The sequence below is a fragment of the Papaver somniferum genome, chromosome 9 (assembly GCF_003573695.1).
Source record: "Papaver somniferum cultivar HN1 chromosome 9, ASM357369v1, whole genome shotgun sequence".
NCBI classification, from domain to species: Eukaryota; Viridiplantae; Streptophyta; class Magnoliopsida; order Ranunculales; family Papaveraceae; genus Papaver; species Papaver somniferum.
The window spans coordinates 152,469,165-152,541,253 of NC_039366.1; the positions used below are offsets into that span (position 1 = coordinate 152,469,165).

Sequence of the window (72,089 nt, forward strand, 5' to 3'; positions counted from 1 at the left end):
TGGCGGTGGCGTCACTCCTCATCAGACTGGAGCACATCCCCTGTTTGGTCGTTCCCCTGAGGAAATCAGAGAAAACCCACCTACTATTGATGATCTCATCAAAGTACAAGAGACTCTTGCAAACAATCAAACCGATATGGCTACATCATAGAAGGATCTATTTAATCAACTGAAGGCTCTCACTGATACAATGTCAGGGAAGACCCAAGGAAAAGGAAAAGAGAAGGAAAAATCCTCAGACGCTGATCCTGAGGTAATTTCGATTCATACAGTAGATGATGATGAAGTCCGTAAAGCTGCAGACGATCCATCGGCGAAGGAGTCATCAAACTTCATCACTCGGGAGGATTTGGAACGCCTTCTGGAGAACCGTGGAAAGGACAAGACCCCACATGTGCATCGTCACCAGCCTCCATACCCTGCTGCTACACAGAGGATTCCTTTTCCAAAAGGTTATATCTATCCAACCTTTACTTTGTACGACGGAACCGGCAATGCTCGGGAACATGTTTCTCGGGTTCCTGGAAGCTTTGGGTGAACATGAGCATAACCATGTTGTTCACCTCAAATAATTTTCAAAATCCTTGAAAGGGAGAGCATACACCTGGTACAACAACATCGCACCAGGAACTATCAACGGTTGGGGAGAAATGGTTAATGCTTTCTATATGAAGTATTTCTTCGTTTCAGAGCAAATTACCCTCTCTGATCTTGGAAGGATGTTTCAAAGGAACAACGAACATCCTAACGATTATGTGAAAAGGTTCAGAGTTCAAGCGTTGGATTTCCATGATCCGAACGTCACGCAGCAGCAACTGGTAGACTTGTGTATCAACGGCATGATCCCGGTCTACAAAGATTTATTGGAAAATATCCGTTTCCAGACCTTCTCAGAGCTTCATGAAGCGGCGAAGAGATTGGAAACTACTGCACCCGCTTTACTGGAAAGAACAAAAGCTACAAAGGCTGAAGAACCGCGAGACACTCGAGGTAGCAGACGTCTGATCAAGAAGCATTAAAACCTCCAGCCTTCCACAAATACTGTTGCATAATGGAGCAAACAGAAAGCCAAACCGACGCGCAAGCATACCTCAGCTCCTTCAAAAGCACAAAGGAAGGATAAGCAAGATGCACAAGCCTCTGACCAACACACAAGAGTTCCTGATCAAGAAGCACCTGACTTTCCTTTTTCCATTAAAGAGGTGATTGAACTCCTGGATGTCTGGGTCCAAGGTGGTGCAATCAAGTTGCCATATGTCAAGAAAGAACCAACTGAAGAAGACATGGAAAGTCCTCGTTACTGCCGCTTCCACAGGTTCGTCAATCATCCCACAAGCGACTGCGGAGTTTTGAAGCACATTTTCAAAGAGAAGGTTGATCCGCAATAGCTTCAACTGGGGACTGAAGGAGTACACAAGAATCATCTCCCAGTCAAAACCTTACACTCTTTGAACAACCTATCAAAGAGACAGTTCAATCCTTGGTCGAACATGAATTGCGTTATCTGTCGAAGGAACAAAGGAGAGACATGTTCACAGTACTGAACCACATCGTGTCAAGAAGTTCATTCCGAAAATACTTCTTGAGCCTCCAACCACAGACCAAGATATGTACGACTGGAGACTTCTTACCACAGTCAATCTCAGAAGAAAAGAATTTGGAAGAACGTTGATCGATGCTGACACCTCCATCAACAAAATTCCACTAAAACCATCGGATCCACATGCATCACTCGACAAGAAGATACTCATGCTCCATCTCAATCAGAGACCTTGAAGGAGCACTCGGAAATACTTATGGCTACATCATTCTCAAAGTGAACTTAAGTTCAACCTGGACAGAAACCAAGTTTCACATAATCAATCAAGAAGATCCAGGATATGACATGTACTTCAGACTAGTGTGGATCCATGCTAAAAAGATGAGTACTTACAAAGCGCCTTTGGCTACACATCTCTCCAACGAAGAAAGTTCTAATCCAGAAGATTTGACGGACATTCCTTCATCAGAGCACTTTGAGTAATTTCGACGAGGTTGAAGCAAGAACCTGCAAAATATGCATAGACATTCATCAAGAGGTTCCGCACTCAGGAAAGTCTCATTCCATGTCTATGTCATTTATTTTCCCACATGCTATCCTAGCATGGGGACTTAATTATGCTAGCAACTCTACAAGACGTTATGAATGGTAGCTTCACCGTATTAGTATTTTACCAAGTGGTTGAATCTGACGTTTCTCCGAATCAAGCACTGAAATATTCATTATTGACATCCAAACATGGCAAAGAACACTTTGGGCGTTTCTCCTGCAAGTCCATGTGTTCCACAAAATCAGAAAGCTCTGATGTCTGCACAAGTGTCGAATCCCACTACTGCAACGAAAGGTATGTTGAATCAACAGAAGATACTCCAGGGCCGAGACGATCAAACCCCTAAGACATTCGATGCTTAAGGAATATACGTTTCAACGCTCAAGCATCTAAAAAAGACATCAAATTGTACTCCCAATCAAAGAGTACAGCTTCAGCACAAATATCTCGACGATGACACATTGATTCAACACCAGCACGATCAAAGTGTAACTAAACGATAAGTCTTCATTATCCCATGATAATACTTCTGAAGCATATGAAAAATCATGGATGGCGCTAACTCCTTCAATATACACCGGGCAACCCGAGGTGATTCCGCGAAACTTCATCAACGGGTTTTCGCTATGTCATAAGCCCCTGCATGATTGAGGAACTTTCTCTCTTGACCAGTCACATCCAGTATGAAAACTCTTGATGTCATCTACCGCAACAATGTTGACTCACTGACAAAGCCAGTTCGTGGTAAAGTTATGCTTTCAGGAGCATTCAGGTTGAACTATCAGTGCACCTTCATCTTACGGACGTTCAACTCATCAACTAGTTCGTGAATGTAAAAGGCTCACTGGATGAAGTAGCAAAGATTATATCTATAATCACGGTTCTAGCCTTTTCGGTCTTTGGAGAAACTTCATCCATCTTCTTCAACACAGCATCACTGGTGGTGAAAGGAGTGTCACCTTCCACTGCTTTCCTGATAGCATCAATCTTTTGACGAAGCCATTTCAGATTGGAGCCAAGTTCTTCAGCTTTCTTCAAGTTGTACTCCCAATCAAAGAGTACATCCCGGGCGACAATATTTCCAGTTGTGATACAGATATCATTTATAACACGCAAGATGGATTCTACTTGCCTCGTCAATAAATAACTATGCTCCGGATCCTTGGTAACGACGATGTGCCCATACGTCTTCCACGGTTTCTTGTACATAGCAGCATATCTAATTGAAACGCTAAATCCACCAACAAACCTGCGATATGGGAGTATCTCACCAAATTAAGGAGTAAAAGCAATCCCTGCGTTTGGATACTCATGCACTATTATCCGGTTCTCAATCGCTGGAGCAGCGTCAGCAATCACAGGAACAACTTCGGTTGAAGCAGCTTCTTCCATTCTCGATTCGGGTTCCACCATCCCACGCAAAATTGGAGTTTCAGTCACCTCCACGGCATCAACAACAAGCTTTCCATGACCTTGAGGTACAGGGATGGAGGTCTCATTATCAACGTCTCCATAGTTGCTCAAGTCATCATTGTTGGATCTATTATTCCCAACTTCAGCATTTGGCACCTAATGTGAAGATTACATGGGATTAGAATGATTCAAGCGTGGAAACCCAATACAACCATAAAATTCAGAATTTAAGTGAACTAACATCATCTAAGTTCCTTATTATGCACCCAAGACATGCGCAAATAGTGTAGAAGTCATTAAACACGTTTTCAAACAAGCTCAGCTGAAGAGATTTTACACTGCCATGTATTCAACGGATAACTGGGAGCAATTGATAAGTAATTTAAGGTTGGGTCATATACCATTATCTTCGTATGGATGTTTACTACAACATATCAAAATTGCATAGCAATCGGATGAACGATCTAACAGATGTGGCCAAAACATCGGACAACATGCAATCTGGAAAAGTTATGAAGGTCTCCTGGAAGTTCACTATTTCGCCTTTTTCAGGCCCTAAACATGCTCAAACTTCAAAGAGATTCTTAATTAAAGCTTGGAAATTTCCTTGGCTTGAAGATACATATGCAAACCGAGAAAGTCTGACTTCGGACGAGGATTTTACAGCGTTTCTAGTAAAATCTGAAGTCTGAAATTTTCTGGTGACGTATTTCGGCAAAGTTATCCATAAATTCACATGGATTTTCATTCATTCATTCATTCATTCATTCATTCATTCATTCAAGAATCAGCGATATCATACTTCTTTGAAGAAATTACAGGAGATATACTTACTAAGGGAGTCTCTAAATCATTTGAAGCCTCGACAATGCCAGAATCTCCGTTGACAACGCCACTATCTCCATTCGATTCGGGATTTCGGGAATTCTCCATATTCCCATGTCCCAAAGAAGAGTGCGCTTCATCAACATGCTTCTTATCTACAATGGTTTCTTCCTGGATTTATCAACAAAAATTATTATTATTTCATTCAAGGAGATGTCGTGATCACCTGCACGAAAGAGATATTTACATCGACTTCTTCATCAGTACTGGATTCCTGAATTGTTCGCCTGGGAACAAGTTGAAGACCGTCAATCGATGGAGAAAAGATCTGAAAAGAAATAACAAAACCTTGGTCTCGTGATCCTAATTGCACGGGCAGGAAAAAGTTATGACACAAGGAGCGCTAACAACTCACCAAAGAAACGGCTGGGGACTGCACGTCATTTGCTAACATCATGTAGTCCTTACTTCTGGGTGCTCCGCCCCGAAGACTTTCTTCCATTTCCGAGGAGTCTACATTGATCTGAAACCTCACTACACGATCATCCTGTGGTATAGTTGATGAAATAAACAGGAGTACAACTCAGTATGAAGGATCTCTCACCATCACTCAGAGGTCCCAGAAGTACCATTTCTTGAAGTTGCACCCGCGGAGATGTCATCCCTAGAAACACCGTCTTTGAAAGTGTCATCATGGGAGTCAGTCATTCTTGCAAAGTGGCTGTGACAGATGCATAACATTCAGCGCGTCATTCAAAGCGTAGGAATCAACAAAACAACGAATCATGGAATAAAGATGTTCACATCAGCGTCTGCAAAAATGGTAACTTTCAACTCTTACCTGCTTACGATTCCACTAACAGTACATGAGTTAATACTTCAAATCTTGCTCGTTCCTTCAAACCTGCTAAGACGAGAAAAGTTATGACATGATTTTCATAAAACCGTGAACAACCCACGTAAATTTTACAATGTGAACATTCACTGGTTTCTCAAAATCTGGACAGACGTCCATTCTACGATTGTGAAAACTCACATATAGACATTATTTTACCATGTATAATGGTCTACATTCAACAGTTTTTCAAAATCAAAACATGATTTTACAAACTATATAAATATTTAACGTGAAACTCACGTAAATTTGGAAAATATATCTATATATTTTTGCTCCCTCGCACGAGCATCTGTCTCTGAAGCGAGAGTATATTCTCAAAGATTTCTGAAAGCTCGAGATAAAAATTTTTCATGAAATCTCATAAAATTTTTTTTATTACTAACAGACACGCGTCTATTTAAAAAAAAAAAAATTTCTCTCGTACGAGCATCCACCTTTGAAACGAGAGTTTATTCCACTTTGTGAAATCTCACATATTTAAAAAATAAAAATTTGTTTTTCGTGAAAGCTCATAGACAAAATTTTTATCATTAGACTCAGGTCTATTTTGTTGTTTCTTAAGCTAACGAACGAATGAGCGTCCGTGCTAAAAAGGATTCCTTTCTTGGGCCCGGCCCGCGAATCCTAAACGACCAAGGTCCCATCACCAAATTAGCGGTGCTACCACTTTATGCTCATCAAACGACGCTCCAATCATGACATTGAAGCCTTCATCAAGTCGTGGTTTGTTCATGCTCTCTAAATCCGGTAACGTCCCAACTTACGACTAAGTTCAATTACTGGTATTATTATTTATGGCCGGAAAATCACCATTTAATGCTGACTGAGGAACACAACTTTCCTCAGTAAGCAGGGGACTTAATGTAGATGGTGGATTTTCGAAAAGGGCTAAAATTGTAAACTCATAATTATACGAAGCTCTGATCCAGCAAGCAGACGTGAGTATTGAGACATGGGTCTCTCATCGAATTCTCAACGGAGAGTACTTTCTCTCAGAGTACATGTAGATATGTAGTCTCACGACTGCACAACGGCATATCTCATGAATACTGAACACTTTCAGTGATTATTTCTATATAGTATCACGAGATGGACGGCTCCTAGACAGCTTGCTCTGCTAGTATAGAGAGATAACGTCTTCAGGAACAAACAACGAGTTTACCCTGACTATATAAAGGATATGACTTACTGACAAGCTCATATCGGGATAATTAATTCTCCTAGACAGCTTGCTCTGCTAGTATAGAGCCACAAATTTAATTATTCCTAATTAAGATTAATTCTGCCGTGACATTCACTACTGAATTCCCAGAATAATCTATTATTGCTCCTATTCCATGGTCGAATCCATGACTGGTCCCATGGAATGGCAATAACAATTGCTCCTATTCCATGGTCGAATCCACGACTGGTCCCATGGAATGGCAATTAACAATTGTTCTGATTCTATGATCGAATCCACGGCTTGATCTCATAGAATAGCAATAACTATATTATCTCATTACTCCTATTTGATGATCGAATCCATAACGAGTCTCATAAATGGTAATAGATAAATCTTAATTACTCTGATTCTATGGTCGAATCTACGATCCCATGGAATGGTAATGCTCACTTTATTATTATGAATTCGTAGTCGAATCCTCAGATGATCTTATGAATTAATAATAAACATCTTATTACTCAGTTTTGTGAATTATTCTCCATCGAATTCCAAAATTAGTAATAAATAATCAACAACCGGGCGTCTGAACTACCTCTAAGTAAGCCCCGATTCAAATGGTGAAGGTGTATTCAACGAAAATACACTAACAGTCACCGCACGAACGAGTATTTCAAAATACAACGAAACGATGAACCTCTGCAAAATAGGGAAGAAAATAATAAATAATTAAAAATATTGACCAGGGTGCTGGGACCACGGACACACGACCGACCGACCGTGTCACGGTCAATCCCGCGCTAGTTTTATATTTTTAATTCATTTTTATTATTTTCCATGATTTGATGAAAATTCTCTCATTTTATCAAATCTCCTTCGTCTCGAGGAAACTCCTCGGTTTCATGGTATTTTCATAAATTCGTAAAAAATAATATAAAATTAAGGAAAGAAGTATGGGGCGTGACCGTTGGCCAACCGACCATGCCTTGGTCCCAGCCGGCCCCACACCTCACGGTTTCCATTATTTTATTATTATTATTTCTCTAATTTCATGAAAAAACTCCTTGATTTCATGGTATTTTGTACAAATCATCAAATAATAAATAAAATTATGAAAACTTGTGGGACCGGGCCACTAGCCGGCCAGCCATGCCCTAGCCGGTCCCACACGCCCCTTGTTTTATTATTTTGTTTTATTTTTCCTTGAATTCATCAAATTCCTTGATTTCATGGTATTTCTCTCAAATTAGGAAAAATTCCCTCAAATCATGAAAGATACTTAAAAAATATAAAAAATATGAAAACTCGTGGGACCGGGCCCCTAGCCGGCCGGCCATGCCCCCATGGTCCCACACGCCAGTGTTTTTATTATTTTAATATTTTTTGCTTCCTTGAACTCATGAAAACTCCTTCAATTCATGGAAACTCCCTAAATTCATCAAATTTCTTAAAATTCATGAATTCTTCATAAAATCATCAAAAATATTATAAATTAAGGAAAATGGCACCACGGGACCGTGTTCACGACCGACTGACCATGCCTTGGCCTCGGCGGTCCCACGCCTCCTTATTCCTTATTTTATAATTATTTCCATCATCTCATGGTGTTTTCCTCAGTTTCGTCGAAACCCTAATTTTGGCATATTTTCTCGAATGGATGCTCAATTGCACGCCAGAAAATATCAAAATTCTCAGGACTGAGACACGGACGCCTTGGGGACACGAGCACGCTATCTTGACCAACCAAGATTGGCTCTTTGGCTTACAGAAGCCGGCCCCATCAAGTTTCACAGTTTTGACCTAATTTGCACAATTGCACGTATTAAGTCCAAGACTCTTCCAAACAATTTGTATTTTCATGAAGTGATCATCAAGCGGTCATGTGACTACCCAGGGCCGGTTTCATGACCCCATGGTCGGTCCCTCACTCTGTCATAATTAATTAGGTTTTCTCACCTAAGGCTCAGACGAGCATTTTCGAATAAATGATTAAACCAGCATTTAATCATTCTTTCACCAACAAATCGTCAACTCTTCAGAAGTTCTTTGTATTTTCTCACGTCAGCATATGGACTCTACATGGTTGATCCACGGTCCCATGTAGTCGCTCCCTCCTTCGTCCCATGGTTAAACTTCTGACAAACCATGAATTGATTATCAATTGATCAAATTAGGATTTCTGAATCCAAGGATCATCATTCCAGATTTCCAACCTTAATAATTTTACGACGACCTCATGGTCATTAATTTTATTAATTATACTCGGTTCAACGACCAGTATTCTAATCAATATTTTTGGTACGCTGCCAATAATCTATCAGATGAGTAACACATGCTCAGACGATCAAATATTCAACAATTCATCACATGAGCAACACTTGCTCAGATGATAAATATTTTCTCAAACCAAGGAATATTGGTTCAACAATCAATATTCAACGATCCATCGAATGAGAAACACTTGCTCACTTCATCGTAAGAACTATACCTTTGTCTCATGACATGTTCAATTCATGAGTTTCAGAACATCATGTTCAACTCAGAAACTACATGGACTCATCGTCCCATCAAACCACGAAGTCATCAATGTACTAACATACCACGATATGTCAATCGTGTCACTTTGGGGGGATATCACTTAGGGTTTTGGTCTGGCGGTCTACGGCACGTGTGTTCAAACACACGATGGAATGTGAGCAAGTCGTGCAATCAGTTGAAGGAATTCACGAGGTAGTGGGTGGAAAATCGACCAAGTCTCCACACGTTGAGCAACTGGTTTCAAACACGATTTACACTTCCCCACTCCTTGATTCCTCAACTGTCACACTTCATGGGGTCATGGTGTCTAAAATTCCAACAATATAAATAAGTCTCTGAATCATGATTGAATCATCGACATCAACAGTATCATCAATCTCACGTCTCATCGACAACACGAGATCAACTCATCAATTGAGCAACTACTCTCAATTGAGAAATTTTAATCATTCAGAGCTTATCATATTCAGAATTCACACACCCACAATCTTTGATTACCATTGATTCCACACATTTCCCAGCTTCCCTCCTACAGATCAACCCGTCCTCTCTTGTGACCGAATTTACTCTGGAACGATCATTGTCTTGATTTATGCCGGAGTACTACAGATTGATCTCTCGAATCTAAAGCACCCCCTTTGCAGCGGTGCATCTGTGTGAGGTTTAACATTTCGCTCGGTTCGAGGAGTCTCCTCCGTACAGTCGTCTCCTCAATTCCTTAAAAACCAGCAAATCGTTTTTCCCCATCTACAGTCTTGGTGGCTTCCCATGTTCTTATTCATTGTAATCATTATCCCAATGTTCACCATAGCTTTCCTCAAATGCATCCCAAGAAGCAAAACCCTTAGGAGGACGATCATTTTCAACATGGGTAATTTTCTTATTATGAACTAATTCCCATTCTTCATCGACAAAATCTTCTAGTATATCACCAATGCTTTCCACAAAGTCATCCCATGAAGCAAAGCCTTTCGGAGGAGGAGGATCATTATTAATAAGACCATTGGCAGGAACAACACAGTTCTCATTAGAACCCACCCGTTCAATTCCTTCTTTCTTTTACTTACGAACGAGGTATCGAATTTCTTATTTCTAGGATCCAAATCTAGCTAAATATAGTGTGTTTTTTTCCTATACATATCTAGTATGCAAATCTAAATATAGTGCGTGGGTTATGTTTACCATGAATATAACAAACGAAAATCAAGGTGATATATGGAAAGTGGGATTTTGCGGATTTTGCGATTGCATTTAGGATTGTAGGATTAGACTACTGATTGTCAGTTCTAATTAGACGCCTATAATCTTGCCGTAACCCTAAAGATATCTTTAAATATCCTGACACGTTAAGCATTCATGTCAATGAGATAGATAGTACACTTGTTAAAATTAAAATTTAACATTCCTTATTTAACAAAATACTCATTCCTTATTGAATTTCAGACGCAACTTTTCCTACTACATTATTACTACAATAATAATTGTTTTTTTGCAAAATTCGTAGACACCAGCATTTGTTGATCATGCACGGTTTACCAGGGTTTACACGTTTTTCATAGAGCCAGCACCTGTTGACAGGCATTATATGATGCTGGTGTATTGCAATATCTTGAACTGCAGCATGGTTTGGCTCATGTCTTATGGTTAATTTTTATGTTGCTGTGAATTGTACCCTGATTTGAGAATCTTTTGGTGATTATGAACATCTCAATTGCATGCTTTATGAACATCTCAGACTGTAGATTCAGACTGTAGGTGATTTAAGATTATGAACATCTTTTGGTGATTATGAACATCTCAGATTGTAGATTCAAACTAGGTGTGTATATGCATCTCCATCAAGTGAATTAGACTGGATAGAGAATAATGCTTATTTTGTTTCAACATACCACGGTTGAAATCACAAAGAGAAACCGAAAAAAAGACAATTGCAATTTCATTAACCACATTTACAAACACCATCACTATTACAGATCAGACCACTAATTACTAAGTTGTTCCATTTACAATCAAACCATAAGCAAAACAACTAGACACACTACCAATTCCAGTTCGACTTACACCTGAACAACCAACTCCGATGCCGTCCGATAAGCAAAATTCCCATAACCTCCATAACAAGTACCAGCAAAATACCTACCACTATTACTACCGAGTTTGATCTTTGTCAACACCAAAACAACACCTTTACAAGATCAAACGTTGTGCCGAAATAAAACCCCCCCCCCAAAAAAAACACCTACCATGCATTAGAAGATGTATCATGTATTACAGAAGACTAGACCTCTCATTCAGTTCCAACAGCACCAGCAACTACAAGCATTAGGAAAATCTTTGTGAATTTTCACGAAGATGATCTGAAGACTTCAAGGAATAAAATCCTCCTAAGTCTTCCTCAAAAGATTTTCCCAATGCTCTTCAGATGATCACCACTGATCATCGTCATCGTCGGTGTTAAAGCCCTCTTCTTCATAGGAGAAGTCTACGCCGCTATCAGTGCTGGTAGAAGCTGCAAGACCATAACCTCCATCCTCATCATCTTCATCATCTTCACCATGTTTTGATTCTTCATTTTCTTCTTGTTGAACCTCTGCTGCAATAGGATTTCCATCTACATCCATCCCTGGTATCTCCTTACTGTCTGAATCCACGTTCAGGGGTTCAGACATGGTACGAGCAAATATCCTGGATTGAGCTTTCTCTGCCAAATAGAGTAGATACATTTCTGCATCATCTCTCTCCTGTCTTTTTCTCTCTCTAGCCTCTTTTTCTGGATCATTAGATCCCTCACTGCTGCTATCATCCTCATCAAGTATTACTGCTTGTCCACCTTCCTCATCACTTTCACTTTTTGTGGCGCTTCTTGTCTTAATCCAACGACGTTCATATCTCTTTAACCTTTCTCTCTTCTTCCTTGCACATCTTGTCTTAATCCAACGATGTTCATTTCTCTCTAGCCTTTCTCTCTTCTTCCTTGCACATCTTGGACAGAACACATAATTATTAGAGTAATGTGTTTTAGTTCACTTAATTCTAATTGGGGCCATAGCTTCTTCCAGTTCTTACGATTTTATTTTTCAACTGTACCCACACGTACTCCACTTTTTACAAAGTTAGTTTTAGTACCGTTATAACAACTGCAGCAACACGTACTCCGCTTTTTAGTCGCATCGCACTCCGGTCTTTTAGAGCCGTCAAAGCAGAAAACTATGCAGCAGGATAACAAGATTTGACTGAGAAAATTCTTAACATAGAACGTTGATGTAGTTTTTAAGTGGTAGTAAAGTTCGTTCAACTCGGATTATGTAGACTCGATTTTAGACTCAAATTAAAATAGAAAACTTAAAAAGAAATTGTATTCAAGTTTATAAAAAGCACTGAGACTTTAGATTCCACCAATCTCCAATTTTTATGTGATTTAATCTAGTCAATATTTATGCAACTCTTTACATTTAAAGTGATTCTAATATTTTCGCCTAGACAAGTAGATTCTCAAAACAATAGTTGTAAATCGAAAGCATGGACCATCAAAAGATTTAACCTAAGCATGACCCATCAATTGAGAACACAACCACTTAATCAGAATCATATATTTGATTTCAGTTCAGTGCAAATAATCATAAAAGAATTACGAAAATTAAATTAAATAGAATTTACCACATAATAATTGGAAAAATTGCTTCCTCCGTCGCCTCAGCAATGGGGTTTAGCTCCTCATATTAATCACTTGCTCAAAATATTTGTTTATGGTTCAAAAGTTGATTAAAAGATGAAAAACTATAACTCTGAATGCGTGCAACGGTGTATTGGAGTCGCAAAGCGAATGACTGACTGTTACAAAGAAGTTACTGCAGCAGCGTTATAAATTTGAGACGTTGTTCTTATTTGCAGCGGATGTTCTTCAGCAGCAGCAGCAGCAGAATACGGTTTCCTGCAACTTAATCAATATGGCTCTGCAGTGTTTCTAACTCCTCTGTGACTGCTCCAATCACTTCGTTCTCTTTTCTGGGACTTAAACACACCTTTTATACTACTCAGAAACCTAAAAATAGCGATTAATTCTCGCTTTTTCTTTATGTGCAAGTCACGGCAATAATCTCTTCTGCCGACTTCCCTAGCCAATTCTGAGCTTTCCCGATTGTCTTAAACTCTTCCTTAGATAGAATACTACCTTAGGAAACAATTTCACGCGTTTAGTCTCCCTGAATTACCAAAAATCAACCCAAACAGAGACCCGTACAAAACTCAAACTCTGTTTCCTTATTTTGGATTATCCAGCCCAATTCGATTGATTCCAGTGCACATACCAGGCTTGTTTAGTTGAATCACGTCTAGCCCAGCAAATTTCAGCGATTGAATCTCACTCAAACATCTTCGAAATCCAAACGAAAATTTGGTTGCTCACTGGTTATTTTTCCCGCCAAAAAAAATATTCGAATTTTGAGAAGAAAGTGACCTCCCCCTATCCTGTGCTGTTCTCCCTTTAGCAGCTTCCTGGAAATGGATGCCCCTTAGTAATTAGGTCACCCCTTATCCAAAGTGAGAGTCCGTATAGTAATTTTCTCCCACGAGCGCAAAAACCACTTTTTTAGCCAATTTCGCCGCAAAAGCTTATTTCTCCAAAAATATCTACAGGGACATAAAAAGCCATAATAAATATAAAATCGAGCACTAATAATATATACAATTGAGATTATATAAGACAAAAAATACGCCTATCAAATACCCCCAAACTTATTATTTGCTAGTCCTCGAGCAAATCAAATAGAAAATAAAATCCTAACTCACTGTCGCAGGCATCGTCGATTGCATTTAGCGTATGCAATAAGCCTTTAAACCCCTAGGTGGCCCTAGTGGCCGAGTTATAGTCTCGGGAGGGATTACAAGAGATATACCCACAAAACCTTTACTCCGGACCTTAGCTATCTACGCAGAACCTTGGAAGGCACTAAAGAATCTCCTTGGTTGGCATACTTATTAACTACAGGAGGAAGTACCCTGATGCGAAATTCCAATTGTTGTACACGAGTTTGCACTCAAGCATACTAAAATTCATATAAAGTGACAAAGCTCTACTCAAATAGTTGCACTATGGACATCAATATCCGGAGTCAAAACTAATCACATGGATAGATCAAGAAGATGGATATAGAAAAACATAGATGGTTTTGATGTTTACTAAGTGAACGACGTTTCCCATATCTGTCTGAAGGCCTCCGCCAAAATGAACCTATCCTAATGGATTGAGATATTAGTCTGACTAATATCAACACACTGGCATATACAAGGGAACCAGTGGTCGATAACCTAACTCTAGGTCAACACAACTGGCATATACAAGGGTACCAGTGGTCGACTTTATTGAATTTATTCCTTTTGGTCAAATGGCCTGGTCTCTTTTTTTTTTTTTTTTTTTTTGGTAACTACCATTTTTTTTTTGTATCTCAATCACTCTAATTCACCCTAGCATTGGTAACAACTTGAATCGTGAGCCCCACCTAATCACTTAGAGAAACATAGTTTAAAAACAAAATAAAATAAAAATAGAAGTGAAAAGGACTCAACGAGATACGGTGAAACTATCATGTTATTTCTAACACCTGAGCTCTGTGCTTTTATGAATAGACTCTTCTAGATGTTTCCATCTAATCAGATTGGTTCCTCAACTCCTACGATCAAAATGCTTCCATCCACTTAGATTAGTTAGTGCAATCCTCAATAGGCATAAATTTCTAAGCTATGGAGTTTATTTATTCATACTGCAACTAAAAAGTTTCTCCCATACCCCCAAACTTAAATCTAACATTGTCCTCAATGTTCTAAAGATGAAATTAAAAGCATGAACAAGGAGAAACTGTTACCATTTGAAGCAAAAGAGATAAGGAAAGATATTACCATGTTGCATGAGATTGGGTTACCTCCCAAAAAGTTCTAAATTTAAAGTCTTCAGCCAGACGTCAAATACCACAAAATGGCTAATTACCTTTCAAATCATATATCAATAGTCGAAACAACTGTGGGTCAACAAAAGCAAATAAAATTGCCAGAATTATCAGATAACTGCACCAAATCAGAAAAATGAACAGACATAGCACATCCTCATCCAAGGTTTCCTGCAAGACAACTGGGTTTTTCTGTTGTGCCCATTTGGGCTTCATATGAGTGTCTTGAAAAATTGACTCATTCGAACAACAAGTCTTTAGAATTTTCTCCTGGACAATATCAGGAGGATCCGGTTGCGGAGTCGGAAGTGACTCAAGTAATACCTCAGGTACACTAGGCTCGAATCCCAAGTTAGGGACTTCTAGTGGAGGTAATTGACCATTACTACCCCCAAAATTAGGGTAGTCAGTATTCTCGGATAAACCTCTAACTATTGCTTGAATTTATGGATCCTCAGAGTCTTTAAAATACTCAAGAGCTTCTTCTAGTTCATTACCCCCAAACTTAGGGTCAACACTACTCTCCGTAAGGCCTAGCACTATGGCTTGAATCTCAGGGTCCGTAGAGTCTTTAAAGTACTCAAGAGCTTCTTCTAGTTCAAAAGTTTGGTCACCTAACTGACTTAAGAGAATTTCCTCATCAAGTTCATCTAAGGAATCACCAAATAAAGTGTCGTCCCAATTATCCTGAGTTAGATCCTGAACTAAAGTGCTAATCATATTCACTTCTTCTAAATCATCGGAAGGTTGTCTATTAACATTAAAGACATTTAGTTCAGTGGTCATATTACCAAAGGATATGTTCATAAGTCCGGTCCTACAGTTGATGACAGCGTTAGCTGTGGCTAAAAATGGGCGACCTAAAATCACCGGTATTTGAGCACTAGGATCCTGAACAGGCTGAGTATCTAGAACAACGAAATCCACTGGATAAATAAATTTATCAACCTCAATCAGAACATCCTCTATGACACCACGAGGTATTTTGACAGACCTATCAGCTAATTGCAATGTCATTTTAGTCGGTTTCAACTTACCAAGACCTAGCTGGTTGTATACATGATAAGGGAGTAAGTTCACACTAGCTCCTAAGTCAAGCAATGCCTTATCTACTGAATAATTACCGATCACACAAGATATGGTGGGGCATCCAGGGTCTTTATACTTAGGGGTTGTTTGGTTCAGAAGGATTGAACTTACCTGACCAGCTAAAAAGGCTTTCTTATGGACATTAAGCTTACGCTTTCGTGTACAAAGGTCCTTAAGGAACTTGGCATAAGCAGGCATTTGCCTAATTGCTTCTAATAAAGGGATGTTAATGTTTACCTGCTTAAATATCTCTAGTATTTCGTTGAAAGTCGACTCTCTCTTTGTTGGAGCTAACAACTGTGGATATGGGGCTTTGGGTACAAAATGAGACCTGTCGGGAACCACATTGGCATCACTAGAAATTTTATTCGGTTTCTTCGTAGTTAGTGGCTCCTTCTGGGGCTCATCTTGGGAACTAGAAGGTGGATCTACAGTATGTCCACTATTAGGCATGGCTACCTTATTGTCTACCGTTTTACCACTCCTAAGGGTTGTGACAGAATTCACTTGATTAAATGGTTTTGCACCTACTTCATTAACTCCTCTAGGGTTGGGTATCGGTTGACTAGGGAACTTACCTTTTTCTCTTAGAGACTCATTGATCAGACTAACCTGGTCTTTCAATTCAGAAATGGCCTGACTATGTTCTTGTCCTATCCTATTACTAGCTTCTATGCTTTGTGAAAGCAATTGACGCATATTTTCAGTATTTTGAATAAACGAGGTGAGAGTTTCCTCTAGACTTAAGATTTTCTTATCAGACTGATTCTGAAACTGAGTTGATCCTGAAGTATTCTTAGTATAGCCAAAACCTGGGGGAACATTAGAATTACTAAACTGACGGTCCTTGTAGACCATGAAAGGTTCGGATGGTTTCTCCAACCAGGATTATAGGTTTCTGAATATGGGTCAAACTTCTGACGGTTATCAAACCTAGTGTTATTATAGAGAGCATTGGCTTGCTCTTTATTATTCTGGCATTCCCAAAAAGGCTCTACTCTACCACTAGTGTGACCCAATTCTAAAGCTTCTAACCTTTTTGCTATAGCAGCAATTTTGGCATCTGATTCATAGCCTCCTTCTACCCTATTAACGTTTCCTCTACCTAGAAGAATTGTTCTCTTGGGTTCCCTACAATATTCCCATTGCTGGGTCTTTTCGGCGATTTCATTCAAAAATTCCATCGCCGCATCAACAGTTTGGTTTTCAAAACCACCAGTGCATAGAGACTCAACCATGGTTGTTGTCGAATAATCTAAACCCTCATAAAGGATTTGAACTAGCCTAACCTTTTCTAAACCATGATGAGGACATTGGGCTAATAAGTCATTGAACCTTTCCAAATACCTATATAACGATTCTCCCTCCTGTTGAGAAAATGTGCAGATTTGCGTCCTAATAGACGATGTTTTGTGCCTAGGGAAAAACTTGTTCAAAAAGGCAGATGTAAGTTGTTCATATGTTTCTATTGAACCGGAAGCCAAACTATATAGCCACGATTTGGCTTTATCTTTCAGGGAAAAAGGAAATAACCTAAGTTTCAAAGCATCATCATCAAGGTCTCTAATCTTTAGGGTACTACAAATTTCCTCAAAATCCCTAACATGGAAGTATGGGTTTTCATTTTCTTTCCCTAAAAAGATTGGGAGCATCTGTAGGGTCCCAGGCCTAAGTTCATAATTTGCTTCAGTTTCGGCTAACCTGATACAAGAAGGACGAGTAGTCCTAGTTGGGTTCAACAAAGCTTTCAAAGTTGCCATTGCTGGCACTATCGGGATATTTGGGATTCTATGCAATCACAAAACAAGGCTGACTCAACCAAATCAAACCTAATTTTCTAGCAAACAAAAGCATGATGGTTCCACTTAGATTGTTTCTAGACCAGCTTCTATTCTTTCGAAAAGGAACTCGTTACAATCTGAGCAAACCCCTCTGGAATCAATCCGAGTCAAAGTAAGTTGAATCGAGGCGAGGGAAGCTCAGTGGAGCTTTGATACCCAAGGCCTCACCGGTTACAAGGCGGCGCAGTCACGCATTCAACTCACAGAAACCATCATGAACTTCGAAGTATGCTCAAAAGAGTAACCAATATTTTTCGAACGACTTTCCTATTAAGCTCGTTACCCTATCGGTCTCGTTCTAGTCAAAATTTTAGGCTTAGGTTCGCGTTTGGTTTCGTTTTCCTAAGGCGGGCAAGAAGAGAACGGTGATGAAATCCGAACCCTTATCTTGTATGGCCAGTCCTTGCCCTTTACTAGGAAATTAAAGCAGCCGTTTTCAAGTCCTCAGCATATATGCAAACGAAGGAATACAGTAAACCCGCTGACAGGGGATTCGCGGGTGTTTCGAAAAACTTACCTCCCGTACCAGACGGGCGAAGAACCGCTGAAGTCGACTCGGGCCACGACTCCTATGTCATGTACGAACCCGAGGGGCCGAGGCGATATCGTAATCACCGTCCTTCTCTGCACACAGTTTTTATTTAAACCAACCCTTCCGTAGGGTTTAAAAATAATAATGTCCCCCAAAAATAAAGTCCAAAAAGTGTCCAAAAATAAAAAGAAAAATTACAAAAAAAAACCCTATTTACAGTTTCTAAAAATAAACCAAAATAACTATATACAAAATCTTCTTCTTCACTCCTTTCGGATTCCTCTTTTCTTTCCTTCTTTGGCGATGCTTTCCTTTTATAGCACTTTTTCTTTCCTTGTAGCTTCGCTCGAAATCTGAAAAGAATCAAAAATACCAAAGGCGTAAAAGAGAACAAAAATTCTAAAAGAAATAAAATAAATCTAAACCTAAAACCTAAAACCTAATACAAATCCGCGTCGGCGGCGCAAAAATTGATGTAGTTTTTAAGTGGTAGTAAAGTTCGTTCAACTCGGATTATGTAGACTCGATTTTAGACTCAAATTAAAATAGAAAACTTAAAAAAATTGTATTCAAGTTTATAAAAAGCACTGAGACTTTGGATTCCACCAATCTCCAATTTTTTTTTGAATCGGGGCGAGAGAGCAAACGTGACTCGGCGACGGAATCAGTGCTTGACTCGGAAAATTTTCTTCATCGATTTCTTGATTTCTGTTCAACCAAACATTAATTTCAGGTGATTTTATTGAATCTTACATCATTCATCATGTTTTCTGGAATTAATTGGTGTTAACTCAGGTGTTTTATTTAGAAAAATGGGATCTAAAAAGAAATCTGAGTCTGATAATATTTTTTCAGTTGAAGGAATGAAAATTCCTTCGATTGAATTACCTGATGAACTATTTGAGAAAAGCTTAGATCCATGGCGTTTTTCTTTAATTGGTAGATTAAATTTACAGAATATTAAATTCGTTGATGCTGCAATAATTCTTAGAAATCAATGGAAATTAATTGGTGAATGTAAGCTAATCCCATTGGGTAGAGGTTTCTTTACCATCAAATTGGATAATGGTACAGATCGTAACTACATCAAGTCTCAGGTATGGGAAGTTATGGATCAAATTTTGAAGATTAGAAATTGGATGTATAATTTTCGACCTACTAGTCAAAGAACATCTAAAGCTTTTGTTTGGGTGAGATTTCCAGGTTTAGGTCTGGGATTCTGGAGTGAATCAATTCTGTTCAAAATTTGTAAAGAAATAGGAACTCCAATTAAAATTGATGAGGCAACAACTAAATGTGATGTTGGATATTATGCAAATGTCTTGGTTGAGGTAGATTTTGCTTCCTCAGTTCCAAACAAAGTATGGATTGGTACTAAATATGGGGTTTTTTTTCAAGAGGTTTCCATTCCAGATTGTCCAAAATACTGCAGCAGCTGCAAAATGGTAGGTCATTTTATCATAGAATGTAGAGTTGAAAAAGCAAAAAGCAATGAAACTAATTCAGAAAACATAATTACTCCACAACAGCCTAAGAGTTCCTCAGAAATTCTTCAGCAGACTAATTCAAGTTCAACAAACATTTTGAATGCCTTATCTTCAGTAAGTGTCACTAGATCATTACCCTTTCATATTTGTGATACAACAACAAATGACAATGAAGACTCTGTTATTCATACAATTCATGATACTCCAACAGTTCCAGTTCATTAAATTATTCACAATGCTTCTACTGGAATTTCAGTTCCTTGAATGTGTTCAAGAAAAATTCTTGAAGATATTGTGGTTAATGAAGATAAAACAGATGATGTTGTAGTACTACTCCTCAATCAATTTGTATGGAAAGACAGGGCCAATTTTCTGATGAAACTGTTAAGTGCTTCATGGTCTAAAGTGGTTGAAAAGTCAAGTGATTAATCCTACTTCTACTTCCACTCAATATCCAGGTGCAGCTAAAAGTGGTAATCCAATTGTACAACTAAGAAACATCTCATATCTCAGACAAATCATGGTAAGGGAGGTACCAAAAATCCTCCACCCCAAGATGAATCATCATATTGGAATATTCGGGGCCTAAGAAGACCTAGGATCAGAATAAACTAAGGTCTTTGGTGAATCAATTTAAACCCCTCTAGTCTGGGTTGCAGAACCAAAAATTTCTTGTAGTGTTTTCTTTTGTCAGTCAATTAAATCTCTCTGGAATGAAAAGTATGGTGATACATAATTCAACCTCATCTACACAAGGTAATTTATGGTTATTCTGGAATGCTCTTTATCTACTCCTCAAGTTAGTTTCAATGTCTAGCCAAATGGTAACTGTCAGTATTGGTGAAGTATTAGTTTTCTGGTATTCCATGCTCATGTTAAAGAGTCAAAGAAATTTCTTTGGTCTGAGATGGAATCATTAGTCAGATACAAAAACCATGGGTTGTTTTTAGGTGATTTTTATGCTCTATAATTTCACACCTGAAGAGAAAATTGGTGGTAAAGCTCCTAACAGAATTTCAATGATGGATTTTTTTCATTGCCTTAATGAATGCAACTTAATTCAAGCTCCTAGCACAGGTCAGCAATACACTTGGTCCAATTGTCAACAAGGAGCAAAAAGAATTCTATGTGTTTTAGATAGAGTTTTTTTCAATTCTTTATGGTTATAGAAGTATGGTGATTGGGGATATAAGGTTGGATTGAGGATAATTTCAGATCATGCTCCTTTATTATGTGGTTGTGCAAACATACCCAGACCAAAAAATGCTCCCTGGAAATTTCAGAAAATGTGGATTGATCATCCATTATTCTTAAGTGAAGTGAAGAAAGTATGGAATGAAAATATTATTGGAGATCCATCTTTTATTTTCAAGTAGAAGCTAAAAAATTTAAAAAAGTTTTTAAGTGAGTAGAATTGGAGTATATTTGGTAACATTAATACAAAAATTAAAGAGGCATAAGAGAAAGTTCAAAAAGCAATGGAGTTATCTGATCAAAATCCCTTAAATGAAGATCTTTTAGCCAACTTAGTAGCAGCTCAAAATGAATATGCAACAAGAGAAGTTCAAGCAAATACTCTTATGAGACTTAAATCTAGAGCAAAATGGATTAAAGATGGCTCTGCAAACACTGCATACTTCCATGCTAGAATGAAGATTAGACAAGTAAGAAATATAATTAGTGAACTAGAAGATGCAAATGGAAATATTATTAGTGATCAATCTCAAATTGCTGATACTTTAGTCAAGCATTTTCAGCAAAAATTTGAAGCTCAAGATGTTGATGTTTCTGAAGAATTGCTTGATGTTATTCCTTCAGTTATTACATATGAAGATCAAGAAATGTTGGACTCCATTCCCACCACTGAAGAAATCAAGAAAATTGTTTTTGAAATGGACTCAGACAGTGCCCATGGTCCAGATGGATTTCCTCATTTTATAAAAGTTTTGCTGGGATATAATTCAATTGAATTTAAAAGATGCCATACAATTTTGTTGGAGAAGAAGGTTTATCCCCAAAGGCCTGAATTCAAATTTCTTAACCCTCATTCCTAAATGTGCAGGTGCTAAGAAAGCAAGTCAATATAGACCAATTGGATTGAGTAATGTATTATTCAAAATCTTCACAAAAATAATTTCTGTCAGAATGAATGGACTTATGGAGAAGTTAATTTCATCACAACAGGCTGCTTATGTTAAAGGAAGAAGCATTCAATAACAAATACTTCTTGCTTCAGAGATGGTAAATGAAATGAGGAAAAAGAGAAGAGGTGGTAATGTGGCTTTGAAACTGGACATATCACAGGCTTATGACTCTGTAAGTTGGACTTTTCTTCTTAAAGTTATGCACAAATATGGATTTTCATCATGTTGGTGTGATTGGTTGTTAACCATGTTTAAATCAGCAAAATTATCAGTAATGATCAATGGAGGGCCATGTGGATTTTTCTCAATGCATAGGGGTCTTAAGCAGGGTGATCCATTATCCCCTATTCTATTTATTCTGATGGAAGATGTATTGAGTAGAAATATCACAAAATTGGTTAATACAGGGCAAATAACTCCAATGGTAGTTAGAAATGGAATATATCCAACACACTTATTTTTTGCTGATGATGTTTTCTTATTCTGCAATGGAGATAAGAAGACTTTGCTTTGTCTGTTCAAGCTGATTGAAAAATATCAACATTGCTCTGGTCAGATGATTAACAAAGCCAAAAGCAAGTGTTTTATTGATGGTACCAATTCAACTAGAAAACAACAAATTAGCAGCATAATTGGTATGGACATATCTAATTTTCCTGATAAGTATCTTGGTATCATTCTAGCTTCAGAAAGGGTAACTACTGAAATGGTCTGGCCAATGGTTCTTATGCTTCAGAGCAAACTTGCAGCTTGGAAAGGAAGATTATTATCTTTTTATGATAGACTGATTCTTGTTAAAACAGTTTTGTGCAGCTACCCTCTTTACAATATGGAAGTTTACAAATGGCCATCTTCAGTTATTAAGATATGTGAAAAACTAATAAGGAACTTTTTATGGTCAGGTGATGGAGAGACTAGCAAGTACAAAACTTTATCTTGGAAGAAGATCTGTGTGCCATACAGTGAAGGTGGCTTGGGTATTAGAAGGCTAGAAGTTCTTAACAAAATTTTGCTGATGAAAAATGATGTGGAAATTGATATACTCATCAGATGAATGGGCTTTGTTTTTTACAGCTAAGTTCAAAGATAAATATGGTATATGGTTTTCAAAATGGAAATTATCATCAGTAAGAGCAGGTTTGCAATGGGCTTGGCTTACTTTACAAGAAGAAATCTCTTGGAGGGTTGGAAATGGAGCTATCATCTCAGTCTGGTTTGATAACTGGCATGGATCATCCCCAATTATTAATGAAATTGGTTATACTGATTTTATTCATAACAATATGCAGTTAAAAGTTCAGAACTTAATCATTAATAACCAATGGAACATACATCCTCAGTTGCAGCATTTGTTACAGTTTGATAATTTGCCTCAGATCCACAATGGAAGTGATTCCATAATATGGAACCTACATAGTAGTGGAATTTTCAATAATGCAAAGGCTGTGGAGAAAATAAGACACAAGGAGGACAAGGTAGAATGGTCTTCTTATATATGGAGAAAATCTTTGCACCCAACTATTGCCAGCAACATTTGGAAACTTCTGCAGGGAGTTTATGTGGATGATGACATTAAAAGAAAACAGGGATATGATATGCCTTCTAGATGCTGTATCTGCAAATCAGAGCAGGATTTTATGGAGCACACACTGTGGCTTTGTGAATTCAGTGTACAGGTTTGGAATTGGCTTGGCAACATGTTTCAATTTCCCAGACCATACTCTTTCTCAGATGTTTTTTCTGCAGCAAAACAACACGGTCCTATCATTGATGAAGTATGGATAGTCTCTTCTTGTAATGTCATTAAGGAATTATGGTTTCAAAGAAACAGAGTTTTCTTTGCAGGTGGTGATATTAACTTTCATGGTTTTACGCAAAGGGTAATGAAGATTATTCAAGATCATGGTATTAGAATAAGATGGGTCAGGTGGAATAATAGCTATGAAAACCAAATTCTTAGTCACCTTAAAATTGATTCTTAAGTTTCCTTTCCTTTCCTTTGTATTTTTTTTTTTTTTTTGCTTTGTCCATTTTGGTATTGTAACTTTTGTATCCCTTTAGTTTGTCAATTTTGAATAAAAAGGGTGATTCAGCAAAAAAAAAAAAAAATCTCCAATTTTTATGTGATTTAATCTAGTCAATATTTATGCAACTCTTTACATTTAAAGTGATTCTAATATTTTCGCCTAGACAAGTAGATTATCAAAACAATAGTTGCAAATCGAAAGCATGGACCATCAAAAGATTTAACCTAAGCATGACCCATCAATTGAGAACACAACCAGTTAATCAGAATCATATATTCGATTTCAGTTCAGTGCAAATAATCATAAAATAATTACGAAAATTAAATTAAATAGAATTTACCACATAATAATTGGAAAAATGGCTTCCTCCGTCGCCTCGGCAATGGGGTTTAGCTTCTCATATTAATCACTTGCTCAAAATATTTGTTTATGGTTCAAAAGTTGATTAAAAGATGAAAAACTATAACTCTGAATGTTTGCAACGGTGTATTGGAGTCGCAAAACGAATGACTGACTGTTACAAAGAAGTTACTGTAGCAGCGTTATAAATTTGAGACGATGTTCTTATTTGCAGCGGATGTTCTTCAGCAGCAGCAGCAGCAGAATACGGTTTCCTGCAACTTGATCAATATGGCTCTGTAGTGTTTCTAACTCCTCTGCGACTGCTCCAATCACTTCGTTCTCTTTTCTGGGACTTAAACACACCTTTTATACTACTCAGAAACCTAAAAATAGCGATTAATTCTCGCTTTTTCTTTACGTGCAAGTCACGGCAATAATCTCTTCTGCCGACTTCCCTAGCCAATTCTGAGCTTTCCCGATTGTCTTAAACTCTTCCTTAGATAGAATACTACCTTAGGAAACAATTTCACGCGTTTAGTCTCCCTGAATTACCAAAAATCAACCCAAACAGAGACCCGTGCAAAACTCAAACTCTGTTTCCTTATTTTGGATTATCCAGCCCAATTCGATTGATTCCAGCGCACATACCAGGCTTGTTTAGTTGAATCACGTCTAGCCCAGCAAATTTCAGCGATTGAATCTCACTCAAACATCTTCGAAATCCAAACGAAAATTTGGTTGCTCACTGGTTATTTTTCTCGCCAAAAAAATATATTCGAATTTTGAGAAGAAAGTGACCTCCCCCTATCCTGTGTTGTTCTCCCTTTAGCAGATGCCTGGAAATGGATGCCCCTTAGTAATTAGGTCACCCCTTATCCAAAGTGAGAGTCCGTATAGTAATTTTCTCCCACGAGCGCAAAAAACACTTTTTTAGCCAATTTCGCCGCAAAAGCTTATTTCTCCAAAAATACCTACAGGGACATAAAAAGCCATAATAAATATAAAATCGAGCACTAATAATATATACAATTGAGATTATATAAGACACAAAAATGTGCCTATCAAACGTGCAACATGCAAATTGAAGGATCTTTACCTTCCTATTTTACCAAATTATTTATGATATACACTTAAATATTTTGCCAAATTATTTATTAGTAAAAATATTTCCAAATTTCCATTTACCCTCTGTGTTCATTTCTCTCGTCTTAAATCATTTCATGTTTCTACTCTTAAATCTTCTAACCTCCCCCTAGAAAACTAAACAAGTGGTTTACTTTGATCATCTGATTCATCTCCTGGATAAACCATATATTCCCCTGTCAGTTTTGCTTTGCGGAATAATCAGATCGAACGTGTAAGTAATTCTTTTTAGTACTGCTTTGTTAACTGAGGTTGTAACTCTAATGGTCATAGTAGGGTAAATATTGTCTTCACATGCAAATGTATGTAGGTAGCTAACCTATGATTATTTGTATGATTCATACATGATAACTGAACTCACATTGTGATTTGTGATTACTCTTTGTGTACGTATTACTCTTTGCAATTATATTTCGTAGTTTTATTCGGACCACAATGGTATTTTCACAAGATGTTCACAAGGTTTTTCTCCGTCCAGGTATCTGAGAATTCATAATGGATCCTAGAGTAATGGATAAATCTTGGATGTATACCGATAGAACCAAACCGCGTTATCAAGAAGGAGTCGATGCATTTATAAAGTTTGCTACGCATACATGCCAACGGGATATTGCGAATGGGAAACGGAAACCATACCACAAGGGCAAAGTTAAGTTTCTATGTCCATGTGTGAAATGTCTCAACCTCTACGCGCACAAGGAAAGTAAAGTTAAGTATCATTTATTTTCTTCTGGATTCATTCAAAATTATGCGGTATGGACTAAGCACGGAGAAGGAGATGAGTCATCAAGGTGGACACTTCTGGATGGTAATAGCAGCGACGGTATGTACTCTGATGAACCAACACATGCTGCAGAGACTAGAGAAATGGTTAGTGCTTTATTAGGAGACAACTTTTAAAAGGATTCTGAAAAGATGCAACAGATACTCGAAGATGCTGGGAAACCCCTATACGAAGGATGTGTCGATTTTACAAAGATATCTGCAATGTGTGAACTGTTTAACCTGAAGAGCAAGCACGGAGCTTCCGACAAGTTATTTAATGAACTTCTACCGCTGTTAAAATCCATGCTCCCTCCAGGAAATGAGATGATGAAAAGTACATATGAAGCTAAGAAGGTGATGAGAGATTTTGGTTCAGGTTACGAAAAGATACATGTATGCATCAATGACTGCATTCTCTATATGAAGGGTTATGAGGATCAAATCAAGTGTCCCACAATCAAGATGGAAAGTTGACGACACTCACGAGGTTTATGAAAAAATTCTGGGAAAAGTCTTGTGGTATTTCCCAATTATCCCAAGACTGAAACGGCTGTTTCAATCAAAGAGAATTGTCGAATATTTATTGTGGCACGACACCAGAAAGAAAGAAGAGGGTGTTTTACGGCATCCGGCGTACTCACCAGCATGGAAAAATATAGATGAAGATATCCTGTAATTCGTGATGATCCTCGAAATCTGCGGCTAGGCATTTCGGTTGACGGGGTTGACGTAAACAAAGGCATGCAAAAACAACACAGTGTGTGGCCAATTCTGACAGTGATTTACAACCTTCCGCCAGAGTTATGTATGAAGAGAAAGTTCACCATGCTGTCATTAATTATCGATGGGGGGCCTTGTAAGGACATTGATGTTATGTTACAACCGTTTGTCGAGGATCTCAAGGAATTGTTTGAGGGAGTCCAATGTTTTGATGCACTGAAACAAGAGATGTTTACTCTACGTGTGGTTGTTTTATGGACAATAAATGATTACCCTGCTCTCGGTACACTGTGTGGTTTCCCCTACCAGGGACGAGACGCCTGTAAGGTGTGTGGGAGAAATACTTACTATGTCAGGCTAAAACATTGTAGAAAAAAGGTTTATACCGGGCATAGAAGATACCTACCATACGATCATCCATTCAGACGTCAGAAGGGGTTCAACGGAAAAGAATAAACTGAAAAGGCTCCGGAACTTATGACCTCGTCAAAAATATACAATGATGTAAAGATTATAAATAATAAATGGGGAAAGGGACGGAAGAACATTGTGGTGGAATCGTGCAGGATAACCCTGGAAGAGGTGGAAAGATGAAGAGAATCGAAAAGACCATCGACCCAAAAAAAGGGGAACGGGAAGGAGAAGGAAACGAAAAGGCGCTACTGGAAAAAGTTCAACATATGGTTCCGGCTCCTCCCCTACTGGCGGTATCATGTTGTCCACCATTGCATAGATTTCATGCACGTCGAAAAGAATGTATGCGGGAGTATCGTTGGAACATTGTTGAACAATGAATTTAAGTCGAAAGACCACCTTGCTGCTCGAATGGACCTGAAGGAGATGGGTTTTAGAGACGAGTTGCAACCTCGGGAAAATGGAAAAGGGGGATATATATTAAAGGCATCATGTCACTCATTAAGCCCGAAGGAAAAGGACAAGTTTTGTGCAACATTATCCGAGATAAAGGTTCCACAAGGGTATTGTTCAAACTTTTCAAAACTGGTGAATCGAAAAGATCGAAAGCTTATCGGACTAAAATCGCATGATTATCACATACTAATGCAACATTTTTTGCCCATTGCGATTAAATCAATTATGCCGCAGCCAACAAGATATGCTATTATCAGGTTTTGTTTCTTTTTCAGGGCAATATCTAGCAAAGAAATCAAGGTGGAAGAGCTAGAAAAATTGCAGTCGGATCTCATTGTGACGTTGTGCTTGCTCGAGAAATACTTTCCTCCATCCTTTTTCGACATCATGGTTCATTTAACTGTGCATCTTACCAGGGAAGTGCAAATTTGTGGTCCTGTATTCTTTCGATGGATGTATCCGTTTGAAAGGTGCATGAAGGTCATAAAAGGGCATGTGCGAAACAGAAACATACCTGGAGGAAGCATTGTTGAAGGGAACCTTGTGGAAGAGACAATTGAGGTTATCAGTGAGCACCAACAAAGCATGAATGATACAGTCGGAATTCCACCAGACAAACTCAACACATCTGATATTGGCGAAGATTCTTATTCTTTCAGGGGAAAACCAATGTCAAATCCTAAGTTTCCTCGTGTTGATAAGGATCTGTTTGATAAAGCGCATTTATATGTATTGCGGAATTCGCCTGAAGTTGCTCCTTACGTTGAGTAATTATAACTAGATCTAACCAGATAACCTCATTTTTATTTAGTTTTTGATTCTGTGTCCAAATTTATGTAAATATAATAACATTAATCATTGCACTGTCCAGCCGACACCATAATTTTTTGAAGGATAAATATCTTGGTATGAGTGATAGACAGCTAGATCAAAAACATCGTGAAAAGTTCGCCAAATGGTTACAAAAAGTGGTAAGAGTTTGCAGAAAATGTCACTCTTGCTATGTAACTTTTGCGTTGAGACGGAGGCTGATCCTTATAATGTATTTCAGGTTGACAGTGAGTGGGAAGACTCTAGGGAAAACTTCAATCAGGACTTAAGGTGGCTATCAATCCCTCTGAATGCACAAGTAGAGACATACGAAGCATATCACATCAATGGATACCTGTTTCGCAAAAAATATCATGATGGTTCCGTTAACCAGAATAGCGGGGTTTACGTAGAGGCAAATGACACGCACATTAGACAAGCGGAGATTACCCTTAATATGGCGTATTATTATGGTGTTTTACAAGAGATATGGGTGCTGACATATCATTCGCTGAAAGTGCCATTTTTCAGGTGTAAATGGGTTACCAAAGCAGGGGTCTCAAAAGAAAAACTTAGCTACATTTTGGTTGAGCTTGATAAGTTGGGAATCCAGGATGATCCTTTCGTTGTAGCCTCCCAAGCTAAGCAGGTATTTTATGTGCCATACCAGGAAAATAAAAGAAAGTTTATTGTGTTAGGTGCACCTACCCAAATCTGGAAATATGCTGGTGATGAAGTCGACGAGGAATTCAGTACGACAGTTATTTGTCGGAATGAGTATAAATTTCCAAAGGTATATAAACTTGACCTGCAAAGGACATCCAGGGATGATTACTATCGGAACGACATTAAGGGTAGAACTGCAAGGAAACCACCAGCACCAGCACCAACAGCAGTCCCTGCTTCTCAAACAACTGCATCTGAGCAACCATTTCCAAGGACTAAGCGACAAGCCAGGTGATAGAATGTAGTTGTTTGGATTTTTCTGTTAACTAGAGAATGAATGTATGGATTGTTGAAAAAAATTGATTCTTAAATCATGGTGGGGTTTTGTATGCAGATGGGTTTTAGCAATGTTGGATGAGTTTGGATTTGGCTATACTAATATTCTGTCATGCTAGGATTAGTAGTAATAGTACTAGGCTTGCACATAGATTTTTTTTTTGGAATTGGGCCTAAAATAGTCTTTGAATTAATCTTACTCCAACAACATTTTATAAACTGGAGTAACACTCACCATCTTAAACATCATTTTATATACCATGTTGATTCATTAATTCAGTCATTCCTACCCATCTCTACTTAACAATCATTGGAATTTTAGAATCATTCACCAAGAACATTGCTTGTTTGTACATTTACAAAAACAAGAAGGCAATAACAAAAACAAGTCCAATACTACAAACGTTCCTTTAACATTTATCAGCTCATTGAGCATTATATCAAGTTTTTTCAATTTTCGCATCAGCACCACAAGTTCACAGAACTATCAAACCCTAAAAGATCAAAGCTTTAAACTACCATTACAACTACCATTACATATTCTCAAAATACCTTCACCAAAAGGCCATAACCCAAACCCCTTTCATTACAAACCATTACTAAAAACTTGAAACAACGACTACCCCTTTCAACTTTACAATCCAAACACAAGAAAATTCCCTGTATCTTACTACTTGCCCAGAAAATCAAAATAAAAGGAAATCCAAAACCGTCCGCATCAACTTTCAAAATACAAAGAAACTTACCATATTTCGCACCAACATCAGGAAGAGTAGAAGGAAGGAAAATTACCAGAAAAGTTGTTTTGCAAAAAACTTGTTGATCGTTTTCAGGATTTATGCAATGCCTGAAAATCTAGCCTTTCCTGGTAACTCTGATGAGCTTACCATTGTTCATCCTCATCAGTATCCAGACCCTCTTCACCATAGTCCTCGCTATCAGATGGTGCAGGAGAAGTCCCACTGGATGATGATTCATCATCACTATCCTCATCCCCTTCTTCCCTTTCTTCCTCACTTGACTCATCATCGAGATCAGCGATTCGACGGCTCACCTTCACTGCAACAGGTTCACCCTCACTCATGGTGCGAGCAAAAATCTTGGCATTGGCAAGTTCATATTCAAATCGCCTTCTCGCCTTCTCATCATGATAATAATTCATCCTTTGCTTCTCCTCCGCAGCATCCTAATCTAGGTCACTGGTATCCACTTCATACTCATACCCTTTTGAGGCCTCAGAATCACTTTCTGTTGAACTGCCAAACTTTAGGGTCTTGTCCTGCTTCTCAGCCTCTTCCTCATCCTTCTGTTCTTGACATTCTAAGAACTTGGGTAGTCGTGCATTGTAGAGAGCCTCAAATCTCCTTTTCTTCCGCTCCTGAACAGCCTCTTCTGCCTCTCTCTGACGAGTTTGCTCTTAAATCCGATGATCAATTTCAGACTGTGCATCTTCTCTTAAATGCTGCAATTCCTCTATGCTCAAATAAGGGAGAATTGACTTGGATTGTGCAAATTCAGGTGTTACTGGTGGTGCATTTGGAAGATTTCCGATGGAATTGGTTGAATTCTGGGAAGGATCAGCCATACTCTCAATTTAGTTTGCTAAACCTAAACCTTTCCTCTTCTGTTAAAGATCTCTCTGAAAATGGTAATCTCTCTGCTAATTAACCCCTCAAATACCCCATTGTTCCAATTCAATTCCATTTATGGCGCTTAGTTAGCCGTCATGTCACTTTGTTAACTACGCCCATTCAAAGCCATCCGTGTCCCCTTCACTCTAATAACCATGATTACCCTATCAAGACCTATTTTTAACACCTAATTCCCATTAAGACTTTTACCCTCTTTGGAACTGCCATTAAGGGAGTATCTGGTGGGTCACCAAACTTTGATGTTTATCTTTGGGGTCTAATTAACTCTTTATGTTTTATGCATACTAGGAGATGGCAGCACCAGTTGGGAGGCTTCATTTCAACCTGCTAAAAATGCTCTTCCTGCTTGAACAGTCCTTCATATAATAGTGTGTCCAAAAAAGGAAAATTTTGGCCATATTACGTTTCCAAAGTAATATTAACAATAATTAAAGCAAATACTAATTAACCACTAAACTCAAAATGGATATTAAGAGAAGTAATAAGGGAGAAGGGAGAATTTCTTATTCACCTAAGAAATTGGGATACAAAATACAATAGCCTAAGGGAGTTATTTATACAAGTCTTAAGGTGTTAGCTTGTGTACACCACCTAGTATTACATATCACACTACATGTAGGATGTTATGTAGTAATAACACCTCTAGATTGCAAACCATGTAATTCAACACCCACTAGCTTTAGGTGTTAATCTCATCCAACAAAGTAGCTTACTATTGCTTAAGTAGCTTATATAAGGTGCTTGGTGTAACAAGGTGCTTGGTGTAACTAATGGTGTTAAGTGGATAGCCACCATATCCCATGCATATTATAACATGCCACACTTTGATTTGGCGTGTTTATTAAAATGTTGAGTAGCTGAACCAGTTTAGTTTTTTCAAAACACCCTATAAATACGTCTAAAGATGGGGAGCTTGGTGGATTGATACGTTACCTAACTTCTTTGAGGTCATGCGTTCGAATATTGCGTTCGAAAGCTTTTTATTAAATTTTTTCAGAAGGATGGGCTTGTTCAGAAGGATGACATCGTCTTCTTCTAGAAGTTTTAAGGTAATTGGGCTTCCACTTGCCACTTCAAGCCCGACTCCGACGAAAATAGTTGAGAGAAGCTGCGGTTCGGTACTGGGTTTCGACTTCGGGTCACGGGTAGCATGCTTAGAGAGTCTGCTTGCCAAATAGTTGCTGCCTATTAACGACCAATAAGTTGGGGCGGCGTTCAATAGGTATTTGCATGCAATTAGTAGGCATGTGCCTCCACGATATCTCAACTAATTGATCTCGAGGATTGAAAAAGGATGGGTGAGATGTGTTAACTGTTGACCTTCTCGTCCATAAGGCATGTTTGGAAGAAATCAGTTTTAATTTCCAATTCTATAACTCTGTAACTTCCACATTCCATCTCCGCAAAATCCCTTCAGTGTTCCAATTGTTGAAGCTATGTCTAAGAGAGGTTATAATGCATATATAAATCTGAATGATCGCCCAGCCATGTCTACAAATCAGGAATCCATGGGTAGACCAGAGGAAAAGAAGGCTAAGATGAATATGCAAGAAAACCAGGTATTGATTTTTGATAATCATGGAAGAATTGTTGGGTTCAAGGTGTTGAAAGTGAATTTCATAGTTGTAATTGGCTTTATTAGTAACTGTGATGGTGTTATTGATTGGGATTTCCCCAGTTCTCCAATTTGACAGGTAGTAGAGATAAGCAGTAGAAGCAGTGAGGAACCAAAGCAAAACATGCAAGTTGGTACTGGAGGTGTTGGAGAAGTCAAAGAGGATAGGGTTGTTATGCATGATAGTGTCAGTGTTTATGCGTTGGATCCTCAACTTCCTCAACTCCAAGGGGCTGATGAAGGGTGGGTCGTGTATGTTGTTCATCCTGACAAAGGCTGGTTTGTGATTAATGAAGGTGTGGTGCTTGTTGGGGAGCAACAGGTGGTTGGGGTGGTGCTAGACAGGGGTTCTATTCTTCACCAGTTCCAGTTGCATGCAAAGCTAAGATTCGGGAGAATGACACTCATGGTCTCCCCAATGATGTGGTAGTATTCCCCAATATCTTCATGCTGGCACCAGTGATGCGACAGTTGGCAGAGGATGCTTATGATATTGCAATCTTCGGACCAGGGGAGATAACTGATTCTAATGAGATTACTGAGGATGTAGTAGTGCTTATGCCTCCTCCTAGGGGAAACTATTCTGTGCCAAGGAGGAGGGCTGCACCAGAAAGGAGTGGAGCTAACAAGAAGTTTGTTGGAAGTGGTGTGGGGACCTCTGGGGTTGCACCAGGAGCTTGACCAGTATTCAACCATCCCCTTCCAGATGGTAAAGTAAGTATTCATGTAAATGTTTTTTGGATGAATATTGCATATGTTTCTCATGGATAAACAGTTAATGCTAGTGGTGCTGATTTTGGACTTGATAGTGTTGGTTTTAAAGACAATGATGTTCAATTGAATGTATATGTAGGATCAGAATCTCGCAACAATAATATCTCAGCGAAATTATCAAAGGCACAGCACAATAGCGTCGCAGAACAATTTCAGGAAGAATATAACAAACGACGTCATCTAGGGTCATGAGAAAGATGTGATAGTCCTGCGAAAATTAGAGAACTTGCGAAATTAACATTTGTAAGGTTGCGAGAATGTCGCAAGCCATATCCGAAAATAAAGGACAGATTAGCTGTCATCCACTATGTATTTCCCTATAAATAGTCATTCAAGTTGTAAAGATGAGAGAGATCTTTTTTGAGTAAGAAACAAGTAAATAGGAGAGAGAAAGTCTAGAATAGAGATCATTCTTGATTTCTTTATCTTTTCTTGTAAGAATATTCAAAGATTGTTCAATAAAATAAAAAGTTTAAACCTAAAATGAGTTGATTAATAATGAAATCATACGAGGGGTGTAGTGTAGGATTTCCTGCAACTACAATATATGTGGTTATGGGTTATTGTATTATGCTTGGTTGAGTGGCTGTTGTGTTTAATTTTGGTTTTGAGCTTGATATGGTGACTATAGTAAATAGCAGGGGGAATTTGAAAGGGGGTTATGCCCAAAAGTGTTTTCTACAGAAAGTTATTTACTAAAAATGTCTAGTTTATTAAAAATTCCAAAAAAGGTATAATGTGTACACATTATAGGTGTAGATTCTTGATATTGTGTACACTATCAAGCAATGGGTACATATTCAAACATTTTTGGTAATTTATAACATTTTTGGGAATAACTAAAGAAAACTAGACACCTTTGGAAATTTTCTCGTTATCATGAAGGTTTGAAATTGTTTTATGGGGTTAATAGTTTTATCTGGGCATTCATATGAACTACTCCAACTGGTAGCATAGGAAACTTTGAAGTTATAGAGATATAATAACATATTAGTACAGGAATGCTTGAGAGAGCAATGAAAAATCTTACCAGAAATGCAGTGTGGTAGCTGAGAGGAAATTTTGATAGCACACATAGTCCAGGAGTAGGATCTTTTAGAAACCAAATTGCAGACTCCCAAGTTATTTATAGCATTCCAATGCAACGGATTACCAAATAAATTTTGATTATAGGTGTTTAGAAGATTTTCAGAAATAGTTTTGGAGAACCCAATAACTTGCAGAACATGCAAGTCAGAATCTATTCCAGAGAAAGCTAGGGAATTAGTCTTGAGGGTTTTGGGTATACTTTTTGGCCACACTTTCAACTTGGCGTGTTTATTTAAATGTTGAGTAGTTCAACCAATCTAGTATTTTCAAAACACTTATCAAAAACATCTAAAGATGGGCATCTTGGTGGATTGGTACTTATCTGAATCCTTCGAGGTCATGCGTTCGAATATAGGCGAAAGATTTTTATTAATTTTTTCAAAACGAACTTTTTAGCCACGCTATAAAACCGGAGTGTCTATAGAACACACACTATGGACACACATATACTAGCGTGTCCAAAGAAGAACTTTTTGGCCATACTTTCAACTTGGCGTGTTTATTTAAATGTTGAGTAGTTCAACCAATCTAGTATTTTCAAAACATTAATCATAAACATATAAAGATGGCCAGCTTGGTGGATTGGTACGTTATCTAAATCTTCGAGGTCTTGCGTTCGAATATGCGCGAAAGATTTTTATTAATTTTTTCAAAACGAACTTTTTAGCCACACTATAAAACCGGTGTGTCTTTAGAACGCACACTATGGACACACATATACTAGCGTGTCCAAAGAAGAACTTTTTGGCCACACTTTCAACTTGGCGTGTCTATATATCCTACACTATGGACACGATATACTGGCGTGTCTATACATCGTACACTATGGACACACACATATACTGGCGTGTCCAAAGAAGAACTTTTTGGCCACACTTTAAATTTGGCGTGTCAATCAATCGTACAATATGGACACGCATATACTGGTGTGTCTAATGAACCAACTTTAAAACCACACCTTAAATGGCGTGACTAACCTTTTGGACATGCCACAACTCCCTAATGTGGCCATAAACTAGTCTATAAACACGCCCAATACCTAATGTGGCCATAGACTGGTCTATAAACACGCCCAATCAAAAATTTGAAGTTAACGTGACTAAACTGTTGAAATTTTGACACGCTAGTAGCCCCAGCGTGGCTGAAAGCACTTATATGAACACGCCCATTGAACATTGCGTGTCTATAGGGTAGAAGTATACCCTATAGACACGCCAAAACTAAAAAGGCGTGACAGGCAAATTTATATTTGGCGTGGCTAAAGGCCATTTCTGTACTAGTGTCCTTCGGGAAGACCGATCGTATGGGGCCCACTTAGGCTGATGGTAAACATATGTGCACCTTCCTGATGGTCCTAGGTGCGATATAAGCCATCCAAATACGTTGGCTAAGTTGGATGGTTGTGATCGATTTAAGACACTAGTGGGATTTCCACGCCCCTTTAAAGCATCACGCCAGCCATGTTTTGATCAAACGTTTCATTGCTCCATGGCTTTGCCGTGAGAAAACCGATCGGGTAGGGGAGAAGTGGGCCCGCCAACGTATGTGTTAGGGCTTCCATTATCATTCGCGGGATGATCTAATCCGTCCAACCAGACTGGAGAAGTTGGACGGTCATGATTATTCTAAGACTTCCTTGAAAAGTCTTGCTCATTCGAGCCTTTCCCAAAGCAACGCGGCCATCCTTCTTCAGACTTACGATTGACGGGCGTTGGGAGTGTAGTGTGGTGTTCAACCGGCTAGGGCATAAGCGGGCCCGCCGGTGGTCATCGCAATAATTGCCTATTTTTGCGAGGGTTTGACTAGGCTGGTTAAATCGCGCAGCCAACTTGCGTGGTCGCGATCGTTTCTGAGACTGATATGGACAGTCCAGATTTTTCTTAAGGAAATTAAATACATTCGATCGAGCTGTTTCACGTCGATTCGAAATTCTCTTTGTCAGAGAGTGATGCAGCTTGAACGGGTATTTCGTGCATATCTCAACTTTGGCACTTGGAGATTCATGTTACTCTGCTGAGAGTGAACACTCAGTCGTCATGTCATGCTAATAATAAGAGTTCGGCGAGGAACAACACAGGAAATACTAAGCAAATCACGCATTAATTAATAATACTAAAGAATTCACAGAATATTTGGGATTACTGTTGCATGCACCATTCTGGGTGAATGTTGTGTATTTATTGAATTGCTTCGAATAAAGTGAAGAGGTTTTCTGCGCTCAACACTTATCAAACGGCTTTACCCTTTGCAGGATGTCAGCGCATTAAATACTGGTTTTACAATTTTATCCCTAAACTAAAATCCACCATCAACACTTTGTGAGAAGTTCTGGCATTATACCGATCTTTAATATGAGATTTAATATAAGTACTTCCAGAAATTTTTTCTTCTAGAATCTCACTCGAGCTCTTTAGTGGATCAGGAGCATCAATCGATTTAAGTAAATTCTTTGGTGATGAAGAACTTGTAGCCTTTACAAATTTTATTTCCTTGTTGATTGAAGGAGTACCGATTCCCTAATATCCCAAGCCACACATATCACCATGACTTCCTCCTGTTTCCAACAAAGAAGATAAATTGATCGTGCTATCATTGAGTTATTTTTATTTTTACAGCTTCCTCTTCCAAGAACTTAACTTTGTCAGCGTTGACAAGGTCGACCTTAAGAAGGTTTTCTTTGGAACAAACACTCTTCTTTTTCTCCACACATTAAATGCTGAGAATTAATCCCTGCTTTAGTTTCAAAAAGTTTCTTATTCAACATATAATGTTTCCTGTAGAGATTCTCATTATCAAGAGTTTTTGAGTTCAGACTTTCTTTGCAGTCCTTCAGCAGATATTGAGCATTCTGATATCCAAAATAAAAGCCAGAGAAAATTTTTCTTAGTTTTTTATTTTCTCTGCAGAGAGGAGCAAGAAGTCCAACTACATCTGAGGTGGATAGCCTTTTTGTAGAAACACCACCTAATAGTGAAGAGAATACAGAGATATCTTCTTCTACATCTTGATCATTTTCTGAATCACCATCTTTGGAAATTTCATCAAGTTGTTTTTCAAGGCAAGTTTTCTAGTCATCAGAGTCTTCATTATACTGATCACTTTGTTTAGTAGATTCGCAGAAAATGACTTTATTAGGTGTTGATTCTTCATCTTGTTTTTCGTTAACTTAATCATTTACAGGTTCAACTGTATCCATTTTGATTCAAATCTTATAGGTTGGATCGCACAGATTGTCAGATCTTTTCGTGTTTGCCCGCTCTGATACCAATTGAAAATACTAGGGTATCCAAATACACCACAGTATTTTTGTTTCAACCTATAAGTCATCTACCGAATGTGATCGTCTATGGACAGAGTCGAGACAATACGATAATTCGGTTCACACTTCATGTGATCGTCTATGGATACGAGATTGAGATAATGCAACAACAACATAACTTGTGTGATTGACTACGAATACAAAATCGAGACAATACAACAACGAAGTATGTTACTTTATATAGATTCGGTAATAACCTATAGGATCACTATCAAGTAGTGCGGAGTTAATGTATGTGTATTTTGAAAAAATCGGGGGTCTAACAACCATACCAATTTTTCACTTAGCAATCTGTATGGAAAAATCCAATATAATTCCAAGAGAATCAACTAGACATTCAGACTCAATCAATGGAAATATATCCAAGAGTTTGTATCTCGATTTCTCAATTCAATCCGCAATCAAACAAATAGGAATTTTCGAGCCCGATTGAAAAAGAGAAATAACTTGGACGGTATCACAAACCAATATCCAAGTGTCAATCAATTCAATCAACAACCCAAAGGCCAGAAAAACCCCAGGACCTAGTCCAGATTTGAACACCACACTGTATTAAGCCGCTACAGACACTAGCATACTCCAAGTTAACTTCAGATTAGAATGTAATTGAGCCCTAATCAATCTCACATTGATCAAGGTACAATCGTGTTCCTTACGCCTCTAGAACCACGCCGGATTCTGCGCACTTGATTCCCTTAGCTGATCTCACCCACAACTAAAAGTTGTTATGACCCAAAATCGAAGACTTGATAAACCAATCTGTCTCACACAAAAAAGTCTATAGAATAGATAAATCTGTCTCCCAGAGATAAACCTATGAGTTTTGTTTCGTCTTTTGATAAATCAAGGTGAACAGAAACCAATTGATATACCGGACTTATATTCCCGAAGAACAACCTAGAAATAACAATCACCTCACAATAATCTTAATTGTATTGTAGCGAAACAAGATATTGTGGAATCACAAATGATGAGATGAAGATGTTTGTGACTACTTTTTATCTTGCCTATCGGAGAATCAATCTCGAGCAAGTCTTAGAGAAGATAATACTCAATGCGATAGAACAGGACAAGATCAGCGCACACAATTACAGAGAAAATAGTTGGGTCTGGCTTCACAATCCCAATGAGGTCTTCAAGTCGTTAACCTACATGGTTTCGTGAAAAACCTAAGGTTAAAGGAGAATCGACTCTAGTCGCAACTAGTATCACACAGGAGGTGTGTCGATTAGGTTTCCCAGTTGCTAGAGTTCTCCTTTATATAGTCTTCAAAATCAGGGTTTGCAATCAATGTTACCTTGGTAATAAAGCATTCAATATTCACTGTTAGGTAAAAACCTGATTAGACTCAAGCTAATATCTTTCAACTGTTAGATCGAACTTAGCTTGTTACACGCAAATGAAAAGTGACTTCGTTTAGATATGAGTAACCGTACCTAAAGCTGTGTACCTTGTTGGCTCAATAGTAGTTAACCGAAGTTAGCCATATGAACACTTTCATATCAACCTTATTTATCTTAACCACAACTAGTTCAAATGACTCAAATGAAACTAGTTATAGAGTTGTTCAATTGTTTATATTCTCATAGAAGTATATAAGACACAATTGAAGCAAAATCCATTTTGATTCACTCGAATCAAGTCATGAACATTAGAGCCACGGTTTGCAACAGATCTTATTATATAAATGTATTAGTTCATGAACAACCTGATTCTAGAACTTAACCCACTCAAGTATGCAAACGGGTACGCATACTTAAGTAGACGGACTTGGACTGTGTCAGTATGCGAACAGGTACACATACTATCACACATCCAAAACAACAGTTGAATTAGTACGCATATGGGTACGCATACAAAGTTCCCGGACTTCAATTGAGTTCGTCAGTAGGCGTACGGGTACACATACCAAGGCTCCCGGACTTTACCTGACCTTCCCAGTATGCATACGAGTATGTATACTATACCGGTCTTGGATCAACATATATGCAAGTGCGCATGCTATGTCTATAATCCAATTATGGTTAAGTGTTCTAAACTCTATTTCTATCATTGAAACTTTCTTAGAGGATGACAATAGTTGTTTTCACTAACTATTAGCATCAAGCGATTTTCAAGTTATTGAAATAATCAATACGAAACATTTTGAGTCTACATCAAATGACTGTATCACACAATTCATGTAAGATGTTACCAGGTGATTTTCATATGATCATCTTTTTACATTTTGGTCAAGAATATAAGATGAACTATGTGACAGCCCGGATTTTCGGATTTCCAGCGGACACGGATTTGACCTTGTGGGTCGGGTCCGATCCAGCTAGCAAGTCCAAATTTCCGGACCGCCACTCGTATATACTAGATTCTTCGTTCCAAAAGATTTTAATAAAATACAAAACTCAACTCAAATGAAATTTATAAAATGAAATATAATATTACTTTTAAAATTACAAAACTGTAAAATAATAATCAGAAAATCAAAGTATATTAAAACAAACCAACACTATGGTTTAATTCAAAATGCGCAAAGCCCAAATCCCCATGATAAACAGTAATTTCTTTTACGGCTAGTCTTTCTTCATTCTCTGTGGAAAGGGAGAAAAAGGGGTGAGCAAACCACAACCCAGTCGGAAGTTTCAAAAAGTAATAGAGTGCAACGAAATCAAACAAATGCAGCAGATGCGATAATTAAAATCATGCATAAAAATTTGCAATAATACTTACGCTATTCTCAGCCACAAATAATCAACATTTTCTTACTTGCAATAATACTTACGCTATTCTCAGCCACAAATAATCAACATTTCCTTACTCAAAATCTTCAATCTGAAATTCTAGATTCTTAATCTAATTCTCAGAGTTATCCTGGTAACAAACCATACTGTTCCCCGAACAGTCTTCCCAGGGTAGCCACCAGTGGTGAGATGCCATAAAGGCCTGACATATCAACAGCAGCAAAATATCCAAAATTTATTTCTCACTTGTACACTCAATTACGTACAAAAACAAACACACCCATACACACCCTAAAAGGTCGGATCCGTATCCACTAGACTCCCGAAAATCCGGGCTGTGACAGTTGGTATTAGAGCATGGTTCCGATTTACTTGGACTGTGCGTGTGGACTTACCAGGTTTCTAAAGTTTTATTTCCTAAAAAAAAAAGATTTTTTTATTATGTAGGATGATTTCGTTTCTGAAGTTTTAAGCAATCAAAATAATTTCCAGAGTTTTAATCTTCGTGCTTTCATATGTTTTATTTATTTTGGGGAATGGGGTAAATAAATAAAAATACTTAACATAAAATTTTGTGCTAATGAAATTTTCATTTCGACCTACTTTAGCTTTATTTATTTTTGGAATTTGGGAAAAATTCCTTTTTAACGGGTTAATAGTGTGAGACCCGTGTTTTCGGATAGTAGTTTTCGAACCTAAAACCGGTAAAATCCAACCCGTCTAGTGTTGGGTGAGTTTTTTTGTTTCTGAATTTGGGTATTCGTAACTAAATTTAAGTAATAGGTAAAAAGGTTAGCTCTTATCTCTGTGGTGGTTGGGAATAAGGATTCTCATTTTAATTAGCCCCTTATGAATTTTGTGGGATGTTCTCTAGTAGTTGCAAATCCATTCTCATAAATCTCACGTGTGGTAGAGAAAGACCTAATCAATTCTCTCTCATTTGCATCTATAATTAGGATAACAATAGCCGTTTTCACACACTATTAGCATCAAAGCAATTTTCAAGATATTGAAATAATCAATATCGAAACATTCCAAGCTTACATCAAATAATTGTATCACACAAACCATGTAAGATGTTACTCGGCAGTTTTCTCATGATATAAGATGAACTTGGTCGAAGCGAAAGCTTACCAACACATATTTCTGGAAATATGTAAGCGAGATATACTCAACTCGAAATCTCAAATATGTATAGAGAAAACTATATCGTAATACGACTTATGTCTCAACATAGGAGATAGTAGAAATAGACTTTCCAAGTGATAGATGAGTTCAAGTCTCCACATACCTTTTGTCGAAGAAGTTCCACAAGCTCCCCTTAGTAGTTCTTCGTCTTCAAATGATGAACTCCGTAAAAACTAAGCTCAACTACATAATCTATGTCCTAGTCCGAGACATCTATAAATAGGCTAGAAATCAAGACTTATAGCTTTGATCACTAACATTGACAAACATGCTTGTGATAGCAACGCATGCGAGTTCGACCGAGCAGTGCTCTAACAATCTTCCCCTTTGTCAATTTTAGTGATAAAACTATCAATACATATGGATTACAAAATAATAAAAATTGTAGTTTGTCATCCAAATGCTTGATCTCCTTGGCATCTTCAACACGACTAGAAATCTTCGTCACTTCCAAGTACTCCATGATCCTAAAGGTGTTAAGTTCAACATCATAGTTGTTGAAGATCCGTAGCGATAACAATGAGAAAACAAAATGCCCTCAATCATTATTATACAATGTCATAGTATTATTACACAGCATCAAAGTTTAATTGTATCACAACTTTGACAACAATACTATGGTGATATGTATCACTCCCCCTTAGTTAATACTCCATCTCAACATGAAAACCACTCCCCCCTTACATAATGATCCGTAAATTATATGCATTTGTAGTATCACACTGCACATTAATTCTCCCCCTTTTTGTCAATATAAATTGGCAAAGGTACGAAAACTAGTGGGATCCTCATGAAATTTTCACAGAGATATTTCATGACCAAAAGAGAATACCATATCAACTTATTTAGATGCCATCATAAAGTCGAAGCTAAATGCATTCATCAAGGAGTTTATAAAGATACAAGATAACCCCTTTAATATTCCACAGCCGCATTCCCCACAAAGATTTGGCAATTAAGCACAAGTTCAAAAATAACTCTCCCCCATAAAATGTCATTCCCGAAAGAACAACAATGGCGACCTTGCTTTTACAAAAAAAGAATGATTTCTTTTGGATAAAATCAAATCACATGAAAACATGAATTTGTATCCAACATATTTAATTAAATTAACCACAAGAGTGTGATCAATTCAATTGGTCATGCTCGTCATAAGAGAACTTACGGAGCAACAACTAAATTAACCACAAGATAATGATCAATTCAGTTGGTTATGTTCAAACATAAGGAACCTTACGGAGCAACACAGTATATGCACAGAAATGTAGATCGGAGATCGACCAATACTGCAGAATAAACAAGGATTCATTCTATTTTCCATCACTATTTGCACAATGACATATAATAGACTTAATATTTGTAAACAAAAGTTTTATACTTTCTTCCATCAAAATAATGACATAAAAGGCTTTAACTTTTGTATTGTCAAAAGTTCATTCTATCTTCTATCAATACTTTCATACCGACACAATAGAGATAACTTTTGAACAAGTATGGGACAGTCACAGGTTCACGGACGTAAACAACATATCCCATAACAATTTGCAATATAAAATCATAAAGATTAAAATTGCAAAAATCATCTTCCAAATAACTTAGAATTTAAATAAATAAATCTAAAAACATTGAAGATGAAAATCGTTGGACATAGCTATGTGCACTCACAATAATTGCTATTCCAAACCCTAGTTATTCTTCTAAAACACAAGAAATAAATTCTCAAACAGAAGATTTACTAGACATTGGGTCCTCTGAAGAATTATTTATCGTCCCCGAACTCCTTGTTGTCAACAATCACAAGAACATAAGGTTCATGAAGAAAGGAGTCAATTCCAATAAACCTTTTGGGTTGATAATGTCGAACCAGGGCCTTCTGAATTTCGAGAGTTCTCATAACAAAATTCTTTATTTGCTGAATCTCCTTCCTTGTTTCCTTCAACTCTTCAAGAACATTAGAAAACTTCTGAGAATTTGAAGGAACAGCTCTTGGCTTCCTCACATTCCTTCTTTTTCTTTTCAAAGTTGGAGGCAATAGAGATTTTTATTTTTCCTTTATGATTGATGGCTTAACAATCATATTAACATCTTTTCCATCAGAACACGTGATGCTTGGAGTCTCCCTACGTGTATGGGTTTGTGAGAGGAAATCACAATTTAAACTCAACAGGCAGTCTTAAGATGAAAAGAATTTCAGAGAAGAAAAAAGGAATGTAGGGTTACGGAACCTTACACAATACAGGTTCACGCACGCACAATTCACAACCCTAGAGGTAGTAAAATTTTCGAGAATAACCCTCTTTCATTGATAAGAGAGAGAAGTCCCTTCCAATATCAATTAGATATGAAAGAATTCCAAATTTGCAAACCAAAGCAAAAACTAAGAAGAAAAAACTTTTCTTTTCTTAAAGTTTGAGGTGTGCACAATCTTGTCTCTTTTGATCAGGCACATGAGACAACATGCACCAAAACAACACAATCAAGTTGTGATGCGGAGAACAACAATTTTCCCACCATAACCTTTTTTAAAGGAATTCATAGAACCATGTCTATCAAATTCTTTAGACCATACTCTTTTCTCTAGTGGTCTTGACCTATCTTAAGAAATCAACTTCTTTGAAGAGGATAAAATCTTACATACCTCAGCGGTTTTTTGAACAAGTTTGAGCTTGTTTACTAGGCGATTTGCGATTCGTTGAAGTCTCTTGACATGTCTCATCTTGTGTTTATACTTGTAATCCATGTATTGATAGTTTTGTCACTAAAATTGACAAAGGGGGAGATTGTTAGAGCACTGCTTGGTCGAACTCGCATGCGTTGCTATCTCAAGCATGTTTGTCAATATTAGTGACCAAAACTATAAGTCTTGATTTCTAGTCTACTTATAGATGTCTCGAACTAGGACATAGATTGTGTAGTTGAGCCTTAGAATTCACGACGTTCGTAATTTGAAGAAGAAGAACTACTAAGGAGAGCTTGTGGAACTTCATCGACAAAAGGTATGTGGAGACTGAAACTCGTCTATCACTTGGAAAGTCTATTTCTACTCTATCTCCTATATTGAGACATAAGTCGTGTTACAATATAGTTTTCTACTATACGCATTTGAGATTTCGAGCTGAGTGTAACTCGCTTACATATTTCTCGGAATATGTGTTGGCAAGATTTCGCTTCGACCAAGTTCATCTTATATGATCATGTGAAAATTGTCGAGCAACATCTTACATGGTTTGTGTGATACAATCATTTGATGTAAACTTGGAATGTTTCGTTATGATTATTTCAATAACTTGAAAATTGCTTTGATGTTAATAGTGTGTGAAAACGGCTATTGTCATCCTCTAAGAAAGTTTAAATGATTGAAATAAGAGTTTAGAACACTTAACCATTATTGGATATGTCATGTTGTGTACTCTTGCACATATGTAATCCATGTCCGGGAACCATAGTATGCGTAGCCGTACCTGTTGGCTTGAGAAATTCCGGAACCTAAGTATGCGTACTCGTTCGCGTACTGGCGTAAGGTTCATGTCTGAATAATTCTGCTGGAATTGGAAGTTCGCGTACCCGTTTGCGTACTGGCGAAAACCAATTTTGGTCCGGGTATTTCAAGTATGTGTACCTGTTTGCATACTTGAAGGTTAAATTTCTAAAATCGGTTATGTTCATGAACTTAAAGATTTATAAAATAAGGAATGCAATCTTTGCAAACCGTGGCTATAATGTTCATGAATTTATTCGAGTGAATCAAACCGATTTTGCTTCAATTGTGTTCTTGTATACTTCTATGAGAATATAGCAATTGAACAACTCTTTAACTAGTTTCATTTGAGTCATTTGAACTATTTATGGTTAAGATGAACAAGGTTGATATGAGAGTATTCATATGGCTAACCTCGGTTAACTATTATTGAACCAACATGGTGTACACGTTTAGGTACGGGTACATAAACCTAAATGAGGGTACATTTCATTTGTCTGTAACAAGCTAAGTTCGATCTAACGGTTGAAAGATATTAGCTTGGTTGAATCAGGTTTTTCATCTAACAGAGAATATTGAATGCTTTGTTACCAAGGTAACTTAGATTGCAAACCCTGGTTTGAAAACTATATAAAGGAGAACTCTAGCAACTATGAAACCTAATCCCCACACTTCTGTGTGTTACTAGTTGCATTACTAGAGTCGATTCTCTTTTAACCTTAGGTTTCTCTCGAGACCCTATAGGTTAACGACTTGAAGACTTCATTGGGATTGTGAAGCCAGACCCATCTATTTTCTCTGTAGTTGCGTGATCTGATCTTGCATCTTCTGTCGTGTTGAGCACAATTGAAATAATTGACTCGAGATTAATATCTCTGATAGTCAAGACAAAAGTAATCACAAACATCTTCGTCTCATAGTTTGTGATTCCACAAATATCTTGTTTCGCTAGTCGATTAAGATTATTGTGAGGTGATTGATAATACTACGTTGTTCTTCGGGAATGTAAGACCGGTTTATCAATTGGTTCTTGTTCACCTTGATTTATCAAAAGACGGAATAAAACTCATAGGTATTTCTATGGGAGACAGATTTATCTATACCGATAGACTTTTCTGTGTGAGACAGATTTTTTTATCAAGTCTTCGACTTTGGGTCGTAGCAACTCTTGGTTGTGGGTGAGATCAGCTAAGGGAATCAAGTGCGTAGTATCCTGTTGGGATCAGATTCGTAAAGAACACAACTGTACCTTGAATTAGTGTGAGATTGATTAGGGTTCAACTACATTCCAGTCTGAAGTTCATTGGTAGTAGGCTAGTGTATGTAGCGGCTTAATATAATGTGGTGTTCAAGGCTGGACTAGGTCCCGGGGTTTTTCTGCATTTGCGGTTTTCCTCGTTAACAAAATTTTAGTGTATGTTTTATTTCTTTTCCGCATTATATTTTTTATATAATTGAAATATCACAGGTTGTGCATTGTATCGATCAATTAGGAAATCCAACCTTTGATTGTTGATTGATCCTTGAACATTGGTTTTTGGTATCGCAAATTTCTACTTGATGATTGCAGATTGAATTGAGAGTTAGAGATATAAACTCTTGTATATACTTTTTTCTAGATTGATTCTGACTGTCTAGTTGATTCTCTAGAAAGTATATTGGAGTAGTCCTCTCAGATTTCCAAACAAATTGTTGGGTGTGGTTGTTGTACCCCCGCATTTTCACTTATGTTGAGCATTTCCGATTAAATTAATCATTAAGGTTCCTTTGTGGTTAATTTAATTGAGTTTTTTGGATACAAATTCATGTTTCATGTGGTTTTTTAATGTCCAAAGAAATCTTTCTTTTCTTGTAAAAGTAAGGTCGCTCTTGTTGATCTTTCTGGAATGACATTTTATGGGGGAGAGTTCTTAATTTAACTTGTACTTAATTGCCAAATCTTTGTAGGGAATGAATATTGTAGGAGTTATCTTGTATCTTTATAAACTCCTTGATGAATACACTAAGTTTCAACTATGTGAAATCATCGTAACAAAGTTGATATGTTCTCTTTTAGTCATGAAGTATCTCTATGAAAATTTCATTATGATCCCGCTAGTTTTCGTACCTTTGCCAATTTATATTGACAAAAAGGGGGAGAATTATTTGTAGTTCACACTACAAATACATATGGTTTACAGATCATTATGTAAGGGGGAGTGGTTTTCATTGTGAGATGACGTATTGACTAAGGGGGAGTGATACATATCACCGTAATATTATTGTCAAAGTTGTGATACAATTGAACTTTGATGTTGTGTAATAATACTATGACACTGGATAACAATAATTGAGAACAATTGTTTTCTTATTGTTATGGCTACGGATCTTCAACCACTATGATGTTGAGTTGAACACGCTCAGAATCACTAGAGTACTTGGAAATGACGAAGATTTCGAGTAATGTTGAAGAACCAAGGAAATCAAGCATTTGGATGAGAAACTACAAAGTTTATTTATTTTGTAATCCATATGTATTGATAGTTTTGTCACTAAAATTGACAAAGGGGGAGATTGTTAGAGCATTGCTCGGTCGAACTCGCAAGCGTTGCTGTATCAAGCTTGTTTGTCAAGTTTAGTTGTCAAAATTATAAGTCTTGATTTCTAGTCTACTTATAGCTACGTCAACAAAAGGTATGTGGAGACTTGAACTCATCTATCACTCAGAAGTCTATTTCTATTATATCTCCTATTGAGACAAAAGTTGTATAGCTATATGGACTTTACTTTATACACATTTGACATTTCGAGCTGAGTTTAACTCGCTTACATATTTCTCGAAACATGTGTTGGTTAGCTTTCGCTTTAACCAAGTTCATCTTTTATTCTTGACGAAAGTCAAAAGATGATGATGTGAAAATCGGCTGGTAACATCTTACATGATTTGTGTGAGACAGTCATTTGATGTAGACTCGGAATGTTTCGTATTGATCACTTGATCACTTGAAAATTGCTTTGAAGCTAATAGTTTGTGTGAGACAACTATTCTCGTCTTCCAAGAATGTTTCAATGATTGATATGGGAGTTTAGAACAATTAACCTCTTATTGGATATAGCACAATATGCGTACTTGTATGCTAACTGTTGCATGTGTATTCCAAGTCCAGGAATTTAGTATGCATATACGTATGCGTACTGATTCAACAGTTGAAGTCCGGGAACTATAGTATGCATACCCGTATGCGTACTGATTTCAACTGAGTTCGGTCATGAACGACAGTATGCGTACCCGTTTGCATACTGGCGAACAAGACCAAGTCCTGGAACTTAGGCATGCTACCCGTTTGCATACTTGAGTGGGTTAAGTTCTAAAATCAGTTATGTATGTTTACATACTCATGAACAAATACATTTATATAATAAGGAATGCAATCTTTGCAAACCGTAGCTATAATGTTCATGAATCGATTCGAGTGAATCAAAACCGATTTTGCTTCAATTGTGTCTTGTATACTTCTCTGAGAATATAAACAATTGAATAACTTTGTAGCTAGTTTCATATGAGTCATTTGAACTAGTTGTGTTTAAGATGAACAAGGTTGATATGAAAGTGTTCATATTGCTAACTTCGGTTAACTATTGTTGAGCCAACCAAGTGTACATGCTTAGGTACAATTACCTATATCTAAATAAAGGCACATTTCATTTGTGTGTAACAAGCTAAGACAATCTAACGGTTGAAAGATATTAGCTTGACTCTAATCAGGTTTTCATCTAACAGTGAATAATGAATGCTTTGTTACCAACGTAACATTGATTACAAAGCCTGATTTGAATACTATATAAGGGAGAACTCTAGCAACTGGGAAACCTGATCCCCACACCTCCTGTGTGATACTAGTTGCGACTAGAGTCGATTCTCCTTTAACCTAGGTTTTTCCTAAAACCATTATAGGTTAACGACTTAAAGACTTCATTGGGATTCTGAAGCCAGACCCAACTATTTTCTCTGTAGTTGCGTGTTCTAATATTATTTTGTCCTATCGTATTGAGTACTATCTTCTCTAAGAATTGCTTGAGATTTAATCTCCGATAGGTAAGATAAAAAGTAATCACAAAGCTCTTCGTCTCATTCTTTGTGATTCCACAATATCTTGTTTCACTACCATGTGATTAATATTATTGTGAGGTGATTGATATTACTAGGCTGTTCTTCGGGAATATAAGTCCGGCGTAGCAATTGGTTCATGTTAACCTCGATTTATCAAAAGACGGAACAAAAACTCGTAGGTATTTCTGTGGGAGACAGATTTATCTATTCAATAGACTTTTTTGTGTGAGACAGATTTGTTTATCAAGTCTTCGACTTTGGGTCGTAGCAGATCTTAGTTGTGGGTGAGATCAGCTACGGGAATCAAGTGCGTAGAGTCATGTTGGGATTCAGAGGCATAAGGAACACGACTGTACCTTAGTCAGTGTGAGATTGGTTAGGGCTCAACTAAATTCCCGTATGAAGTTAACTTGTAGTAGGCTAGAGTCTGTAGCGACTTAATACAGTGTGGTGTTCAAATCTAGAGTAGGTCCCAGGGTTGTTCTGTATTCGCGGTTTCCTCATTAATAAAATTTCTGGTGTATGTGTTATTTCTTTTTCGCATTATATTTTTTATATAATTGAAATATCACAGGTTGTGCGTGTTCAATCAATTGGTAAATCCAACCTTTGGTTGTGGATTGAAATTGATTGACGCTTGGATATTGGTCTTTGGTACCATCCAAGTTATTTCTCATATTAATCCGGCTCACAGATTTCTATTTGCTCGATTGCAGATTGATTTTATAAATTGAGATATAACTCTTGGATATATTTTCCTTGATTGAGTCTGACCGTCTAGTTGATTCTCTTGGAATTATATTGGAGCTAGTCCATACAGATTGCCTAAACGAAATATTAGTTGTGGTTGTTAGACCCCCGCTTATCAAACTAACATAGTGTTTGTATTATCTAAAGGAAAAGTCTAAGTTATTCCCTTAAATAATTAGAGCTTGATGAGAGAAATAGATTTAATTATGATCTTTATTTTGGTCTTGTCGAAACAAGCAATTGTACATACATAATCGGTTCAACAATAGAATTAAGTATCTTAGTCGATTTGTTAGACTATAAGGAAAATTTCTTCGGGCAATTGTTTCCTTGATAACATATTGAAACTACCTTTGTAGTTTCGGTTTAATATTGGTTATCTAAAATGGTATGTGAAACCTTCATGCTTAACTGTTATAGGTTGTACAAGTCTTATAGATTTTTAAGATCGTATCAGTTTGTCCTTTGTTTTCTCGAACCTTTGTCATTTTTGTGACAAAAAGGGGGAGAAATGAGTAAACAAGTGATTTTTAATCACTAGGAAAGGACAATTGTGTTTTAACGTTATATCTAACGAAAGAGTAAAGCATAGACCAAGGGGGAGAAACATATCATCATGTTGTGTAGTATTTCTGACTACAAAAGGGGAATAACAAATATGTTCGGATTGAATACTTACCTAGCTTGCCTTTAGAGGGAGTAAAAGCTTTTGTTATTCAAATGTCAACAACGGCATTTATTTATTGAATATATGCAAGTTATTGTGATGTTGAAACTTGGAATCAAGCGTATGAATGAACTATTTTGTAATTCGTTTAGCTCCATATATAATAAGAGTTTTGTCACTAAAATGACAAAGGGGGAGATTGTTAGAGCATAGCTCGATTGAACCCACAACGCGTTGGTATGTCAAGTTCGGTTGTCATATTTTAGTATCAAAACTCATATAGAGTCGCTTCATTAAATACTAGAGTCAACTTCGTTTAGGTTAGACTAGAAAGTCTAGGAATGTTGAGACATACAAGTATTACTCCGAAGACCTGATGAACGAGAAGAAGTAATAACTACAACAACGACATCATCCTTCCAATTGAGGTTAGTAATATTGATTTGGTCTTGTTTCCATTCCTAATGTATCTTTCAAGTCGTGTTGTATTGAAAACATAACATGCCAAGCTGAATAGATTGTATATAATACTCTAATGGTGACACTTGGTCATAAAAATATGATCAAAGTATCAAGGAGAACATATTACGAAGTATAAACACTTATCTTTTGGAACTTTGTAAATACGACATCAACAAAATCTGTTGTATATAGTTATTTGATTATGTGTGCATTATATAGGTATGATTTCATCCTAGAAAATTATATATCTTTACATGAGTTTAAGGAAGTAGATGTATGTGTTATAGAATAGCTCGGTCGACCTCGCATGCGTTGCTATCTCAAGCATGTTTGTCAATATTAGTGATCAAAACTATGAGTCTTGATTTCTAGCCTATATAGCTAAGTCTCGGACTAGGATAGAAAAGTGTAGTTGAGCTCAAGGACTTCATGGTGATTCATCATACAACGACGAAGATCTACTCAAGGAACCGTGGAACTTCATCAACAAAAAGGTATGTGGAGACTTGAACTTATCTATCACTCAAAAGTCTATCTCTTCTATCTCCTACTTCTTATGAGACAAAAGTCGTATGCTATATAGACTGGATCATACACATTTGATATTTCGAGCCGAGTATATCTCGCCTATCTATATCTCGAAATCATGTGTTGGTAAAGCGTTTCGCTTTGATCGGGTTTATCTTCACCTAATGACGAAAGTCATATTGTTTCGATCACTTTGAAAATCGCTTTGACGAGAATTAGTGTAACAACTATATAACGTCCTCTAAGAATGTTTCAATGGTTTAAATGAGAGTTTAGGTCTATATAAACAATGATGGATATAAGCATTGTGTGGAAACACATATGTGCATAAGTCATATTCCTTAATACGAAGTTTGCGAACTTTGTTGATTGAGAGAAACCGGAGGAATTGGCTTTGCCAAGTCCGCGAACTCAGTCCGCGAACTGACGGAAGTTCTCTTGCCGAGAATTTCTGCTGGGTTTTACAAAACCTCGTTTGCGTGTTTAGTCCGCGAACCTAGTCCGCAAACTGGCGGAAGTCTCCTTGCCGAGATTTTCTGCTGAGTTTGGAAAACTCTGCCGGTTGTCTTAAGTCCGCGAACTTGTTTGCGTACTTGAGTGGGTTATGATTTAAAGATGTGCTCTGAACATGAAACTTAAATTACTAAGGAATGCAGTATGCAAACCATGGCTATAAAGTTCATGATCCGATTCAATCGAATCGAATCATCTTTGTTTCAGTTGTGTCTTGTGTAGTTACATAAGATCTCATAGCAATTGAACAACTCTCTAACTAGTTTATTTGAGTCAATTGAACGAGTTATGGTGAAGAAGAACAAGGTTAATATGAAATTCTCATATGGTTGACCTTTTGGGTTACTATGTTGAACCAACATACACGTACACGTTTGGGCACGGTTTTCACAAACCCAGTAAACGTATATCTCAAGTGTGTGTGACAATATAAGTTTTCGACCTAACGTTTGAGAAATATTAGCTTGAATCTAAATCAGGTTTTCATCTAACGGTGAATATTGATTGCTTTGTAACTAAGGCAAAACCTTTATTTGAAGACTATATATAGGAGACATCTAGCATTGGGAAAAACTAATCCCCACACGTATGTGTGATACTAGTGCACTCGCTAGAGTCGATTCTCCTCTAACTTTTGGTTTTCTTCTCTAAAACCAGGTTAACGACTTAAAGACTTCATTGGGATTGTGAAGCCAGAACGATACTACTTTTATCGTAGTTGTGTGATCTGACCTTGGATCTTCTATCGTAAGAGTGCAATCTTTGATTGGCTTGAGATCGTGAGAGTTCTCCGATAGGCAAGATAAAGAATTCACAAACATCTTCGTCTCAATGTTTGTAATTCCTCGACGTCCTCTTGTGTATTCAAGTAAGAGTGTTGAGAGGTGATTGATTAATCTACGCTGTTCTTCGGGAATATAAGACCGTATTATCAATTGGTTCCTGTTCACCTTGATTTCATATCTTAAGACGGAACAAAAACCTAGGGTTTTTCTGTGGGAGACAAATTTATCCTTTGATAGACTTTTCTGTGTGAGACAGATTTGTTTATCATCAAGTCTGCGACTTTGGGTTGCAGTAACTCTTGGTTGTGGGTGAGATCATCTAAGGGAATCAAGTGCGTAGTATCCTGCTGGGATCAGAGGCGTAGGAGTACAACTGTACCTTGAATTAGTGGGAGATTGATTGGGGTTCAACTATAGTCTAGTCCGAAGTTAGCTTGGAGTAGGCTAGTGTCTGTAGCGGCTTAATACAACGTGTATTCAATCTGTACTAGGTCCCGGGGTTTTTCTTCATTTGCGGTTTCCTCATTAACAAAATTTCTGGTGTCTGTGTTATTTCATTTTCCGCATTATATTGTTTATCTTTATAATTGAAATAATACAGGTTGTGTGTTAAGTTTAATCGATTAGAGATCCGACCTTGTGGTTGTTGATTTCGTTGATTAACACTTGGACATTGGTCTTTGGTACCGTCCAAGTTATTCCTCATATTTGATAAAGACTCGCTATTGTTTTTAGATTGAGTAAAAATCAAATCAAGAGAGAGATATCAAATCCTTGAGATACTTTTATCTAGATTGAGTCTGACTGTCTAGTTGATTCTCTAGCAAAGTATTTCGGAGTTAGTCCATACATATTTTTAAGCGAAATATTGGGTGGTGTTGTTAGACCCCCGCTTTTTCAATTGGTATCAGAACAGGCAAACACGTTAAAGACCTTATAAGTCTGTGTTTGTAGCGATCTGATTATGGACGAGTCTATCTCTAATAACGTACCAGTTCAGAAATTACCAGATGATTCTAAAATCTTGGATTCAACTGAGATAACTGTCACATCTAAGACAATATCTAAACATTCTCTTGATGTAAAAACTGTTGATTGGGAAACTCCCCTACAAGAACAATTGGATGAACTTTCTGATGAAGGTGATTCAGATATTGATAGAGATGTTGATGAGGAAGTCTCAGAGTATGTTAAGTTTTTGGATTCATGGAAAATGAAGAAGATTACAACTTCTCATGTCTCACCTCTTCTGATTCCTCTCTGTCGAGAAAACAAGAAATTGAGAAGATGTTACGCAGGTGTTTATTTTACGAATCGTTCTTGCGAATCGATCCTCGAGGATTCTGAGAAAAACCTACGTATGAAGTCAGTTGAATGTGACAATCTTTATCAAAAGTACTTTTTGTTGGAAGAGAAACTTGCAGAATCTGAAGCAAGGTTTAACTCTCAACAAATTAGTTTTGATGACAGAGAAAGTGCTTGTCTCGCTCGAGAAAAACTCTTTCAGGATGATTTAGATGTTGCTCTTGATAAAATCAAGATGTTGGAAGATGACTTTAAAAAGTTCAATACTAGTTCAAGCAAATTAACCACTATGCTAGGAGCAAGTAAAAATCATCGTGATACATGAGGATTGGGCTATAAGGGAATAGATGCTCCAAGTATTAGCAAAGAGGTAAAATTTTTCAAGGCTAATGATTCTTCTCAACAAAAGGTTTCCACTGATGGCAAAAGTGAAATACCTTTACCTACAGTTAAGGTTCAAAAGAGCAAATTTTATCAACCTCCAAAGACAGCACACATGGATCGAGGTAAGAACATTCCTTATGTTTGCCACTATTGTGGAAATAAATGTCACCTGGAAAGGAGATGTCGTTTCCGTATAAGGAATGATAAACTTCATGATGTTCTTGTTTGGGCATCACAAGAAGTTGTGAAACTAAGATCATACGTTAAGACTGATCCTCTTAACGTTACAGGTTGTAATTGTCCAACCTTTAGGCAAGGAAATCAGTGTCATGATAAACCTAGATTTGCCTATAAACGTCGTACGAATCCTTTTCACAATCATAATGGTTATCAAAAGGATAACTTCGTAAAGACAAAGACAAGATCTGATGCTCCCAACTGGAGAAAGACTAACTTGCAAAAGAATAGTCAATCCAATTCTCTTCCAAGAATTCTAGAAGAGAGTAATGGGAAGAAGGTTCCAATTGTTCCTAAACGCACTCAGAAGTGGATACCAAAGAAAGTCGATGATGTTTTGAGTGTGAAAAGAAATGATCTCCCAGAAAATTCCATGACTATGGATAAGGCAATATCCATGATGTTGGAACTTAACAAGTTTTTTGGGAAAATGGAATTGGATGTAAAAGGTTCTAAAAGCGACCTCTTTCATGATAATCCAAAAGTCACTTGTGGTGAGCAAGACATTATTCACCCCAACACAACTTGATTGTGTTGCAAGTGCATCCTCACCAAGGAATGCCCTGTTATGTATACGGTGAGGGAAGCACGAGAATTGGGACACACAGATTATGTTCGGTAAGGCTTTAGAATTCGTAAGGATTCATCTAAAAAGGTATGTATATAAACTTGAGCAAGATTTTTGCTTTTATTTGCTTAGAGAACTTATAATGATTCACGTACCTTTCTTATCGTTCTTTTCTACCTAACTTGATCTGTGTTTAAGGTTCTTAAATGTTTAGGTTCGAAAATAGTAGTTCGGGATGTTTGAACTTCATGGTACACCTACCAGGTATGCATAACATCTTTTAAAATCAAAATCCAGGGGTTTAAGTTAGCGGACTTGAAAATTCGTTTGCAAACCCGTATGCAAATTTGCCTGTAGACGTCGATATTCGGTAAACTTGTTTTGGCCGTAACTTCTTCGTCCGAACTCGGATTGAACTCATTATTTTTGAACTCTCTTCCTATTTGAGTTCTCTTTAAAATGGAGATGAGAAACCTTTAATTTGGATGAGTCAAGATTGGTATTTTTCCTGTCTCTTGTTTTTGAGTATTTTACTCCGTTTCGTTGCACTTGTTCCACTTCTCTTGGAATTGGGCACTTGGATTCTTGGAGTACCACTCTTATAATGTCATTTGTAGATTTTACAAGAATGTTGTTGGTGAATCACAAGAAGAGAATTTAATATGGGCAGTAGTACGTATTACTATGAGATTCTTGAATGTGCACAATTATCTTGTGTGAACTATGATGCATGTCTTTATTGAATTTGTATGTTCTTCTTTGTTAAGAAAATTGTTTTATACGCCTTTGGTAGCTATTCTTGGTGTAAATCCGGGCGAAAAAGATTGATTCTACCCTCTAAGGACAAATCATCTTATATGTGCATTACGAGTTTGTCTTGATGCCTAGGAAACTTCTTATGAGAATTTATTGTTGTTTTTGAGAAGGATTACTAGAGTTTGGAATAGCCATTATTGTGATTACACATAGCCATGACCAGCGATATCATCTTCATGTTTTAGATTTATTGGTTTAAATTCTAAATTGGTTTGGAAGATGTTTTGCAGTATTTAATTTGTTATATTGCAACTTGTTATGGGATGTTAGTGTTTACGTCCGTGAACCATGTTCGTCCCATATTTTGTCAAAAGTAAAGTCGTTCATGATCGGTATTCATGTATTGATTTAAGGATGAATAGACTTTTGACAAATACAAAAGTTAAGCCTATATTGTCAATCTTTGACGGAAGATAGGTTAAAATCTTTTGTTTGCAAGGATGATGTCTATTAATTATTGTTATGCATATAATAATTGAAGATAGAATGAATCCTTGAGTATTCCACGGTATTAATCTTCATTGATCCATTCTTTTTGTATTGCCGTGAGGCTCCATTATGTGTCTTATGTTGAGCACGATACAACTAAGTCGATTATTTTGATTGGCTTTGTTGGTTGTTCCGTAAGGTACTATATGTTGAGCATTTTGAACTAAGTTAATCATCTTGTGTGGTTATTTAGTTGTTACTCTGTAAGATTCTTCTTATGGTTGAGTATATGAATGGCTATACTAATCATGTTCTATTGGTTAATGTAGTCGTATATTCCGTAAGGTTTTCCTTATGTTGAGTATATGAACAGTTAAGTTAGTCATCTCCGTATGATTATCTTAGTCGTAGCTCCGTAAGTTTACTTAGGTTGAGCACAATCAATTAAATTGATCACTTTTGTGGTTTGATTTAGTTGCGTATTCCAATTAAATTAATCATGGGTTTACTTGTGATTAATTTGATTGAGTTTTGGATATAGAAAATCATTCCTATGTTTTTTGGTGTCCAATTAAAAATCCTTCTTTTCTTTCGAAATTAAGGTTGCTCTTGTTGTTCTTTCGGGAATGACATCAAATGGGGGAGAGTTATTTTGAACTTGTGCTTAATGGTAATATCTTGCGGGGTATGCGGCTGTGGAATTTTATAGGGGTTATCTTGTATCTTAAAAATCCTTGACGAATGCATTTAGTTTCGGATTTATGATTGCATCTAAATTAAGTTGGTATGTTTTTCTTTTTTTAGTCTATGAAACGTCTCTTCTCGGAAATTTCATTAGGTACCCGTTCTTGTACCTTTGCCCATTTTATTGACAAAAAGGGGGAGAATTAATGTGTACTACATATACATATGGTTTTCGGATCATTGTGTAAGGGGGAGTGGTTTCTATGTGAGATGGAGTATTGACTAAGGGGGAGTGATACATATCACTGTAGTATTATTGTTAAAGTCGTGATGCAATTGGACTTTGATGTTACATAATAATATTATGTCACTATATAATGATGATCGAGAATCTCGATTTCTCTCATTGTTATAGATACGGATCTTCAACAACGGTGATGCTAAACTTACAACCTTTGGGATCATTGGAGTACTTGGAAGGACGAAGATTTTAGGGAACGTTGAAGATTAGACTATGGAATATGAACCATTAAAGTTTATCTTTTTTGTATTCCATATGCATTAATAGTTTTGTCACTAAAATTGACAAAGGAGGAGATTGTTAGAGCATAGCTCGGTCGACCTCGCATGCGTTGCTATCTCAAGCATGTTTTTCAATGTTAGTGATCAAAACTATGAGTCTTGATTTCTAGTCTACATAGCTAAGTCTCGGACTAGGATAGAAAAGTGTAGTTGAGCTCAAGGACTTCATGGCGATTCATCATACAACGATGAAGATCTACTCAAGGAACCGTGGAACTTCATCAATAAAAAGGTATGTGGAGACTTGAACTTATCTATCACTCAAATGTCCATCTCTTTTATCTCCCACTTCTTATGAGAAAAAAGTCGTATGCTATATAGACTGGATCATATACATTTGATATTTTGAGCCGAGTATATCTCGCCTATCTATATCTTGAAATCATGTGTTGGTAAAGCGTTTCAATCAATTTGAAAATCATATTGTTTATCTTCACCTAATGACGAAAGTCATATTGTTTCAATCACTTTGAAAATCGTTTTGACGAGAAATAGTGTAACAACTATATAACGTCCTCTAAGAATGTTTCAATGGTTGGAATGAGAGTTTAGGTCTATATAACCAATGATGGATATAAGCATTGTGTTGAAACACATATGTGCATAAGTCCTATTCCTTAATCCGAAGTTTGCGAACTTTGTTGATTGAGAAAAACCGGAGGAATCGGCTTTGCCAAGTTCACAAACTGACGGAAGTTCTCTTTCCGAGAATTTCTATTTGGGATTTTCTAAAAACTCGTTTGCGTTTTTAGTCCGCGAACCTAGTCCGCGAACTGGCGGAAGTCTCCTTGCCGAGATTTTCTGCTGAGTTTGGAAAACTCTGCCGGTTGTCTTCAGTCCGCGAACTTGTTTGCGTACTTGAGTGAGTTATGATCTAAAGATGTGCTCTGAACATGAAACTTAAACTACTAAGGAATGCAGTATGCAAACCGTGGCTATAAATTTCATGAGCCGATTCAATCGAATCGAATCATCTTTGTTTCAATTGTGTCTTGTGTAGTTACATAAGATCTCATAGCAATTGAACAACTCTCTAACTAGTTCATTTGAGTCAATTGAACTAGTTATGGTGAAGAAGAACCAGGTTAATAAGAAATGCTCATATGGTTGACCTTTTGGATTACTATGTTGAACCAACATACACGTACACGTTTGGGAACGGTTTTCACAAACCCAGTAAACGTATATCTCAAGTGTGTGTGACAAGCTAAGTTTTCGATCTAACGTTTGAGAAATATTAGCTTGAATCTAAATCAGGTTTTCACCTAACAGTGAATATTGATTGGTTTGTAACTAAGGAAAAAACCTGATTTGAAGACTAAATATATGAGACATCTAGCATTGGGCAAAACTAATCCCCACACGTCGGTGTGATACTAGTGCGCTCGCTAGAGTCGATTCTCCTCTAACCTTTGGTTTTCTTCTCTAAAACCAGGTTAAAGACTTAACGACTCCATTGGGATTGTGAAGCTAGACCGATACTACTTTTATCGTAGTTGTGTGATCTGATCTTGCATCTTCTATCGTACGAGTACAATCTTTGTTTGGCTTGAGATCGTGAGAGTTCTCCGATAGGCAAGATAAAGAAGTCACAAACATCTTCGTCTCACTATTTGTGATTCCTCGACGTCCTCTTGTGTATTCAAGTAAGACTGTTGAGAGGTGATTGATCAATCTAGGATGTTTTTCGAGAATATAAGACCGTATTATCAATTGGTTCCTGTTCACCTTGATTTCATATCTTAAGACGGAACAAAAACCTAGGTTTTTTTTGTGGGAGACAGATTTATCCTTTGATAGACTTTTCTGCGTGAGAGAGATTTGTTTGTTATCAAGTCTGCGACTTTGGGTTGTAGCAACTCTTGGTTGTGGCTGAGATCATCCAAGGGAATCAAGTGCGTAGTATCCTGCTGGGATTAGAGGCGTAGGAGTACAACTGTACCTTGAATTAGTGGGGGACTGATTTGGGTTGAACTATAGTCCAGTCCGAAGTTAGCTTGGAGTAGGCTAGTGTCTGTAGCGGCTTAATACAACGTGTATTCAATCTGGACTAGGTCCCGGGGTTTTTCTGCATTAGCGGTTTCCTCATTAACAAAATTTCTGGTGTCTGTGTTATTTTATTTTCCGCATTATATTGTTTATCTTTATAATTGAAATAATACAAGTTGTGCGTTAAAGTTTAATAGATTAGAGATCCGACCTTGTGGTTGTTGATTTCATTGATTAACACTTGGACATTGGTCTTTGGTACCGTCCAAGTTATTCCTTGTATTTGATAAAGACTCGCTATTGTTTTTAGCTTGAGTAAAAATCAAATCAAGAGAGAGATATTAACTCCTTGAGATACTTTTATCTAGATTGAGTCTGAATGTCTAGTTGATTCTCTAGCAAAGTATTTCAGAGTTAGTCCATACAAATTGCTAAGCGAAATATTGGGTGGTGTTGTTAGAACCTCGCTTTTGCAATATGAACTTGTTTTCATAATCGAAAGGTAAATCATGATTGGTCTTGCTATTCATTGAATATCTTTTGGATGACCAATGGAAGATAACTTTGGTAGAACCTATATTAACCTTGTTGAAACTTGAGGTATAACCGGTCATAGCCTACATAATATAGCTAGTTGTAATTGGTCATGAGCTACATTGAAAATCAAGGTATAACCGATCACAAGCTATATTGGAATGCAAGTTGTAACCAGTCACAAGTTAATTTGGGAACCAAGGTATAACCGGTCACAAGATTAATTGGGAAGTTAGTTGTAATCGACCACAATCTACCTTTGGGAAGCAAGGTGTAACCAATCACAAGATAACTCGGGAAGCAAGGTGTAACTGGTCACAAGTTACTTTGTGGAGCAAGGTGTAACCGATTACAGCATATATCGGGAATCATGTTATAACCGACACAACATATTTTGGAGTGATGGTTTAGTCGGTTCCATGTACTAATAATGAAAATCTGGGAACGTGTTATATACCGTCGGTTACGAGGGAAATCGAGTGTTACAAAGAATCAGTTTGGGTTTATGCTAGGGAGATCCACCACTGAAGCGATTTTCCTGGTTAGACAGATGATGGAGCACTACCGAGAACAAATGCGTAACCTGCATATGGTCTTCATAGACCTTGAGAAGGCCTATGACAAAGTCCCATGGGAGGTAATGTGGTGGGCACTCCAACAAAAGAGGATACCACCAAAATATATATCCCTTATCAAGGATATGTATGAGGGAGCGGTCACAGGGGTCAGGACGTGTGACGGTATCTCGAATGACTTTCCTATCAAAATCGGACTACACCAAGAGTCAACATTGAGCCCGTATCTGTTTGCGCTAGTACTGGACCAAGTCACGAAGGATATACAGGGGGAGATCCCCTGGTGTATGCTCTTTGCGGACGATGTGACACTTATTGGGGAGTCCAAGCAAGAGATAAAAGGTAAGCTTTAGTTGTGGCGCAAGACTCTGGAATCGAAGCGATTCAGACTCAGTAGAACAAAGGCTGAGTATCTGAAGTGTGACTTTGACGAAACCGGGTTGGATGATGGGGAACTGTTACTTGACGACCAGATTGTACCAAGGAAAGAATCCTTTCGATATCTAGGATCTATTCCGTACAGAATGCTAGGCAACTAGAAGCGCGCACCACATGGCTCTCCATGTGACGGAAATGAGGATGTTAAGGTGGGCATGTGGACACACAAGGCGCGATAAAATCAGAAATGATTATGTCCGTGGGAAACTTGGGGTAGCACCAGTGAAGGATATATTGTCCCAACTGTTGATGGTGGTTTTTAGTGCAGGGTCAAAATTGTAAAACCCTGTATTTAATGCTTTATCATCCTGCAAAGGAATAAAAGCTATTAAAAAGTGATGAGTGTTCAAACCGCTTTACTTATATATGTATTGAGTAATTCGACATATTTACGAAATTTATCAGAATGGTGCATCAATCCCAGATATTCTATAAAATTCAACCTATCGCATTAGTTACTAATGCATGACTGCTTGATATTTTTCCATGATATGTTCCCGGCCGAACTCTCAATACTGACATGACATGACGATCAATTCTCACTCTCAGCAGAGTAGCATGAATCTCCCAAAGTGCTAGTATTGAGATCTGCATAAAAATACTCATACATGCTACATCTCTTCGACAAAGAGATCAATGCGTTCACACACTTTTTAATTGAACACATACTTAACAAGCATGGCCTACTCCTAGCAGAACTAGGCAATCACGCTAGTGACCACCGACGGACCCACTAGTGCCCTAGTTGATCGAGTAGTCTTCTGCTCGTTCACAAGCACTTCAAACGCCGACCCAAACGTGAGTATCCGTGCTATTTAGAAGCTCAAACGAGCTAGACCGACCATGACGGTTTCAAAATCATCACGTCCGTCCAACTTGGCCACCCAAGTTGGAAGTCTTAAATTGAGCTTTGGGCGATCAAAAAAGGCGTCGTAGCAATCACCGGCGGGCACACTAGTTCTCTAGTTGATCGAGTCCCATGTTTCCCGTACACAAGCGCTTCAAACTCCGACCCAAACGTGGGCGTTTGCGCTGCGCAAAGACAAATCTCGAACGATCTAAGACCGTAAAAAACGGTCTCAAAAGCCATCATATCCACCCAATTCGCCAGCCTAGTTGGACGGCTTAGATCTTCATAAGAACGATTAAAGAAGTATCAACATGATCATTGGCGGCCCCACTTTCCCCTTCGACGATCGACTTTCCTATGGCAAGTCTATAGGGTGTTCGACCGCTTGCACAAACTTGAGCAGACATGTTGTGTTCAAAAACCCTAATTTAGGTCCGTAGATGGTGGATTTTCGACAAAGGCTAAAATTGTAAACTCATAATTATACGAAGCTCTGATTCAGCAATCGGACGCGAGTATTGAGACACGGCTCTCTCATCGAATTCTCAACGGAGAGTACTTTCTCTCAGAGTACATGTAGATATGTAGTCTCACGACTGGACAACGACATATCTCATGAATACTGAATACTTTCAGTGATTATTTCTATATAGCATCGCGAGATGGACGGCTCTTAGACAGCTTGCTCTGCTAGTATAGAGCGATAACGTCTTCAGGAACAAACAACAAGTTTACCCCGACTATATAAAGGATATGACTTACCGGCAAGCTCGTATCAGGATAATTAATGCTCCTAGACAGCTTGCTCTGCTAGTATAGAGCCACAAAGTTAATTATTCCTAATTACAATCGCTCCTATTCCACGGTCTAACCCACGCCTGGTTCCATGGAATGACAATAACAATTGTTATGATTCTATGATCGAATGCACAGCTTGATCTCATAGAATAGCAATAACTATATTATGTCATTACTCCGATTTCGTGATTGAATCCACAACTGGTCTCATAAATGGTAATAGATAAACCTTAATTACTCTGATTCTATGGTCGAATCTACGATCCCATGGAATGGTAATGCTCACTTTATTATTCTGAATTCGTAGTCGAATCCTCAGCTGATCCTATGAATTAATAATAAACATCTTATTACTCAGTTTTGTGAATTATTTTCCATTGAATTCCACAATTAGTAATAAATAATCAACAACCGGGCGTCTGAGCTACCTCTAAGTAAGCCCCGATTCAAATGGTGAAGGTGTATTCAACAATGATAGATTAACAGTCATCGCACGAACGAGTATTTCAAAAATACAACGAAACGATGAACCTATGCAAAATAGAGAAGAAAATAATAAATAATTAAAAATATTGACCAGGGTGCTGGGAGCACGGACACACGACCGACCGACCGTGTCGTGGTCAATCCCACGCCAATTTTATATTTTTAGTGCATTTTTATTATTTTCCATGATTTGATGAAAATCCTCTCATTTTATCAAATTTCCTTCGTCTCGAGGAAACTCCTCGTTTTCATGATACTTCCATAAATCCATAAAGAATAATATAAAATTAAGGAAAGGAGTGTGGGGCGTGACCATTGGCCAACCGGCCCCACACCCACGGTTCCTTATTATTTTATTATTATTATTATTATTTCTCTAATTTCATGAAAAAACTCCTTGATTTCATGGTATTTTTGCACAAATCATCAAATAATAATAAAATAATATAAATTATGAAAACTTGTGGGACCGGGCCTTGGCCGGCCGGCCATGCCCTAGCCGGTCCCACACTCCCCTTTGTTTTATTAATTTATTATTATTTTTCCTTGAATTCATCAAATTCCTTGATTTCATGGTATTTCTCTCAAATTAGGAAAAATTCCCTCAAATCATCAAAAATACCTACAAAATATTAAAAAATTATGAAAACTCGTGGGACCGCGCTCAAGCCGGCCGGCCATGCCTCCACGGTCCCACACGCCCTTGTTTTTATTATTTTAATATTTTTTGCTTCCCTGAACTCATGAAAACTCCTTCAGTTCATGGAAACTCCCTAAATTCATCAAATTTCTCAAAATTCATGAATTTTTCATAAAATCATTATAAAATTAGGGAAACTTGTGGGACTGGGCCCTGGCCGGCCAGTCATGCCTTCCACGGTCCTACACGCCCTTGTTTTATTATTTTAATATCTTTTGCTTCCTTGAACTCATGAAAACTCCTTCAGTTCATGGAAACTCCCTAAATTCATCAAATTTCTCAAAATTCATGAATTTTTCATAAAATCATTATAAAATTAGGAAAACTTGTGGGACCGGGCCCTGGCCGGCCAGTCATGCCTTCCACGGTCCCACACACCCTTGTTTTATTATTTTAATATCTTTTGCTTCCTTGAACTCATGAAAACTCCTTCAATTCATGGAAACTCCCAAAATTCATCAAATTTCTCAAAATTCATGAATTTTTCATAAAATCATCAAAATATTATAAAATTAAGGAAAAGGCACCACGGGACCGTGGTCACGACCATCCGACCATGCCTTGATCACGGCGGTCCCACGCCTCCTCATTCCTTATTTTATAATTATTTTTCATCATCTCATGGTGTTTTTCCTCAGTTTCGTCGAAACCCTAATTTTGGCATATTTTCTCGAATGGATGCTCAATTGCACGTCAGAAAATATCAAAATTCTCAGGACTGAGACGTGGACGCCTTGGGGACACGAGCACGGTATCTTGACCGACCAAGAGTGGCTCTTTGGCTTATGGAAGCCGGTCCCATCAATTTTCACAGTTTTGACCTAATTTGCACAATTGCTCGTATTAGGTCCAAAACTCTCCCAAACACTTTGGATTTTCATGAAGTAATCGTCAGGCGGTCACGGGATAACCCAGGGCCGGTTTTATGACTCTATGGTCGGTCCCTTGCCTCGTCATAATTAATTAGGTTTTCTCACCTGAGGCTCAGACGAGCATTTTTTGAATAAATGATTAAACCAACATTTAATCATTCTTCCACCAACAAATCGTCAACTCTTCAGAAGTTCTTTGTATTTGCTTACGTGAGCATATGGACACTACATGGTTGATCCACGGTCCCATGTAGTCTCTCCCTCCTTCGTCCCATGGTTGAAATTCTTACAACCATGAATTGATCATCAATTGATCAAATTAGGGTTTCTGAATCCAAGGATCATCATTCCAGATTCCAACCTTAATAATTTTACGACGGCCTCATGGTCATTAATTTCATTAATTATGCTCGGTTCAACGACCAGTATTCTAATTAATATTTATGGTACGCTGCCAATAATCCATCAGATGAACAACACATGCTCAGACGATCAAATATTCAACAATTCATCACATGAGCAGCACTTGCTCATATGAGGAATATTTGCTCAATATTGGTTCAACAATCAATATTCAACGATCCATCGAATGAGCAATACTTTCTCACTTCATCGTAAGAACTATACCTCTGTCTCATGACATGTTCAATTCATGAGTTTCAGAACATCATGTTCAACTCAACGACTACATGGACTCATCGTCCCATCAAACCACGAAGTCATCAATTGACTAACAAACCACGAGACGTCAATCGTGTCACTTGGGGGATATCACTTAGGGTTTTGGTCTGGCGGTCTACGACATGTGTGTTCAAATACATGATGGAATGTGAGCAAGTCGTGCAATCAGTTGAAGGAATTCACGAGGTAGTGGGTGGAAAATCGACCAAGTCTCCTCACGTTGAGCAACTGGTTTCAAACACGATCTCCACTTCCCCACTCCTTGATTCCATCAACTGTCACACTTCATGGAATCATGGTGTCTACAATTCCAGCAATATAAATAAGTCTCTGGATCATGATTGAATCATCATCAACGGTATCATCAATCTCACATCAAACTGACAACACGAGATCATCAACTCATCAATTGAGCAACTACTCTCAATTGAGCAATTTCAATCACTCAGAGCTTATTGCATTCGGAATTCACACACCCACAATATTTGATTACCATTGATTCCACACATTTCTCATCTTCCCTCCTACAGATCAACCCATCCTCTCTTATGACCGATTTTACTCTGGAACGGTCATTGTCTTGATTTAGGCCGGAGTACTACAGATTGATCTCTCGAATATAAAGCACCCCCTTTGCAGCGGTGCATCTGTGTGAGGTTTAACATTTCGCTCGGTCCGAGGAGTCTCCTCTGTACGGTCGTCTCCTCAATTCCTTAAAAACCAGCAAATCGTTTTTCCCCATCTACAGATTGGCGACCACAGTGGGAGATCATTCTCTCGGTTGCAATATAACAATCTCACAAGATGGTTGGTCTTAGGACTAATTCAACTAATTCAGATCAGAATATTTCAAACGGCAACATTCCTCATGTTACACCTGGCGGCATGGAAGGCAGAGGGGTCCCGACTTTTGCAGAGTTGGCTCAAATCCTAGAGGTCCATACCAGGAACATGGACCTGATGAAGGAGATGATAAACCACATCCTCGACTTTCTCATCAAATTAACATCTGAGTTAGGCGGTACCTCCGCTCCAGAAGTCTCAACACTGGGGACTGAAGCGTCATCTGACCCTCGAATCACTAGCTTCACCACATGCGAGAAGCCGGTGGAACAAGAGGTCACACATTTGATCGAAAATCTATGTGAACTCTTGCACTTCTCTAGGGATCAGCGCACACACATTTTCATCGCTCAACCAGATATCATCCAGCGTGCAAATAGCGCCACCAACACCATCAGTTGAAGAAGTCTCCCTAGTGCCTGAGCATTCGATCGACAACATCTCTTTTGGAGAAAAAGATCGCATGACGGATGAAGGACACAATCGATCATTGTATGTCACTGGTTTCATCAAAGGCACCGAATTTAGAAGAGCTCTTGTTGACACCGGTGCTTCTACCAACATTGTCACCATGAAGACTCTCAGGATGGCCAGGTTCCCACAAGGTAAAATCGTTCGTTATCCCATCCTAATGACAGGATTTGAAGGAAGTCAAAGCCATACATATGGATATGCATACATAGATTTGAGGGTGGGGCCGATTCGATCGAAAGCGAAGTTTCATGTGATCGAGCAAGAACCTGACTACCATATAATACTAGGACGCCCATGGCTCCATGATAATAAGGTGGTTCCTTCAACATACCATCAATACATGAAAGCCCTTCTCGACAACAAGATCGTTCGCATTCCGTCTTCATCATCTCCTTATGCTCCCGTCTATGATACTGAGTTCCTTGAATCTCAAAAAGGCATCCCGGAACCTCCAAGTAGGATTCACAATACTCCACTTCCAATATGGAAGACTATCGAGAAGGCTGATAACGATCCATCATCCTCAGCTGCTAAAGTGATCAAGTCACCTACTACACCGACTAAACGCCATAATGATCAAGTCTCAACTCCAGGGATAAAGTCACGACCGATCGAGACGTAGAAGGGAGAGTCGTTTATCGCCGACGGAAAGATTAGCAATTAATCGGGGAGAACGATGAAAAGTCTCCCCACCATGAAGAATCATGTCAGAGTGAGCAATCACTTGAAGAAGTCCAAGATGCCCCGCAACAACTACAGGATGGCACTGACTCTACCACTGACGATCTTGAAACAATCAACATTGGGGCTGAAGACGATCCAAGGCCAATCCTGATCAGTTCAGGGCTATCACCAGAGGAGCGGACCGAGCTAGTTAAATTGTTAAAAGAATATCAAGATGTCTTCGCCTGGACGTACGAAGGAATGCCGGGTCTGGATGACAAACTCGTCACCCATCACCTGCACAGCGTCCATGGTTCCAAAGATGTCAAACAACAGCCCAGACAATTTAGACACGAAGTCGAGGAGCAAATCAAGGTCGAAATCCAGAAACTGTTGGCAGCAGGGTTCATCAAACCTATTCTTTATCCAACGTGGCTAGAAAATGTGGTACCTGTTAAGAAGAAAAATGGTCAAATCAGATATTGTGTCGACTTCAGGAACTTGAATAAATGTTGTCCGAAGGATGATTTCCCTCTACCCAACATTGACATGCTCGTCGATGCAACCAGCGGTCACGGTATGTTCTCATTCATGGACGGCTATAGTGGGTACAACCAGATCAAGATGTATGAACATGACGCCAACAAGACTGCGTTCCGTACTCCCATTGGGAATTTTCATTACACTGTGATGCCCTTTGGATTAAAGAATGCTGGTGCCACCTATCAACGAGCCATGACTGCCATATTCCACGACATGATGCACAAGCAAGTAGAAGACTATGTTGATGATGTGGTGGTAAAATCGAAGACTCGAGCATCTCATCTCTAAGTTCTAAGGCAGGTGTTCGAAAGGTGCAGAGAATACAAATTAAAAATGAACCCTTTAAAGTGCGCATTTGGAGTTTCTTCCGGAAAATTCTTAGGATTCCTGGTCACGGCTAAAGGGATCAAAGTCGACCCCGACAAGGCAAAAGCTATTACCACCATGCCTCCTCCACGTACCGTTAAGGAACTACAGAGCTTTATGGGCAAGGTAAATTATATTCGACGCTTCATTCCTGGATTAGCTCAACTCATTGCTTCGTTCACGCCTCTGCTGAAGAAAGGAGCAAGCTTCACCTGGACAGCTGTTCAACAAGAAGCTTTCCATAAAATATAACAGATATTATTGTCACCGGCCGTCATGAGGTCTCCAGTGCAGGGACGATCTCTGATTCTTTACACAGCCTCCAGTGACGTCGCCATCGGCGCACTCCTCGCTCAGGAAGATGACGAAGGCGTCGAACGACCGATTTACTACTTCATCCGCGCAATGAGAGATGCTCAACTCTGATACCCAAAGGACGAAAGGGCATGCCTGGAATTGGTACATGCAATCCAGAAGTTCAGACATTACTTACTATCTAACAGGGTCGTACTCATCTCCAAAGCTGATCCCATAAAGTTCTTGCTATCAAAGCCAGCCTTGATAGGAAGACCAGCGAAGTGGCTACTCCATATGTCAGAATTTGACATAGCTTACACGCCACCTAAAGCCATCAAAGGTCAAGCGGTCGCAGACTTGCTCGCTGCTTTTCCAGGGGAAGACACAACAACACTACATGAAGAAGTACCCAGCGAATTCCCAGACATCTTAGTCATCAAGGAAGAAACATGGCTTCTATACTTTGATGGATCTGCCACCCCTAGTAGTGACACCGGAGGAGCGGGCAAAGTGTTGGTGTCTCCATCTGGTGAAGTTTTCTCACATTCGTTCAAGTTGGATTTCCACTGCACCAACAACTCAACGGAATATGAAGCCATCCTATTAGGATTATCCTTGGCCAAGCAAGCAGGAGAAACACACCTCGAGATAAGGGGAGATTCAAAATTATTGGTCAACCAGATGAATGGAACGTATTCTCTCAAAGAAATCACACTTGCTCCATTCAGAACCGAAGCTCAGCGACTGTTGACCTATTTTGCTGACGCAACGATCGTCCATACTTGACGGACTAACAACAGGCATGTTGATTGCCTAGAAACTCTCGCCTCCAAGATGAAATTCGAAGGAGCACACAAAACGATCACTGTACAGATACGTACGGTATCATCAACTTGGCTCACTCAGATCGAAGATATTCCAGCGAACGATTGGCGAGCACCCATCATTCATGAATTGAGCAGCTCTATTTCAGAAGGCCAAGTCAGCCTCAAGGAATTGAAAAACTACTTCTTGCTTCATGGAGGGCTATACTATCGAAACCCTGATGGATCTCTATCACGATGTCTTGGGAGCGACGAAGCGGAAGAAAGCTCAACGCATACATGAGGAAGTCTGTGGGCAAACGTTAGTGGTAACACTTTACAGAAAGCTTCAAAGAATGGGGTACTACTGGCCATCCATGGAGACTCATCAAGAGATTTACAAGGATCTTGTCCTGATTGCCAAACACCTCCTCATCACTTGGAGGTTTTGACGATCCACCACACTGGGGACTGGAGGGAGCCTTACATCAAATACCTCGGGACAACGAACTACCACTGGAAAAGAAGCAAGCAGTCAAACTCATTCAGAAAGCTAAGAGATTTCCTATCTCGATGGGATCTTATACCGCAAAAGCTTTGGTGGAAATTTACTGAGGTGCTTAGCCGAACATGAAATCCCTACAATCCTGAAGGAAGTACATGATGGAGAACATCAAGGAAAGAGGAAACTATTTCTTCAAATTCATGAGAAATATTATTGGCCAACCATGGAAGATGATGCAGCCGCACACGTTCAGAGGTGTCACCAATGCCAAACTCATGGTAATCTCATCCACACTCCTTGTCTCCCATTGAATTCTGTGAATAGTCGTGGCCTTTCTACAGCTGGGGACTAGATATCATTGGGAAGATCAATCCAGCATCTTCAAAACAACATGAATACATCATCACTGCGACAGAGTACTTCACCAAGTGGGTCGAAGCTATTCCTCTTCGAAGCACCACTGGAGTTACGATTGCCGCCTTCATCAAAGAGCACATAATATGCAGATTCGGAGTTCCTAAGCATATCATCACAGATAACGGAACTCCTTTTGCCAATCAAGATGTTGAGAAGCTGCTCAATAAATATGGGATCAAACAAATCTTCTCCACGCCTTACTATCCACAAGGAAATGGTCAAGCAGAAAGTACCAACAAGACTTTGGTCAGGATTATCAGTCGGACGATTCATGACAATCCTCGATCATGGCATGAGCAATTACCCATGGCTCTATGGGCTTACAGAACTGCACCAAGGAGCTCGATCGGTACTTCGCCATATTCCCTTGTCTATGGAGCCGATGCCATACTTCCAGCAGAAATCAAAGTTCCCTCAGCCAGGATTGCAGCATCCAGTGGTGTACAATGGGATGAGGCCGAAATCTCCAGATCAAGAATCTGAGCTAGATATGCTGGAATCAAGGAGAACCAAGGTGGAAAAATATGTGGAAGCTTACAAACAGAATCTCCAGAGCCTACAACAAAATGGTAAGACCTCGAACATTTCAAGTAGGAGATTTGGTATTAAAGACGGCAAAGCACATTCAACAAGACATGTCCGCTCCTAAGTTCTCTCCTAAATGGGAAGGGCCATATGTTGTTATCAAAGCAGTGTCTAGCGGATACTACAAAATTTTAGCAATCAATGGAGGAAAGGAAGGAAACATCATCAATGGCAAATGGCTCAAAGCTTATTATGCCTGATCCATGAAACAAACTACCTCTTCCATTTCAAGCATTTTCAAAAATGTAATTTCATTCCTCCAAAGAGCATGCGAATGCTCCTTTGTTCATTAAACATTTCAAAATGAGCAAAATTCGTTCATACCATGATCAACTGTTTCACCTAACTAGAAACTCAGATTTACTCAAAAAACAACAACC

At 38.1% G+C, this 72,089-nt stretch overlaps 2 protein-coding genes across 2 annotated transcripts; both read left to right on the forward strand.

Moving 5' to 3' along the window:
- The first annotated feature begins 19,142 nt into the window (after positions 1–19,142).
- On the forward strand, positions 19,143–20,042 carry LOC113312726. Its single transcript, XM_026561464.1, has one exon. It carries the CDS (start codon positions 19,143–19,145, stop codon positions 20,040–20,042), a length of 900 nt encoding a protein of 299 aa, XP_026417249.1.
- Positions 20,043–22,055: 2,013 nt separating this feature from the next.
- LOC113312728 lies at positions 22,056–23,943 on the forward strand. The gene is made up of 2 exons (XM_026561465.1): positions 22,056–22,938; positions 23,036–23,943. Exons 1-2 carry the CDS (start codon positions 22,056–22,058, stop codon positions 23,941–23,943), a joined length of 1,791 nt encoding a protein of 596 aa, XP_026417250.1.
- The last annotated feature ends 48,146 nt before the right edge of the window (positions 23,944–72,089 follow it).

Excerpts from the sequence above, each read along its gene's own strand:
- LOC113312726 (XM_026561464.1), top strand. The coding sequence starts at position 19,143 with ATGGGATCTAAAAAGAAATCTGAGTCTGATAATATTTTTTCAGTTGAA.
- LOC113312728 (XM_026561465.1), top strand. The coding sequence starts at position 22,056 with ATGGTAAATGAAATGAGGAAAAAGAGAAGAGGTGGTAATGTGGCTTTG. Across the intron at positions 22,939-23,035 it reads ATACAGTGAAGGTGGCTTGG|CTAAGTTCAAAGATAAATAT; the intron begins GTATTAGAAGGC and ends TGTTTTTTACAG.